This window comes from Malania oleifera, chromosome 7, assembly GCF_029873635.1.
Source record: "Malania oleifera isolate guangnan ecotype guangnan chromosome 7, ASM2987363v1, whole genome shotgun sequence".
NCBI lineage: Eukaryota > Viridiplantae > Streptophyta > Magnoliopsida > Santalales > Ximeniaceae > Malania > Malania oleifera.
The window spans coordinates 82,260,017-82,332,105 of NC_080423.1; the positions used below are offsets into that span (position 1 = coordinate 82,260,017).

General features: G+C 35.1%; 1 protein-coding gene across 1 annotated transcript; it reads right to left on the bottom strand.

The window, feature by feature from the left end:
- Positions 1 to 30,214: 30,214 nt before the first annotated feature.
- LOC131160445 (uncharacterized) lies at positions 30,215 to 33,196 on the bottom strand. The gene is made up of 9 exons (XM_058116130.1): positions 33,039 to 33,196; positions 32,019 to 32,084; positions 31,869 to 31,934; positions 31,683 to 31,780; positions 31,550 to 31,587; positions 31,351 to 31,438; positions 30,814 to 31,149; positions 30,646 to 30,711; positions 30,215 to 30,504 (listed from the first exon to the last, which is right to left on the bottom strand). Exons 2-9 carry the CDS (start codon positions 32,068 to 32,070, stop codon positions 30,352 to 30,354), a joined length of 897 nt encoding a protein of 298 aa, XP_057972113.1. The 5' UTR covers positions 32,071 to 32,084; positions 33,039 to 33,196; the 3' UTR covers positions 30,215 to 30,351.
- Between the last annotated feature and the right edge of the window lie 38,893 nt (positions 33,197 to 72,089).

Consider the following 72,089-nt stretch of genomic DNA (forward strand, 5'->3'; position numbering starts at 1 on the left):
AATCTATCAAAAATGAAAATTTGTTACTTAGACTCCTAAATGAATTTCTCATAATTAATTTTAGTATAAGTAGCTAAAAGAATTTAAGCATGTATTCAAATTGGTAGGGGGAGCACTTAGAAATTATTTTTCTATATTGTTGTGTTTACAACATTTCTAGCTTAGATTTGGTTTTTGAGTTCATTGTGGCATGTGTTTTGATTTGCCATAGTGTCTTTGGTCTTGTCATATGATCTAGGTTTAATTTGTCTAAATCTTTGTGAGATCTATATGGTTGGTTTTTCTGATTATATTATGGATTGCACTTAAATGACAAACCAAAAAAGCATAGTTTGTTTGAACTTTATATTAAAGTTTCTTTTTCAACAAGCATAACCCCAACTTTTTATCAAAAATTTTGAGGGGATATATTGTTATGCATATATATACACATACATACATACATACATATTTTTTAGCAATAATTGAACTTATATAGAATATATCTTTTGTCTTGTTTGTGAGCTGAAACGCATTTATGACTTATGCTATTTTGTGTTAAAATCTTGTGTTATGAAATTTTATTTTTAAAAGGGTGTTACATAACTGGTTCATTGACTTTACATGAAATGCATGTGAACTAATTAGATAGATTTTATACTCAAACCTAATTTTTCATATGCCGCATGTTTTTAAATTCCAATCTTTGTGGGGACTTACATTGTACTTAAATTGCAATGATTTGAGGATGTTTCTAGTACTAGTTAAACTGTTTTATGTGCAAAATTGCCAAATATTTTTAAAACAGTTCTAAATTTGTTTTTATGCCCAAATCTTGTGCCAAACAAGGGGAAAGTATTCTAAGAAAATTATTTCAAAAAGCATGGGAGAGTTCTCTTTGCTAAGCCTGTAATTATTTTCTACTTAGTTTAGCCCTTTTTACTATACTAAAAGGGGGAGAATTTTTATGCGCAAAATGTTTTTGACCAAAAGAGAAGTTTTTGTAGGGACAAAACTATTGGGGCAAATATCTGAGCTTGTGTTATAATGCAAAAAGTTAAATGCATGATTATTTGTAATGTCTTCTTTTGTGAATATGCTTAAGTTTTACTGTTTATATTTTACATTATGCATATTCTTAGGGGAGCTTGTGCTATAACGCAAAAAGTTAAATGCATGATTATTTGTAATGTCTTATTTTGTGAATATGCTTAAGTTTTACTATTTATATTTTACATTATGCATATTCTTAGAGGGAGCCTTTTTCAGGCTGTACCTATTTTGCTTTGGTGCATTTGTCATCATCAAAAAGGGGGAGATTGTTGACTTTTTGAGTTTGATCCTTGTTTTGATGCTAACAAAGCATATGCTTCCTATGTGTGTTTTTAGCATGTACACAGGTTCATTAATTTAACACATACATAAGGAAACGGAGATGGAAGCTTGCAAGACTTAAAACCTATACGATCAGGCGCATTTCATGAAGTCAGAAGAGCAAAGAAGAAGATAAAGGAGACATTTGATTGTAATTGTATATGCATTTAAGTTTTTATTATTTGATCTGCAATAATGCATGCATCTGTATGATATGGATAAAATGCTCAGAATGACCATAGATAGACCCTAGGGACCAACACATTTTTAAGAAAAGCTTTTTTCTAAAAGATTAAAATCATACAAAAGGTTTAGAAATATTTTAAGGTCATATTTGGGGCAAAAACATACTTGGTCGACCGACGTTGGGTTTTTAGGTTTAATTCAAAAGCCTCGGTCGACCGAACCCTTTTAGTTCAAATCAGCTTGGTCGATCAAACCAACCCTGAGTTAAATGTTTGACTTGCTTAGTCAACCTAACCCTTTTAGTTCAAATCAGTTTGGTCGACCAAACCAACTCTGAGTCAAAAGTTTGACTTGCTCAGTCAACCAAACCCTTTTAGTTCAAATTAGGTTGGTCGACTGAACCAGCCTTGAGTCAAAAGTTTGACTTGCTTGGTCGACTAACCCACTTTTGAACTAACCTTCCTCGGTTGATCATCCCCTGCATATTTCACTTTTCCACCAACTTGGTTGATTGAACTCATAGTTCAAAATAGTCTTGGTCGACCGAACCTCAAAGTTGGTCAATCGGCCTTTTACCTTGGTCAATCGAACCCACGAAAGGTTCAAAATCGCCTTGAGACGGTCGACCATATCCTTAGTTCAAATTTGCCCTGGTTGACCGAACTTATAAAAGCAGTCGACCGAACCTTTTCCTTGGTCGATTGAACCTCTCGGGTTGGGTTATTTTTCAACCCTAATTAAGCTTAATTTTTTCATTAAACAATCTGAAAAATACCAAATGTGTCCCCAACAGTCATAAAATTCCCAGAGTTTATATATACCCCTTTCATTTGTTTAATTAGCAACTTTGATTATTTTCAAAAACCTCTCAAATCATTTTCTTAATCAAAGTTCCCCCACTTATATTTTTATTGTAAAATCATTTTTGGGGTAAATGTTGATACTCTCCAAACTCTCTTTGATTCTTTCCTTGAAACATTTTTTAAGAGAGTATTTGTTTGGGCATTTATTTTGATTGTGTTTATTGCAAAAACAACTTTTGAGTATAAATCCTGATTTCTCCAAATACTTTTTATTGCTAATCTTTGTTGGAGAAGTACTTATTTTATTTTGATCTTTGAAGCGTTCTCAACATCAAAGATCACACATCTTCGTTTTTGCAAAAATATCATAAAGACAAAAAGACCTAGGTTCTCCAATTCACATTTGAAAAATATTTTTAGGAAAATATTTTATTAAGGGCTTAAATCTTTGAAGCATTTTATCATACACATCATTTCTCAAAGATTGAAAACATTGTTTTTAGAAAACATCGTTTCTCTACTGAGTATATTTCATATCATATTAGAGTGTGCATTTTATGAGCTTAAACGTGTACATCTTTGCTTGTATTTTCAGAAGTATTATCTTGTACAAAAATATTTTTAATGTATCGGTTAGGTTCAGCTCGAAATTGAACTAGGGAGTCTCAGCCCCGTAAGTGAGACCAAATTTGGTTCAACCCAAAAAATTGAACTAGGGAGTCTCCGTCCCATAAGGGAGACAAGTTGGGCTCAGCCTTATAATTGAGCTGGGGTTTACCTTGCCCTGTAAGGAGAGGTTGTAATGGCTTTTACTCCACCCATTTAAGTGAGTAGGGTTAGTGTAATCCATGGGAGGTATGCCCAAGGCAAGGGCATAGGCTGGTTTGGCCAAACCTCGATAATAAATATCGTATGTTTCTCTCTCTCTATCTCGTTTAAATTAGCACACTTTAGTTTACGCACATGTATGCTTGTTCATTTATCGCTGTCATTACTTTTGCCTACATGCTTTTTATTTAAATGAGATATGCGTCTTATGTGTATGTTTACTTCATAGCTTAATCATTTTCACATACACACTTTGAAGATTAAATGAGATATGATGTGGTGATTGTATGCAAGTATTTAATTTACTGAGAATATCTTATTTGGCTTAAATATTTTCATACTTGATTAATATGAAATGCTTAGACAAACCCTGGGTTGTGAAATACTAGCTGCTAATTGAGTTCAACCTAGGAGAAATTTTTTAATAGCCAATTCACCCCCCCCCCTCTTGGGATTACACCAATTCTAACACCATGGTTTGCATGAGACCAGATCTCAGTCATGCAATGGGAAGCGTTAGCAGATTCATGTCAAATCCATAAAAAAAAATCCACTGGGAAGCAGTCAAATGGATATTAAGATACCGCCAAGGTAAAATTAACAAATGTTTATGCTTTGGCAAAAGTGATATGACATTGTTGGGATTTGTAGATGCAGACTTTGCCAGAGATAAAGATCACCGAAGAAGCACTATTGTATATGTTAGACCTAGTAGTTAAGGGTTTTCATTCCAGCCTTGTTTTGATGACAACAACCCATTAGTAGTTCTTTAAGGTTACTAACAATTTTTCTCCAGTCCAGCTCAGTTGCACAGAACAGCTCCAAAGCAAGCATAAAGAAGTTAAGCAAGTCTCAAACCAGTAAAGAACAACATATGACATGACCATAACTTTTGCCACTTAATTAAAAGCATGCATGGATCCTGCGTAAGCAAGCACAAGCTCTGAGTTGTGTGTGTGAGATTAGAGAGATTGACATTGTAATCCTCTATGTATGGTGTGACTCAAAAGTACAAAGCAAGAGATGGGCAAATCACGTATAGATCACTAGCACACAGGTACTGTCTTACTCATATATAACAAGTCAAGTAAAACTGCACAAGATGTCTAAAATCCTTAAACATATTTTATTAAACCTAAGACATCTTAAAATTGATCAGAGATCTTTCCTAAAATAAAGATAAGGACCTTTTTACTTTGACGCAAACTTGGTTGAAAATATTTTTTGAAAAGTAAAAGGTCTCGTCAATGAACATAGGGGTTTCATCGACGAGAACAACATAAAACCTCATCGACGTACACAAGGTACTCGTCGACGAGAATATACCAAGAACACAAAAAGTTTAGAGCACCTTCATCGACGAATACAGGAGATTCGGTGACGAAGTCTGTTCAAATTTCGTCGACGTACACAGGGTACTCATCGACGAAAAGAAACCAAGACCTATAAAAATTTAGAACCAAAGCCTCATTGACGAACACAAGGCTTCGTCAATGAAAGAACTGAAGGGCTCGTTGATGAAGGCGCGACCTCGTCGACAAATGTCGGGCTATAGACGACATTTAATGTGCCAGAACGGCTAGTTTTCAACTTGTCTTATATTAATAAATGACCAACGGCTCTCCAGCATCGAGCTCACCCCTTTGGCCTTTAAAATAGGTCTTATGCATTGATTTCAAAGTTGTGAAGCTCATTTGGTTGTTGAGAACATTCATTGTGCGTTTATTCTAGGATTTCATTGTGCACACTCTTGCCCTCTTGCTTTTACTTTTGTTTACACTCCATTGACAAAGAAGAAATAGTGTAAGGTTTTCATTGGGATATTCAGCTCAAGAGGAGCATTTCTCATTGTATCTACTTCTCTTCAAATTACTTGTATTGTAAGGCTCTTTATGAGCCATTGTAAGGTGTGTATTGGTGAGCACCATTGTAAGAGCTCTTTGCGAGCAGCTGCTTGTATAGGCTTCTCCTCCAGAAGGAGGATCACATAGTGGATTTGGGGAATCCTTGAGTTGGTCTCAAGGCGTGGACGTAGGCACGGTGCTGAACCACGTTAACATCACTACATTAAGCTTCTCTTTTCTTTTCTTTCTTGTGTTGCTCAGCCATTGCTATTTGCTTTATTTTGTATATTGTGATATAATACTCTTGTTCTTACCAAGAAATTTGTGTGATTGTAGAAAAACTTGCATATCTGCGAAATACGTTTATTCACCCCCCTCTAGACGCATATCTGGGCCAACAAGTGGTATTAGAGCGCCAGTTGCTAGATATTCGGAGTAACTCCCAGGCGCAAAGATCAATATGGCGGATATGTTTGCCCAAGGTCAATCTATGGATCGCCCTCCCAAGTTCTGTGGAGTTAACTACCGAGCATGGAAAGATCGGATGTCAATCTTCATCCAAGCCTATGACTACCGAATGTGGAATGTCATCACTAAAGGAGATTATGTTTTCAAGAATGAGGAAAGCGATGACATACCGATTGGGAAACTTCCTGGGGCTGACACAAAGCTAACATAACTAAATTTCAAGACTAAAAACTTCCTTTATTATGCTTTAAACAATGAAGAATACAATCGAATCTTTGGATGCAACACGACAAAGGAGATGTGAGAAAAGCTTCAGGTAACGTATGAAGGAACAACTCAGGTAAAGAAGTAAAAAATTTATATGTTAGTTAAAGAATACGAAATGTTTAAAATGGAAGAGGGTGAGACAATTACTGCTATGTTTACACGATTTACACATATCACAAATGGACTAAAAGCTCTTGGTAGAGAATACTCTATGGAAGATAATGTGCAGAAAATCCTTCGCTCTTTAGCGGCATCTTGGCATGCAAAGTCCACAGCAATTGAGGAAGCGAAGGACCTATCAAAGGTCACTCTCGACGAGCTGATTGGGTCTTTCATGACCTATGAAATCAAAAAGAAAAACACTACCGCAGAAACTGAGGCAGCAAAGAAGGCTACCAGAATTGCTCTAAAAACTGGAAAACAAAAAGAGCTCATAGATAGAGGAGGAAGAAAATGACGACGACGATGAAGTTGCTCTCCTCACAAGAAGATTCATAAATTTCTTGATGAACAAACAAGGTGGCAAACAAAAGAAGAAAGGAGAATCAAGCATAAGGTGCTACAACTGCAAAAAGATCGAGCACCGCATGGCCGACTGCCCTCTGTTAAAAAACAAAGGCACCTATCAGTAAGGAGACAAAAGAAGTTCAAAGCCATGAACACAACCGAATGGGATGAATTAGATGGAACCTCAACCGATGAAGAAATCGAAGAAGAAGTAGCTAACTTCTACTTTATGGTGGATGAACAAAGTGAGGTAAATTTTGACGATGAATATCTTCCATCATATGAAGAATTAGAGGAAAATTGTAGGAAGCTCTACATTGAATTGATAACTGCCAAAAAGAAAAACAAACTTTTAGAAGAAACTCACACAAGATGTAAGCAAAAACAAATCTACTCATGTGATACTTTAAAAGATGAAAATACATCTCTCAATTTTGAAAAAAAAAAAAACTCACTAAGGAGTGTAAAAATTACAAGGAGTTGTTTCAAAAAGAAGTTGGAAGCTTAAAAAAAAACAGATTATGGGAATTCTTCAAGAAAATTCAAAATTGAAAAAGAAGATGGAAGATCAAAATAATACAATTTACAAATTTACAAATGGTAAAGAAAATTTTGATAAGCTACTTGGAGTCCAAAGATTTGGAATTTTTAAAGAAAGATTAGGATTTGACTTATCATCATCCGAATCAATAGGTTTTGCAAATCTTTGTGCTAAAAGAAGCTCCGTGTCAAAAAAAATCCCTGCACCTAAACCAAACCCCTTACATGCTAATAAAGTTTGCTTATATTGCGAAAGAAAAGGTCATGTATGCTTTACTTGCCCCTTAAGGAGAAATAGAGGAAAAAGCATGAAATACAAATGGGTATTACCAACACTAACTCCATAGGACCCAAGACAATATTGGTACCAAAACAAATCACTTAATGCTGTGTGCAGGTATGCCTAAAGATCAACTCCACAAGAAATAAATGGTTTCTTGATAGCGGCTGCTCAAGACACATGATGAGAAAAGCAAGCAAATTCCTCTCGCTTACCTACAAGAAGGAAGGGTTGGTCACTTTTGGAGACAATGCCAAAGGAAGAATCATCGGAAAAGGTAAAATAGGAAATTCATCCTTGGCTATTGAAAATGTTGCTCTTGTGGATACACTCAAATATAACTTGTTAAGTGTTAGTCAATTGTGTGATAAAGGGTTAAACATTACATTTCAATCCACCCAATGTTTGGTAAATGATTTAAGTGGAAATACAATACTAGTAAGAAAACATGAATCCAACATCTTCACAATTGAGTTTGATGACATTAAAACTTGTGACGTTAGATGTTTGGCTGCAACTAATGAAAATTGCTGGTTATGACATAGAAGACTAGGTCATGCTAGCATGGATTTACTACATAGGCTATCATCTAAGGAACTAGTAAATGGTCTACCAAAGGATAATTATGTAAAAGACAACGTATGTGATGCATGTCAATATGGAAAACAAGTTAAATCATCTTTCAAAACCAAGAAAATGATATCCACTTCAAGACCTTTAGAATTGATCCATCTTGATTTGTTCAGACCAAATGATATTGCAAGTATTAGTGGAAAACTATATGCTTTTATAATAGTTGATGATTTTTCTAGATTCTCATGGGTAATCTTTCTTGCAAACAAAAGTGATACTTGTAATGTCTTCATCCATTTTTCTGGAAAAATTCAAAATGAAAAGGGAATGTCAATTGTTCATATTAGGAGTGATATAGAAAGAGAAGGAACAAAGAACTAGAAGACTTTTGTAACAAAAATGACTATTCACACAACTTCTCCGCGTCAAAAACTCCACAAAAAAATGGAGTTGTTGAAATAAACAATCGAACACTCCAAGAAATGGCTAGGACAATGCTTAACGAACATAATTTGCCAAAATATTTTTGGGCCGAAGCCGTTAGCACAACTTGTTATGTTAGTAATCGTGTCATCATTAGATCCAAGTTAGGAAAAACCCCATGTGAGATTTGGAAGGGTAGAAAACCAAACATTTCACATTTTAAGGTTTTTGGATGCAAATGTTTCATATTAAATGATAGAGATCATCTGACAAAATTTGATTCAAAATCCAATGAGGGAAACTTTATAGGATATGCCATGAATAGCAAAGCGTATAGGGTGTTCAACAAAAAAACTCAAATTGTTCAAGAATCAACACACATTGTTTTTTATGAAACTGACCCTCACACATCCAAAACAACTGTTGACATGGAAGAAGATGATCAAGTCACGACTTTTAGAAATGAAAAGGAACTTGAGCAACTTAAGATAAATAATGATTAAGATAAAAACTATCAAGACACAAAAATTGATCATCAAGAATCATCACCTCAAAAGTCTAGGGAACCAGAAGAAGAAAATTATGAACTCCCTAGAGCTTGGAAATTTGTCAAGAATCACCCAACTGACCTTATCATAGGTAGTCCATCCCAAGGAGTTAGCACTAGATCTCACTTAATAAGTGGATGTAATCATATAGCTTTCGTATCCCATTTAAAACCAAAGAATTTTGAGGAAGCTGAAAATGATGAAAATTGGATAAATGTCATGCAAGAAGAATTAGACCAGTTTGAAAGAAACAAAGTATGGGACTTAGTTCCTAAACCCAAAAACACTACAATAACTGGAGTAAAATGGGTGTTTAGGAATAAGAAAGATGAAGATGACAATATTGTTAGAAATAAAGCTAGATTAGTGGCTCAAGTGTATAACCAACAAGAAGGTATTGACTATGATGAAACTTATGCTCCTGTGGCAAGACTAAAAGTTATTAGGATGTTACTTGCATTCGCTTGCTACAAAGACTTTAAACTATTTCAAATGGATGTAAAAAGTGTATTTTTAAATGGGTACATAAATGAAGAAGTCTATGTCAAGCAACCTCCAAGATTTGAGAACCACACACATCCCGAATATGTATATAAACTCTCAAAAACCCTTTACGGACTTAAGCAAGCACCTAGAGTATGGTATGAACGTTTAAGCAAATTTCTCCTAGAAGATGGGTTCATAAGAGGTAAATTTGACACTACATTATTCTTAAAAAATAAAGAAAAATATATGCTAGTTATACAAATTTATGTAGATGATATCATTTTTGGTACTACAAATGAAACTTTGTGTCAAGAATTTGCCCAAACCATGCAGAAAACATTTAAGATGAGTATGATGGGTGAATTAACCTTCTTCCTAAGGCTGCAAATAAAACAAATGAAACATGGAATTTTTATAAATCAAGCCAAATACGTTAAGGACATGCTTCAGAAGTTCGGTCTTGAAATGAGCAAATCTAAAGTAACCCCTATGAGCATCATAATGAAACTTGACACCGATGAAAAGGGGAAGAATGTAGACTAAAAGTTTTACCATGGAATGATTGGTAGTTTGTTATATCTCACTTCTAGCAGACCCGATATAATGTTTAGTGTTTTCGTTAGATTCCAATCATGTCCCAAAGAGTCTTATCTTCATGTCGTCAAGAGAATTTTTAGGTACTTAGCAGGAACATAGGACTTAAGACTCTTTTACCCTAAGAATGCTCCCTTTGATCTCACCTCCTACTCAGATGCTGATTATGGAGGTTGCAAAATCGATAGGAAAAGCACTAGTGGAGCATGTCACTTCCTAGGACACTCACTTGTGTCATGGTTTTGCAAAAAGCAAACCTCGGTTGCTCTCTCAACCACCGAAGTTGAATACATTGCAGCCGGGAATTGCTGTGCTCAAGCCTTATATATGAAGCAACAGCTTGAGGATTTCAAAGTTTTAGTTAAGGATGCTTCAATTCATTGTGATAACACTAGTACCATCAACATCTCAAAAAACTCGTGCCTACACTATAGGACCAAACATATTGAGATAAGGTATCATTTTTATTCGAGATCATGTCCAAAAGGGAGATGTTGAGTTAGTTTACGTTCCTATTGAAAATCAGCTAGCTGATATTGTAGACATCCCATTTTTACTTAGGCCCAATATAACAAAAGTTATTATTATTATTATTATTATTATTATTATTATTTTAAATATTATTACTTTATTATTATTATTACTAGTATCATTGTTATTGTTATTATTTTCATTATTATTATTATTGTAACTATCATTACTTCTATTATCATTATTATTATTATTTCTAAATATTACTTTTATTATTTTACTATTATTACCATTACTATTATTATTATTATTATTATTATTATTATTATTATTATCATCATCATCATCATCATCATTATTATTATTATTATTATTATTATTATTATTATTATTATTATTTTACTATTATTATTATTATTATTATTATTATTATTATTATTATTATTATATAGGATAATAAAAAAAATAGAAAAGAAAAGGATAAGAGGAGGGCGGAAACCCTAGGTCCTTTATCCCCTTTTTCCTATAGAAACACACACTCACACACACAAAACACAATCGGGGGGAGGTGCAGAAAAATAAAAAAAGAAAAAATAAACCTTACCTTCTCTTTCTCTTCCTCTCCAGCACACCCCCTTCTCGGCTCCTCCCTCATTATCTCTCTCAGTCTCAGCTCTCACCCGAGAGTTCTTCAGGCTTTACACCACCCAAAGCCACCTTAGCTCCTTGCTCCCTACTACTACACACCCACAACTGAACCCCCCATCGCCGGCAGCCCTTCTCTCTTCCTCCCTCCTGTTTTCTCTCCCCCTATTCTTTTTCTCTCCCTCTTGTACCTTCCCCTCACGTAACTGAACTCCCGATCCCGGCTTTGGTAACGTATACCGAATCTGCCCTTAATTGGGTAATAATTTAGTGTTCTAACCACACTAAAAGGTTAGTGGCGACTTCATTCATGTTTTTCCCAAAAATTTAAACCCTACCATTTTTATTTCGCCGACCCTGGGGCACACGCGCTCAGGGATGTCACGACAGCTTCGCGACTCCGCTAGGGACGATAGAGAGTCGAGTCAGTAATTAATTAGAAATTATCCCAAACTCAAATTTTATAAATCTTTTAGCTGCTCCTCATTTTGTGAATATTAATTGTAAATATTTTCTTTCCAATTTTTTAGAGAAAAGATTATTCATTGTAAATACTTTTTTTCCAAATTTTTTTTAGATAAGCATATTGATTGTAAATATTTTATTTCTAATTTTTTTTATTGCAAATATTTTCTTTCCAAATTTTTAGATAAGAATATTAATTATAAATCTTTTCTTTCCAAATTTTTAATATCAATTGTAAATATTTTCTTTCCAAATTTTTAGATAAGAATATTAATTATAAATATTTTCTTTCCAAATTTTTAATATTGATTGTAAATATTTTTTTTTCAAAATTTTTAGATAAGAATATTAATTGTAAATATTTTCTTTCCAAATTTTTAGATAAAAATACTAATTGTAAATATCTTCTTTCCAAATTTTTTAGATGAGAATATTAATTGTAATTATTTTATTTCCAACTTTTTAGATTAAGTGTGTTAATTGTAAATATATTGTTTCCACATTTTGAATAAGCATGTGATTGATTTCCTTTATTGTTTGAATAAACATGTGATTAATTGTGAATAAGCATATGACATGCATGTGGGGTAGCAGGATTAGCCTAAACTTGGATTCACACACTTTCACGCTCTATACCCGGGCTTTCACTGCTAGGATTAGATAGGAGTGTAACAGCGTTAGTCCCTTCGTGGCAGAGCTTTATGGGACCCGCAAACCACTCCGCTCAGTGTGGGCTTTATTCGGACCCTTATGGGGGGAGGATTGAAGTTCAATCTGGAAACCTTGTCATCAATAAGGGTTAGAGCCTACCTATACATACTTGCCTATAGTTTTCCCTAACTAGGATAGAGCCATGAAGAAACCCTGTAAAATAGGTGTATCTACCGTGGGTTGGGATAGGATCCTTATCCTTCTCCATGTGACTTGATCCATGTCTTTTTTTTATATGCTTTGTGTTGTGTTATGCATCTTGCATCCATTTTAGACATGCATACTACTTAACAATTATTTTGGAAAAGCCCAATAGTGAGACCATGGCCCATCCCTTCAAAAAATAAAAACACTTGGCCTAAGCATTTTAAAAAATGGGTTGGTCAAATCCTTTTCAAATAACTCGGACCCAACTCTTTTTTAAAAAACAAACCTAGGCCTGACATTTTTCTAAATAAAAAACTCGGCTTGGGCCCAAGTTTCAAAAAGGGCCAAACCCATATTTCAAAAGGGGCTTTGGCCCTATTACTTAAAAATTTGGGCCAACGTTTTTAAAGAAATCCAAGCCCAACTCTTTTTAAACTCGGGCCTCGACCCATTAGAAAGTAGCTTAAAGCCCATATTTTGAAACACCCGAGGTCCAAGTGCACATCAAAGTCCATAAGCCTGCATTAAACCAACCCGATGGGTTGACTCGCTTGAGTTAATCCCAAACCCAGATCATAACCTGATCCTTCATAGGATCTAAGGTACATGGACCATCATCAAGGAAAGAAATGGTTGAGGGAGGAATTGAATTTAATTTGTGGTCCATCAATGGTCGGCTTAATCATGAAACCTTTCATTAGTCAATAGGGATTTTTCTGGAATTCTGGCAAAGTAGTTATTTAGGTTACATTGCATTCATGCACTTCACGTATAGCCATGCACAATAGGCTGCATGCATGTCCATATCCCTATTTTTATGTATTTTTGCACTAGTTACACTTATGCATAAACACCCATTGTATAACCTAGTCATGCATTCCATGCTCAATTCCATTGCCATGCATGCATAGTCATCTCCAATGAGTTGGTAATCATATCCCAATTTTCTATAAAATCAGTGTGCCAAGGTGGTGAAATCAAGATCTGATATTCCAAAAGCAGGAGGAACAGAATGGTCTCTGTACATCCTTTTAAATTCCCGACGAAGGGATAGACTCATATGGAAGGATTTAGAAGGTTAGATGAAATCTCCTGCACCAAATCGTGAAGATGTCCATCAAGATGCTCGAAAGATTAAGGATCATATGGAGGAGGTAGCCCCCTCATGGAGCAAAACTACACAACATCCAGAGCAGGCAGTTGAAAACCAGCCTTTGTTCCAACCATGATCGATGGAGTCATTAGCGGGTCTAGGCCTAAGCTTACACGCATTTACCCTATCAACTCTAAGACCCCAACCAGAGAGAAATATCCAAGTTCTACCCTTTATCAATCCTGATATTCAAGAAGAGAGAATAGCTAAAGAAATGGGCAAAGAGCAGATACCTAGTGCAGAAATGTATCAGGAAAATGAAGTATGGAAGGAACAACTGCAACCTATGCAGAAAGCAAACATGGTTGGTTCATCGGATGCTTTCAATCCTTGTTTGATGTCGAATTTGATCTTATCCCCAAAGCTCAAAGTCCCAAATTTTGAGAAATTTAGTGGGTCTGAATGTCCATTAGCTCACTTGGGGATGTATTTACAGAAGATGGCTGCATATTGTCGCGATGATAATCTGCTTATCCAGCATTTTCAAGATAGCTTGACTGGGGAGGCCCTAAGATGGTATAATCATATAAAGATTCACACATGGGATGATTAGCTCACGCTTTTATCATTCAGTACAACAATGATATAGATTCCAACAAGTTAACTTTACTGAATACGGGGAAGAAGGCGAGCAAGTACTCTCATGATCAAGATGAAAATATGACAGCACAAAGTTATCATCAGGTTGAAAAAGGAAAAGCAATTTGTTCATTTGGTGACTTTTTCAAGGATCTGTATATTGACCACCATATTGGAGGTATCTCTCAAAATTTTTCTAACTTAGGAATTCCTGGAAAGCAGGTTAAAAGAGCGGTCAAAATAAGAGATGTGCAATATACAAGGCCAGAACAAAGTTCTCCAAAGGGGTTGAAAAAAAGAGACAAAGGTAGACAAATAACGTATCACGTGGGGGTGCACGATAGCACATGGATTACTCCGATCCTTCACGAACTTTGGAGCAACGTAACTTACAGATGCTAAGAACATCTTCAATGGAAAGGAAAAGAAAGGAAATTCAGCCTATCCCGATGACCTAGGCAGAATTATTTCCACAGTTGGTTGAAAGGCATTTAGTTGCACCTAATTTCACTAATAATTATGCAATTTAAGTATTAGTGATGGTTTCAAAATCGTCACTAATACTAGAGAGTATTACCGACGGCTTAACAATCGTCACTGATAATAGAGTAATAGTGACGGTTTTAAAACCATCACTAATAATAGAGCAGTAGTGACGGTTTTAAAACCGTCACTAATTATAGAGCATTAGTGACGGTTTCACGACCATCACTAATAATGGAGCAATAGTGATGGTTTTAAGACCGTCACTAATAATAAAGTATTAGTGACGGTTTTAAGACCGTCACTAATAATAAAGTATTAGTGATGGTTTTAAAACCATCACTAATAATGAGCATTAGTGACAATTTCCCGACCGTCACTAATAATGGAGTAATAGTGACGCTTATAAAGCTGTCACTAATACTATGACTTTAGTGACAATTCTTGGTCTATTCGGTGTAGAAACTATAGTGACTGGCTTAGGTTTTAGTGACGGTTTTAATTCATCACTAATATTTTATTATTAGTGACGATTTGAAATATTCGTCACTAATAAGTATTAGTAACGACTGGTATAGCGACTAATATAAATTTGTCACTAATAATCGTAAAACCGTCAGTAATACTATTAGTGAGGATTTTGTGAGTATTAGTGATGGTTTAAATCCGTCACTAATAATCTTTTTTTTTTTTTGTAGTGTACATAGTGACAGTCAGAGTGCCATACACTTGGTGAAGATTAATTTAACATTCCACTCAAAGACCAGGCACATCGAACTTTGCTATCACTTCATCATAACTTTTATAGATGAAGGGGTGTTAGCAGTTGAGAAGATCGTTGGTAGTGAAAGCCCGACAAACATGTTGACAAAGATAGTGACTATAGAGAACTTGGAGCTATGCTCAAATTTAGTGGGTCTCCTAGATCCACTAAAATCATCCAGAAAATGATTACTGAACGAGCACCCCAGTAAGGGGGTGCGGGGTCTCCCGCAAAGGGTTGTGATCACCCAGAGACTATGGCGAGGACAAAGTGTTGCAACACCAAAGTAGCCAACACTTGGTTGCCCCCGCATGTTTGTTGGGCCACACATGTGGTTGCAATAAATGAGAAGATTGTATCTCCATAATCAAGGATTTGCAGCTTGCAAATCTTGGCTCAATAAATGCTACGTATGCTACGCATGCTTTTGGCTCAATAAATGCCATGCATACTACGCTATCTCCATGTTTCTTCTTCCCCCGCCCCTATAAAATGGGTTGTGTGTTGTAGAGAAAATAGGATAGACGCAAGAGTAATCAGTGGTGTAAGCAAGTGAGCTGTGTGTTATAAACTGTGATTGAGAGGCAGAGAGATTGAGCTGAGAGTTGAGTTTGAGTGTGTTACTCCTCCTCCACTGTATTTCCTATTAATATAGTGAAACTCCCTCTCTCTCGTAGACGTAAGCCGAGTTTGGCTGAACCACGTAACTCTGGTGTTCTTTGTGATTGCTTGTGTTTTTGTTCTGGACCATCCCCAATCCCTAACAATATCTAAGACCTTGGCAAAGTAGCACTCATGAATTATCTAGATAGGGCACATGACCAAGAAAACATGCCAATTCGGGAACTAGCTAGAGCCCAATTTTTTAGTTGTGTGCTTGTGTGATAACGAGTTTGCAATAAAAGGATCTAGATCCAAACCAAAAAAAATATTCTGCTTGTATGTTGCCATATATTCTCTCCTTCAACAGGTGGGTTTGATTCAAGTAAAAAAGGCATTAGGACTATTACACTCTTCTTTGCTTGCCTTAAGCCGTTTCTTTAAAATTATCTTTTATTTTTCAAGTTGAATCATATGGGGATTGTTGGATTAATTTTAAGTGTGCTTTGTTGCTTTTTGTCCCACATTCATAGAAAAGTGTCACATTGGTAGAAAAGTTGTTTTGAATTTTTATTTCTTTGTTTATACCACATTGGTGAGAAGTGTTTTTTGGACTTGAGGTTGAAGCTATATAAAGAGCTTAACTCTCCATTTGTAAAACACACCTCAAAGTTGTACTTTGTCAAGAAGTAGTGGATTGTTCGTCGGCGCTAGAGGACATAGGTAATTTTGTACCAAACCTCGTTAAATTCTTGTCTTGTTCTTTTTACTGTCTTTTATTATTAGTTTCTGCATTGCTTTAATTTTTTTATATATTTAATAGCATTAGTTGTAGTATTGGTATTTGGTACAAGTGGGGTGCTTGACACAATAATTGCTATCAGAGCTAGGTTGAATAGTGCCAATATGGAGGTATTCCTCTATTAGGATCCTTGATTCCATATTTGATGCCTAAGAAAGATCTTGTCTAAGCGAGTGCTTAAAGACCATTACGGCTCAGTCGCTCCCTGGAGTTCGGCCTGGTCAAAGTGGAATTTCATAGGATAAAATAGAGAAGACATAGTTGGTACGTACTATTCATCCTAGGCCTTTTGCTTTGTTGGTTGTTATTGAATATATAGAAGATGGCAGAAACTATAGTAGAATAAACTCTGTCCACATGAACTCCAACCCCAACGGCTTCGACATCATCGTCAATGAAAATAGCTAATGCTCGATTTGAGGTGGAGAAATTTGATGGTACCAATAATTTTGGTATGTGGGAATGTGAGGTGATGGACATCTTGTATTAGCAAGAATTAGATATTGCTTTGGATGATAAACCAGTGGATATGAGTGATAGAGATTAGGAAAAGATCAATCGTTAAACATGTGGTACGATTCGTCTGTGTCTCGCTAAGAATAAAAAATATTGTGTTATGAGGGAGACATCTACAAAGAAATTGTGGAAGACATTGGAAGATACATTTATTAACAAGAGTCTAGAAAATCGGCTCTATTTGAAAAAGAAATTGTTTCGCTTCCAGTATCAACCAGGTATTTCGATTAATGACCACATAAATGCTTTCAATAAAATTTTGGTCGATTTATTAAATTTGGATGAAAAGGTGAAAGATGAGGATAAATCCATATTGTTACTGAATTCTCTCCCTGATGATTGTGAACATCTGACCACCACTTTATTGTATGAGAAAGATAAAGTTACTTTTGATGTTGTTTGTACTGCATTGATTTGTACTGAATGCAGAAATAAGAATCAAAGGGTCCATAAGGAAACAACAGAAGCATTAACAATAAGGGGACGTTCTTAGAATCGTATGCCTGGAAGGAGGAGTAAATCTCATGGGAGACCTGCTAAAGATGAATGCGCCTTTTGTCATGAGAAAGGACATTGGAAGAAATATTACCCTAAATTATAGCAAAAGAATAAGGGCAGAGAACATTCTAATGCCAATATAGCCAACGATGATGGAAGTGAATCAAAATTTTCTCTTGTTGAAAAATCTTCGTCACATTTTTTTGGTGAGTGGATTTTGGATTCTAGTTGTTCCTATCACATATGTCCCAATAGGGAATGATTTTCTAATTTTGAAGAATTAGATGGTGGAGTTGTTTTTATTGGAAATGATAATACCTGTAAAACAAATGGAATATGAACAATACAATTAAAATGTCAAGATGGAACTATTAAAACCTTGGTTGATGTTAGGTATGTTCCAAGTCTAAAGAAAAATCTAATTTCATTGGGTGCCTTCGAATCTAAAGGGTTCACTATCACTTTGAAATATGGAATCTTAAAGATTAAATCAGGTGCACTGGTGGTGATGAAAGGAATAAGGAAAAATAACTTGTATTATTTGCAAGGTAGTACAATTATTGGCTCAATAGCTATTATTTATGAGAAAAATGTAGGTTCAGATACAACCAGGTTATGGCTTATGCGATTGACATATGCAGGAGAAAAATCTTTGCAACAATTAGCTAAGCGAGATTAGTTGAAGGGTGCAAAGGTGTGCAAACTTGAATTTTGTGAGCATTGCATTCCGAGAAAATAGAATAAAGTGAAATTTAGCACTGCAATCCACCAAACTGAAGGTATTTTAGACTACATCCATACAGATGTATGTGGGCCCACAAAAAAATGGCTTCATTGGGTGGTATGCATTATTTTGTCACTTTTGTTGATGATTTTTCTAGGAGAGTTTGGGTGTATTCTATTAAGCATATAAATGAAGTGTGTGATATTTTCCTTAAATGGAAAAAATTAGTTGAAGTTGAAACTCAAACTAGCAAAAAGATTAAACGGCACAGATCAGATAATGGCAATGAATACAGGAGTGACCCATTTATGAAGGTATATCAGGATGAAGGTATTGCTCGACACTTCATAGTTAGAGATACACCACAGTGGAATGGGGCGGCAAAGCACATGAATCAGACTTTGTTAGAGAAAGTTCGATGTATGTTGTCTAATATTGGATTGGACAAAAGGTTTTGGGTTGAGGCTGTTAGATATGCATGTCATATCATCAACCGTCTACCATCATCTGCAATAGGAGGAAAAACACCCTATGAGATATGGTCTGGAAAGTTTGTTAGTGATTATGATTTTTTACATGTATTTGGTACTATGACTTATTATCATGTTAAAGAATCTAAGTTGGATCCAAGAGTCAAGAAAGCAATATTCTTGGGGATAAGTGTAGGAGTCAAAGGATACCGTCTTTGGTATCTAGAGACAAAAAAAATAATTTTAAGCAGGGATGTGACTTTTGATGAACTTGCGATGATGAAGAAAACAATACGCAATGAGTTACGAGTTGAGAAGAAGACTAGTGGTACTCAACAATAGGTGGAGGTTGAGACAATTTTGGGAAATCCAGTGAGAAATGAGACTACACAAAGTAACTCTCTAGTTACAGTGGGGAATAGTGTACAAGAAGAGGAGATTTCAACTTGAGAATCTTCACAGCAACAAGAATCAATTGTTTCTCAGAGGCCAAGACGAGAAATTTGAAAACCTGCTTGGTATACTAATATGGTGGCCTATGCATTTCCAGTTGTGGATGATAATGTCCTGTTGACATTTTGAGTCTGATCCCCAGTTTTGATAATGACAAACCACATTTTACTAATATGTGTGCCTAAATACTTAAATAGGTTAATCATTCAGAGCACACACATGAAAGTGATGTGGTTGCCAGAAAGACCTTAACAAGCACATACTCCTGGCATAATCCTTGGAAATTTGAAGAGCAAAAGAAAGAAGAAGAAGTTTTTCATTGTATTGCTTTTAGTTTTTAAATTTGGCCAGTAATATAATTGCATGTCTTGCATGATAGATTGCATAAGCTCAATAAGACCATAGAATGACCGTAGGAATCCCTCAAGCATTTAGGTTAATAACTTACATTTATAGGGATTTAACTTAGGTCTTTATTTGGGCCAAATTTAGGATTAAGGATAAATTCAGTCGACTGAACCTAGGTAGTGTAAATTACCTTAATTGACTGAACCGGGTGGAAGTCAACAATTTGACTTCACTCGATCGGTTGTACTATTTTTGAACGTAGTTCCTCAGTCGACCGAACTCACACGTGTCTGCCCCTCACAACTTAGTTAATCAAACTTCTAGTTTATTTTTGATTCAATCGACCGAACCATGAGAATAGCAGACCGAAGTTTAGATATAGTCAACCGAACCTCGAAGGGTTCGAAAGTCGCCCTATGTCAGTCGACCGAACTTTCAGTCTAAAATCTTCTCAGTTGATCGAATTTGGTAATTGGGTCGACTGAACTTAAAATATAGTCGACCGAAAACTCTCGGGTTAAACATTTTTAACTGTTGTAAAACAAGGTTAATTTTATTTAACCTTCATTAATCTTTTCTAAAAAGACTCCTATGTCCCCCAGCGGTTTTATTTTTATGAATGTTTATATATTCTACTTCATTTGGGAAGATTATTGAGGGATTAGCAAATATCATTAGCCAAAAAATTCTCTAAATTTCCAAATCCTTATTTTCTCATATACAAGCCAAAAATCCCTCTCTTACTCATCCTACTTGTTAAAATCATTTGGTAAGAGTATTATTGAAATTGTTCAAAGTAGCTTACACTCTCATTGTATGTGTTTGATATTGATTTTATTGAGAGTGAGCTTGAGAGTTCCTTTGTGATTTAATTCATAATTCTACCGTGGGAATACTCTCTAGAGCTTGAGAGTCTTGCATTATTGTTGTAAGTATTCAAAGGCTTGTTTTTGTGTGCTTTTGTAAAATACTTTTCAAACAAGCTTGATTTCAAATATCTCCTATACTTTATACTTGGTATTTATTCCAGAGTTATTTGAGTGTGCACTTGAGATCTTTGAGGTTATTTCTTGTGATTGATATACATATTTTAACTCAAAGATATATTCACACCACTCTCACACATAAACTGTTATTGTTGCATATAACTGAGAGTTGACATTTAGATTTCACTGAGCTTATACTTTCATATCATATGGAAGTGCAATTTGTAATTGTATTGACCATATTGTTGTACAAATCTGTTTTTGTTAGCACCTTTACTTGTACAAAAAAAGTTTTTTGATTGTAATCCAGGCGTGGCCTGAGGTGGAATTCTCCGCCCTGTAAGGAGAGTGTGTAAAGGTTGAGGTCAGCCCTGGTAATTTGACTTGATTGTAACTGGTGCTGCTCCACCCGTTAAGTGAGCAATAGTGGTAATCCTTGGGCTTGCGAGCTGAGGCGGAGACGTAGACAGTATTAGCTAAACCCCGATAAAATTTCTTATGTGTAACGACCTCAAAATTTAAATAATTTATATATATATATAAACTACTCTGATACCCCCTATTATGAAACTCGAGCCTCGGAAGGCACCAGGGTAAATATGAAAATAAAATTATACCTATGCAGTGAAAACGTAATCCATACACATCATATAATACCAGAAATCTGTATTTCTAAACCATAACTATATAATACATCTCTCTCCAAAATACATGTCCTAAAATACAAAACCCTACACAAACTTACCCTCTAAACTAGGGTAATCAATATACTTTCTATCCGCGAGCCTGATCTACTTGTCCAGTTGGCTCACCTGAAAAATGTTAAAGTCATGGGGTGAGTCAACGTTCCGTAAGTGGAAATATGCTATTACTAGTGTGTGACAACTAAGTTAGGAATACTGTTTAAATAACCACTGAACTATAATACAACAGTAAATCTGTAAAGCATATTTTTATTTTCACAATTTAAAATATATCTGTATCATCTGCATTTTATACTCTTCATACTGCTAATATCATACCATACTCATCATATACTGTAAAACTGTATACATATACATAACTGTGTTTTATCCCTGGAACTCTGTATGTTATGATTTGACCCCTCATGATAACGTTGTGCAGCCCGTAGGCGGGACTAAATCTGGTCGGCCCTCTACATAAGTCAATATACTTTACACTACCTCAGTTCGGCCAAACTGCATCCACTCCTAGGCTTGGAACTGGCTGCTACCTCGTCAAACCGGCCCCCTCCACCCAGTGAACTGGGGAGCTGCAAACTCTCCGAGCAAGGTCGATGGTAGCCACACTGTAACGACCTCGAAATGCTTATCATTTTTTTTTCTAAAAATATATATAATAAACATTCCTACGCAGCAAAAAAACAAATCATAAAACCATTTATACATAACTGTACAATACCAGAATCCAGAATATACAGATCACACAAAAATATCCCTTTAGTGCTATCTATCAAAAAACATACACCATTATGACAAAAACTCACCCTATAACCAGGGTAATCTAAGCTACACTTTATCCGCGAGCCTGATCTGCTCGCCTCACTGGTTCACCTGAAAAACGTTAGAGTAATGGGGTGAGTCGACGCTCAGTAAGTGGAAATATGCTATTACTAGTGTGTGGCAACTAAGTTAAAGATACTTTTAAAATAATAACTAAACTGTAATGCAATAAATTATCTATAAATCATATCTTTCAAGCATATCTTTCTTTCTCTATTTAAAACACACTGTATCATCTGTTTTCTACTTTTCATACTGATAATATATTGTACTATTCTCATCATATACTGTTAAATCGTTTTCATACATATAACTATTCTGTATCCCTGGAACTCTGTACGTCATGATTTGACCCCTCATGATAGGGTTGTGCGGCCCATAGGCAGGACTCTATCTGGTCGGCCCTCCAGATAAGTCATCATACTCTACATTACCTTAGCCCGGCCAAACTGCATCCTCTCCTAAGCTCGAGACTGACTACTACCTCATCAAATCGGCCCCCTCAACCCAGTGTACTGGGGAGCTGCATACTCTCCGAGCACGGCTGACGGTACCCACATACTATCTGAGATATGTGGTTACACTCTATCTATATCTAGCAACGGTACTGTGCTCTGTAATCTGTATCTGTCTGTGTATCTTTCCTCAGGGATCTAATACTATATACATATATACATATATACTCTTTTATTGTTTTCATCATGTTTCCAAAATTACCATAACTCCTTCTTTCTATACTGTAAATGTTGTAACCTCTGTATATATAACATTCTGTATAAAAATGTGATATACATACTGATCTGAATAAATATATATACATGTATATGTATATATATAAATATCTGTTCATGAAACTATTCGTATAAAAACTGTATATGCATGTAAATTTCTCTTTATATGTATATCCTTATCTGTATAATCTGTATAATCTCTCACTAAGATTGAGGAGTTACGTATCGCCATCCCTCAATTCAGTATAGTATGATATATTATAAAAAACTGTATAAATTTCTTCATCTCATAAAAATCTACTCAGGCCACACAAGCATTTAAACTCATATTCTAAAACAAATACTGTTTCAAACTCATATTCTGAAAATTATGTATAGTAAAATGGTGTAGTTATACATCTATAAAATCTCTAATATTATTACAAAAACTCCTAGCATAGCATATTTCCCTTACCTCAACTTTGAAAAACCCCTATAAAATTATGGCTCTATACCCGCAGGATTCCTAACTCAACATCCTGAAAACACAATGTCCCAGAACAAAACATCAGTATTTCTTAGTCTACATCATCTCCTATAACTTCCAGAAAGTCAAAAACTTAATAAAAGACCTTACCCTGAATTTGGGATGAAATCCAACTTCATTTTCTCGACGATCCGCTCCGCAAACTTGTGGAGAATTCCATCAGGAGCGTCGTGGTAGCCTCAGATCTTCGATCCGACGAGAAACAGGCCTGGAATCGAAGATAGAAGGGAGAGAGAGTCGTAGGAGAGAGAGAGAGGAGAGAGAGAGAGCGGCGAGAAAAATGATAAAAATCCCGGTTTTCCCATTTTTATACTGTCGGATTCGTTGACGAGACACATCACCTCGTCGATGAGTCCTTCATTAAATTCGTTGATGAAGTCCTGTATTCGTCAACGAAATTCAGGTTGCCCCAAAACCCCTTTCAGCATTTTCTCGTCGACGAAGTCCTGTATTTGTCGACGAAATCCTTAAAGCCTTCGTCGACGAAATCCTGTGTTCGTCTACGACCTCCTTCTATTTCTGTATCTATTTTTTTTCTCTCTTTAATATTAAAATATCAGTATTTTTCGGGTCGTTACACACACACTATTTGAGATATGTGGTTGCACTCTATTTGTATATAGCAATGGTATCGTGCTCTGTATTCTTTATCTATATCTGTCTATATTCTTTCCTTAGGGATCTGATACTATATATATATATAGATATATATATATATATATATATATATATATATACTCTTTTACTGTTTTCATAATGTTTCCAAAATTACCATAACGTTATCTTTCTGTACTGTAAATACTGTAATCTCTGTATATTGTATCTGTAGCATCTTGATGCTATCTCTATATATCTGTCTATATACTCTACCTGTATACTCTGTATGTTATGATAATAGGAAACATGGCATACTATAAACACTGTATATACTGTTTGAATAAAACTGTAATATACTGATTTGAGTAAAATTGTAATATACTATTCTGGATAAATATCTGTGATATACTGATCTGTATAAAACTATATCATATTGATCTGAGTAAAACTGTAATATATTATTCTGAATAAATATCTGTGATATACTGTCTATATCTGTGTAATCAGTATAGTATGATATATTGTAAAAATTATATAAGTTTCTTCATCATATAAATATCTACTCAGGCTACACAAGCATTTAAAACTCATATTCTGTAAAACTAGGTAATAAACTGGTATATATATATATATGTAAAATCTCTGATAACATTATAAAAATTCCTAACATAACATATTTCCCTTACCTTAAATCTGAAAAGCCCCTACTAAATTATGGCCCTATACCTGCAGGGTTCCTAGCTCAACACCCTGAAAATAATATCTCTCAGAACAAAACATCAGTATTTCTTCGTGTATAGTATTTCTTATAACCGAGGGAAAGACAAATACCGAATAAAATGCCTTACCCTGAGATTGAGACGAAATCCAAACCAACTTCTACCACGATCAGCTCCGGCAGATTTGTAGAGAACTTCGCCATGAGCGTCGTGGTGGCCTCAGATCTTCAATCCGGCGTAAAACGGGGAGATCAAAGAGAGAAGGAGGGAGTGACGTTTTAGAGAGAGAGAGAGAGAGAGAGAGAGAGAGAGAGAGAGAGAGAGAGAGTTTCACGCTAAATTCTGTTGAAAAATTCAGGTTTTCACTACTTATAGAGTCGGATTCGTTGACGAGACACGTCACCTCGTTGACGAGTCTTTTTATAATTTCCTCGACAAACTTCATCCCTCGTTGATGAATTTCAAATTGTCCAAAAACCCTTCTTGGTATCTTCTCGTTGACAAGGCGTGGCTTTGTCGACGAGGTCACCTTATGCGCTCGTCGACGAACTCCCTGTGTTCGTCGACAAGGCCTTGTGGAAAAATCTTTTAAGTTATTATCTTCAAAGTGTAATGTCATCGACGAAGCCTACTGCCTCCTTCTGTTTCCGTTTCCATTTCCCTCTCTCTTTATTATTTAAATACCATTATTTTTCGGGTCGTTACATTGTGTCTGCTTTTAATTTTCGCATTTAAATTTTAGTACTTGAATGTTTGCATTTAATTTTTTTAATTTTTGATCGAGTTTATGATTATATAGAATGACCCTAGGTTTTTGTAATACTGGTTGAGGAATCTGAATTGACTTAGGCAAAAGTTTTAAAATTCCAATTCACCCCCCCTCTTGGGAATACACCAATTCCAACATGTCTTTTCCACTTTCAAAGAAGCGATGAGGAACTCTGAATCAGACAAGTGGAAAAAAGTGATGGATAAAGAAATGCAGTCTCTTCATCAGAATCAGACTTGGGAGCTAACCCAACTGCCCAAGGGTAAGAAAGCAATTGGTTGCAAATGAGTTTATGTAAAGAAAGAAGGATTTTCAGATGCAAATAATGTTCGCATCAAAGATAGATTGGTAGCTAAGGGCTACACACAGAAGGAAGGCATTGATTATAATGAGGTATTTTCTTTAGTTGTTAAACATTCTTCCATTTGAATTTTGTTAGCTTTGGTAGCACAATTTGATCTTAAACTATTTCAGCTCGACGTAAAAACTGTATTTTTACATGGTGATTTGGAAGAGAAAATCTATATGACTTAGTCAGATGGATTTCAGGTTGCTGGAAAAGAAAATTGGGTATGTAAACTTGGGAATTTATTGTATATATGGTTTAAAATAGTCTCCAAGATAGTGGTACAAACGATTTCATCAGTTTATGATGGGTCACAAGTACATTAGAAATAAACATGATCATTGTGTCTATTTTCGTAAACTACAAAATGGATCTTTTTATATATTTACTCTTGTATGTTGATGATATATTGATAGCTTCAAAGAATAAGGAAGAAATCAATAAGTTGAAAAGTTAGTTAAATTAAGAGTTTGGGATGAAAGATCTTGGTTAAGCAAAGAAGATACTTGACGTGGAGATTCGCAGAGATGGAATGAGAGGAATAGTTAGTTTGTCTCAGAAACAGTATTTAAAGAAGGTAGTACAAAGTTTTCGCATGTCTGAGTAGTCAAAACCAGTAAGCACTCCTCTTGCTCCTCAGTTCAAACTTAGTGCAACTTTATTTCCTAAATTAGATGAGGAATGCAAGTATATATCACAAGTTCCTTATGCAAGTGCTGTTGGAAGTCTGATGTATGCAATGGTTTGTATTAGATATGATATTTCACAAACTGTTAGTATGGTAAGCAGCTAAATGCATGATTCAGGTAAAGGACATTAGTAAGCTGTGAAATGGATTTTGAGATATATTATGAATACGATTGATGTTGGTATAGTATTTGAGAAAAATAATACTATTGATTAACGGTTTGTTGGATATGTGGATTTAGATTTTGCAGGAGATCTGGATAAACATCGATCAACTACTGGATATGTTTTTACATTTGCTAATGGTTCAGTGAGTGGAGGTCTACCTTACAGTCTACCATTGCCTTGTCTACAACAAAAGTAGAGTATATGGCAGTTTCAGATGCTATTAAGGAAGCTATTTAGTTGTAGAGTTTACTTGAAAATTTGGGAGTTGCTCATAAGCACATTGTCGTGTTCTGTAATAACCAGAGTGCTATTCATTTGGCAAAGAACCAAGTTTACCATGCATGAATGAAGTACATCAACATTCGGTTTCATTTTATGTAGGATATTATTGATGAAGGTAAGATACTTTTTCAAAAGATTGCTACAGCTGAAAATCCTACAGATATATTGACCAAGATTATAACAACAATCAAGTTCAAACATTGTTTGAACTTGATCAATATCCTGCAAGTCTGAATATTTTTGGAAGCTACCGATGGTGTGGAACTCTAGAGAATGTTGGTGACTGAAAAATTAGTTGAATTTATCGTCAATGTGGAGATTTGTTATTTTTTTATCCCACATTGGTAGAAAAGTTTCACATTGATAGAAAAGTTGTTTTGAATTTTTTCTTTGTTTGTTCCACATTGGTAAGAAGTGTTTTTTTGACCTTGACGTTGAAGTTATATAAAGAGTTCAACTCTCCATTTGTAAAACACACTTCAAAGTTGTACTTTATCAAAAAGTAGTAGATTGATCGTCGGCGCCCGAGGACATAGGTAATTCTGTACCGAATCTCGTTAAATTTTTGTCTTGTTCTTATTGTCTTTTATTATTAGTTTATGCATTATTTTAGTTTTTATATATTCAATAGCATTAGTTGTAGTATTGGTATTTGACACAAGTGGGGTGCCTGGCACAACATGCTTCAAATTGAATAGGAACCCTAGTCCCACATCGCTTGTGAAAAGAGTTTTTCTCATACATATATTTGATATGAAACTACAACTGATACCTTCTAGAGGTGGGCTAGAGAATGGTCATTCAGGTTGTCCTATAACATGTGCAGCCATGCCTCACACATGCAGGCATCGACTTCCTTTTGCTACAAGACCTTTTTTCTTTCCTCTATAGTTTCTCTCTCTTGAACTCCAGTCACGACTGTTTATTTTCCAAACTAATTTGAAAGGCCAAATGAGAAGTTTTCTAGACATTATGAATTGAATTAGCTGCTTCAATCTCTTGCAGTGCCTATAACAGGAGGTTGCTTGCTTAGATGCACACTATCCTCACACTCTTCGCTATCTCCTTCCTATTCTCTTATGTGGGAATAAGCAAATTGAAACCATTTGCTTAAGCAAAGGTTGGGTTCCATCTCTGAGTTGTCGACCCATTCAGTATGTAGTAGCATAAGCTGTCGAGTCCTAGGGCTCATATGTTGGGTACCCCATTGGAAGTGGCAATTTCAATTTTGAGGACAGTAGATAATGTATGCTCCAGCTTACAATTCCCACTACTATGGTCCATTCCTCTATTGTTTTCTTTCAAATCTTCTATAATTTTATCAAGTTCTTGGTGTGTCACTATGCCTCATTATAATGAAATAAAATCATTTTTCCAAACAATTAAATCCAATCTAAGCATCGACATTGTAGTGGGACAAGGTCACCTAGTCACCAATTCAATTCGCAATAACAATCTAATTAAATTTTTATAAATTTTATTAATATATATATATATACTTAAAATGAAGCTATGTGTTCTAAGGTTAGTAAAAATTAAAAGTCTCGAGATAAATTCAACCAAACCTCTACTTATTTATTATCAAGATAAAAGAATATCAGAAAATAAAATATATCAATCGTAGACCATTGGGAAAACTATTATGTTTTCGAAATACGTTTGATGAAAATGTACAAGTAACAAATTTAAGAAGATAAAGGCTCTAATTTAGACTTTCAACTTAACTTTCGAATAAGTTAGACATGAATTAAAAACATGTCAACAAAAAAATCACAAAATACTATATATATATATATTATAACCCTGCATCTCATAAAGATCACCTCAAGGAATTACAACTTAGACAAAAAAACATTGATTTGATGATGGCAAAACAAGCCACGCAGCCGATTTGTCAATTGTTCAAAACTATAACCAAATAGATAACTCCTAAAATCAAATCAAACCGACCTAAAGTTTTTCAGCTTGAACCCACATAGACGCACACCCCCTGTTTCAAACTATGATTTCAGTATTTCATGTCACCAAACAGAGAAATGGCCATCAAGAACCTGACCCAAGTCCAAACTACGCACCAGGACAAAAGAGACGCACCAAACCTCTGAAAATGCAAATACAAATGCAGGTGGGCAGACCAATTGGCATTACATATGAAGCAGGGGACTAGGGATCCTGTACTGCGCGCGTACCATGCCCCTTATCCTTTGCCCCATTATAATAACAAAACGTGAACGTACCAATAATTGGTGTGCAGATCCAAAGAAAATGGATGGCTGCATTCGTCACTCATGGCCCTGCCTCTTGCCAGCTAACTTCAACTCCAAACTTTGTTGCCAACTTCACGTGATCTATGGACCACACACAGGAGATGTGGAAGCTGGAGAGACCCAAACTCTATGCCAGCTTCTTGGGATTTTCTCCTAAAAAAATCTGTATCTTCTGGTTATAGAAACCCTTTCAATTAAGCCACAGATTAATAATGATACACATACACCTGTAAACTGAGAATTGAATTAATTAAACAAGTCAAGATCTAGCTGTCTTACTTGCCTTGTTTGCAGCTCCCGATCTCATCTACTACCGGATACAAACAAAAGAATGTTGTGCACTATCTTCCCAATTAAAATAACCTAATATTTTATGGGTTTACGTGTTATGTCATGGTTGATGGCGATTAAAAATACTTTTAGAGTTGTTTTTAGAAGTATGGAATTCGTGCATCATATTTTAATTTCTATAGTAGATTTGAAATAAAGTTGTACCACATTCTATACAAACCCAAGATCTAAGCTCTCAAACGAAATTTTTGCACATCATATTGGGATTTGTATAGACTTGTAGGTAAGTTAATACTATATGTATCACATTCTATACAAACCCAGGATGAGCTTTTTCAGCCCCAAAACTAAGAATCAATGGTGTCCAACTAAGCTAATATCTCTAATTGTGAGGATATCTAAAAAATATGCTCTTGTTTGCACACCTCAGACAGGTTTAGTTTTCCTCACGAATAAAGCACCTCCGCTTGGGCCCAAGAATCCTAATGCGCCTTTCCCTCGTCCCTCATGGAAGACAAATGTGGGGTTTGCCTAAGAATGAAGTAAAAAAAAAATTGCAATCTTTGTTGTCTAATAGAACAAACACCAATACCTTAATTGAGTCACAAACCCATGATCTAAGATCTCTAACCCCTAAACTTAAGTAAGGCTGTGCTGAGAGTGAAAATTTTCCAGTCTTAAATTTGAACTTCATTGGTTTGTATGAAGGTTTTTTTTTCCCAAATCCATATGAATTCAAATCACAACTCGAGAAAGAGGAGTAATCTACAAGGTTATGCTAAATCAGAGATAAGGGGGAAGATTTAATATTATTGATTGATTATCACAAGAAAACAATACATACATCTACATCATTAAACAGTGAAATGAAATAAGATCAGCCTCTCAAGGCAATTCCTTCCCCCAGAAGGGATTAGAGACGAGCATAAATCTAGGCTGTCACTGATGTCTCCACTGCAACCTTGCCAGAGTACCCAACTTCTGACTTTATATCAGCTTCCCAGAGCTCTGGCAATGCTTCTCTAATGTTGTGGATGCTCTCTAGTGCATAATCTGCACCTTTAACTCTCTGAGAAGTGCCAACCTGCATACACATAGTCAAATCATAACAATTTATTAATCTATGGTTGAAAGGGAGGGGGGGAAAAGGTATCCTTTTCATTGGGGTTCTAGGCAAGTGATGCTCTCTATGCATATGGTCCAAAGATCTTTTTTAGTGACTTACCAGCACAGTATGAAGGCCCACACGCTTTCCAGACTGTATGTTGCGGACGCTATCATCAAAGAACATCTGAGAAACCAAGAAATTAACAAAAAAAGGATGAGTAAAATTAAAACAGTAACTGATTATGACAACTCTGTTATTCAAATTTTAGAAGAGATCACGTCTTACAGTTCTATGAGGGTTAACATTCACTATCTTGAGAGCTCGTTCTATGGCATCTACTGATGGCTTGCACACAATTGGGGTGTTTGGTAATCCCAAAGTAACAGTAGATTGAGAAAAATGCCCAATAATGTCAAAGATTTCAAAGTTACTAAGGAATGTGGTTGTGCTAGCAGTTGTAAGTCTAGAGCCCACAAACTCAGCGTCATCCTCATCATCCGATACAGCAGGCTTGTGAGTAGGATTCAAAGTCTCAAAGCAGATGATCCCTTCAAAACAGTCTTCTAACCCAAGTTTCCCAAGAACTTTAGCTGCATGGATCTTGTCCGCATTTGTGAATATCTATTTTACATGGAAAATAGAAAGACTAAAGTGAGCAAACCGCTTTACACCTATATAGTTTTGGTTGTGTTTGGGAGCATGGATTTTGGTTCTTGAACTTGATATGTGTAGATTTGGTCAAAATTTAATTCAATTGCATATTGTATTTTCTAAGCTCCCAAGCACTGGGTCAAGAGTTCTATCAAGTGATAAGGGACTCACAACTTTCCGAAGAGGCAAGCTTAGCAAGATACTCCTTAAGACAGGGTCTGGCTTTAGGTTCTCGTAAGGCAATCTCCCATGCACAAAACTGTGAAACATGAACATAAGATGTTTAGTGACTATCACAAACAGAAACAAACTTAATGAAAAGTTCTTATATATTTTTCTCAACTGTGTAATAAAAAAAAGGGTTCCCTACCTGTGGTATTCATCATAGTCAAAGTCATAGCCAATTGCCTGCGCCGGAAAAGTCCCATAAACATGAGTTATGAGTGTGGATGTGGTGATTTAGCAATTTTTTATAAAGAGAAAGAGAGAAATCAAGGTCATACCCTAAGGCCAGCCATAGTTGTCCCATAATTCTTGTACAGTAGGCTGCACAAGTTTGGAATTTTCTCCTTCTCTATGCCAAGTTTTTCAATCATATAATCTATAAAAAAAAAAGAAAGCAATTATTATATTAAATTGAAATGCAGCAGCTATATTAAACCATGGAAAAAGAAAGTTCATTGACTCACCTTCAATGTTGTTGCGGCATGCTGTTGCCAAACCCGAACTAAGGGGATAGAGGGTATCATCTAGATCTGTGATTGAAAGATACAACTATTTAGTATTTTGCTGCAGGGAAATAGCTATGAAAACCTTATGCTCTAGAAAGAAAAGCTTACCAAACAGAAGAAAATCATATTTTTGCCTCTGGGCTTGGCAGTCGTACTCCATTATGATCTAGAGACCTTCAAGAAAAAACAATATGAAAATATGTGACTACTAGAAACAAACAACTTGAGTCCAACCCAAGCTCCAATGAACACTCAATTTTTATCCCAAATTGGAATACCCCAATCACAAATTTCCATGACTTATAAAATAATCACAGCCTTGAAACTTATAGTCTATTGACTCAACAAGGATGCGACAAGCAATGATTATAAGAGCATGAAAATGGCGCAGAAAAAGAAAAAGCTCAAAAAGATTTTGAGTCGACAAATTGGACTTCTCCAACAGCAATAAAGGCATGAAAATAATTGCATACATAAAGTTCGTGTGACAGACCAGGCTCTTTAAGTTCATGTGAGAAGCCAAATATGACTCGTACACCATGTTAGCAAGTTCAAGAAGCAACATAAAGAAAAGAAAACTGCAACTGAAAATGTATGATGGAATTGGAATAATTCATAATTTAAAAAGATGGGGTTGATATACAGAGAAAAAAAAGAAATTAAAATACGAAGAAAATCGTTCTTGAACCGTGAATTAACAACAAATGCATCATTGCACTTCGCAGCAAGTAATGAATTTGGACACCACAGGCTTCATTACAAAGAGTTTGTTCTAATCCAACCCAAAAAAAATGTGTTAAATTCGACTTCCAGACCACATATCACATTTGGTGACTGCAAAACTGGAAAGAGTCCCGTAAAAACGACAGCAAAAACCCTACAAATTTGATCCTAAACGACTCAAGCCGAGGATCAGAAACCCCACTCATCGCAGCACCACTGCCCAAAGAAATCGAAAACAAAAGAACATCTATTCTACAATATCGATTATATTTAGAAAACACATAGTGCATTGATGAGATTTGAATCCAGAAACACATCGAATCTTCAACAAGAGGTTCTCACAATCTGAAACTTATACAAGAAGAAAAATCAAAATGCTTGCTGAAGTTCATAAACAAAGCGTACCACCAGACTGAAATGGGCAAATATCCAGAGAGAAAATGAAAGTTGAAAAGGCCCGGAGAGCGAAGGTTGCAGCCGTTCGAAGAGCGAAGGTTGCAGAGGGAGGGAGAGAGAGAGAGAGAGAGAGGGCGCAGAGGAGAGGGGGGGGGAAGAATAGCAGGGGGAGACGCGGTTTAAATAGGCGAACCGTTGCCGTTTCTCTTTCAATTTTCAAATTAATTATTAATTTATTAATTAAAAAAAGAATTAGTTAATTTATTTGAAAAGTTTATAATAATAATTAATCATTAATTAAGAGTTAAATGAGGAAGGAGTGAAGACAGAGACTGCCAGCGCCACGCGTATGAAGGCTAACGGACTGCGCGTGTCGGGCCTTTCTGGACTACCCCTCACTAAATTCCCATTTACCCCAGCTTTTCAGCCGATATTTCGAAACTGCCCTCTTCTGGAAGCCTCGCATTGGTGGGATTTTAAAAGTCGTGTCCACGCGTCGGAAGTCGAAAGACTCGGAACCGTAGACCGAGTTGGAGATGGTATGCGAAATAACCACTATATCCTCGAATCCCAAAGAATTTGAACTTTAATTAACCCCTTTCGCCAAGCTTTGATCAAGGTCAAATTTGTCAATAAAAAACAATGTCATAATTCCAAGAAGCACATGAGGAAGTGTGAATGCCTCACCATTCACCAACCCAGTTAGTTCCATTCAAGCATTTTCAATTTTTTTTTTGTTTATTCGTTTTTGGAGTATTTTGAGTGCGGGATTTCTTGGCCCAAACATATAATTTATATGAACACATTTTTCACATGACTAGGGCTCACATTTTGACCGCCTTGAAATGTTTAGTGTATTAATCTTTACCATACACGTTAACTTAAATGTACATAGAATTTGTTTAAAAATCTTCTTGATTTTTTTGAAATCAATAAATTATTTCGGATGATAAGTAGGACTAGCGACAAAATATGAAAATCGTCGCTAAAGGGAATAGTAATAACAAAATCAATTTTCAATTTCGTCACTAAAAAATTATTTTACAAAGTTAAGTTGATATTTTTATTATTTGTTGTTAGGGCTCATCCTGAATGCTTTTTCTTTTAGCGAGAGAGTTTTTATGCTCTCAAAGTAGTTCACGAACTCTTAAAATGTCTTTTAAGTACAGAAACTCAAACATTTGAATGAGTTTAAAAGTAAAATTGGAAGGAAAAAAATTTATTAAGATGGATTTAATATATATATATATATATTAATATGTCATATATAAAATATGATTGCGTCCTTATCGGATACTATTATGTTATGAAAAGAAACAATTATTGATAACCCATTTTAAGTCATCACAAACTTACACTGCTTTACTATTCAAATTGCTTCTTGTCACCTTATTCAATGTTAACTATTTTTTTCTCTGTCTCATTTTAGAACTATTTTATGTAGAATGCGTACTAGAAGTGGAGCATTAAGTGCTGTAAATCATTGGCATATGCTAAAAAAAATCTATTTCTCTTGAAAAAATGTGATTGACATGTCTAAATCAACAATTGGACCACCCTTTTGATCTTTTATTAACATTAGGAATAAAAAATTGTACTTATTTGTGTATTTTATTTTGATGATATCAAGTATGGTAATAATTGGTACAACTCGGGCAATGATAGATGTTAATAAACTAATCATTAAAAGTAAATCAATGCGGGAGTAGATAAACACATTTCATTCCACTCTATTTTAAGGCAATTACATAATACTTTGCATGTTTGGTCTATGAAACAAAACGGGAGTGAGAAAGAAATAGAATTAAAATTTATACGATGAAATCAAGTAATAAATTCGATCCTATTTTCTTCTTGATTCATTTCATTCTTATGTACTGAACATGTAATTGATATTGCAATTTTTAAATATAAGCAAGTCCATGAGATACACACTTAGCTATGTGTTTTAAAAATTAAATTATTTAAAATTATATTTGTCTGCCCATCAACTCACAGATGCCCATGCATACACACACACATGTTTATTTTTCCAAGGGAAAATCAAAGCATCTATAAATCGTAATTAAAAATTAAAAATAATTTTGTAAACCAACCATATATCGACTTTTGATTGTAAATTTTTTTCCTCTTCTCATAATATAGAAGATATTTACCCTTAAAATTACAATAAAAGTTTTATAAGACAATTATAAGACCAATTATGCTCTATGGATCGGAATATTGGACGACTAAAAAATAACATGTCCAAAAAGTAAAAGTTGTTGAGATGAGAATGCTTAGATGGATAAGTGGTATAACGTCAAAAAATAAATTAAGAAATGAACATATTCGTAGTAAGTTAAGCATAACTCTTGTAAAAGATAAGATAAGGGAGGAATAAATCATATAGTTTGGGCATGTGCAATGTAGACTGTATGGTACGCCAGTGAGAAAGAGTGAACTACTTACTATGAGGGGTAGTAGAAAGAGTAGAGATAGACCTAAAATAACTTGGAATAAGATAGTGAGTAAGGATTTAAAAGAATTTATCGAAAGAAATTGTTCATGATGACATAAATTGGTCAAAAAGGATTCATGTAATCGAACCCCACCTAATGGGATTTAAGACTAGATTTTTTTATTTTGTTACAATTTAAAAGAGATTTACATATTTTTGGCAATTATGCATCCTTATTTTGATTTCGTTTTTAAAAGGAGGCCCATAAAGATGCATTTTTTAATTTGCTAATTTTTTATTTTTAGAGAAAATGAATACATACTTGTCTAAGGCTTGCAAAACAATTATTGTTATTTGATTTTAAGTCCAAATTTTTGAAGTATAGATAAAATTTTCACCATTTTTTTAAATAATTTTTTTTCCTTCTAGTTATTTGTTAATTGATCAACGTCATCATTTAAAATGTGTGTTTTTTCTAATTCTTTGAAAGAAGGCATGTGACATATATACTTAAAATTTCAATTATTTATATTTTTTATAATTCAATAACCTTTTTTATATAAAATGAAACTAGCACATTTTGGATTTCACAAACTAATTAGTATATTTTAGAAAAATAATTGAACCCACTCATAAACAAACATTACACGATTACAATATTAAATTTCTATAAATTTAATTTGAATGTTGTATTGATCAAATTTTATGATGTTTTGAAATTAAAAATATTGTTAATTATAAGTTCATTTTCAGTGGGATAATAGTTGAGACATCATTTTTTTTTTAGCATTTTTAGAATTTTTTCTAACAATGTAAAGAAATATTATTTACCATATTGTTTAAATACCACAAATCATCCGAGAGGTGGACATGCTTATATTGCTTTTATGCATGCATGAATGGCAAGTTAGAACCATGTATTTCACACAATGTAAAGGATTATGCAATGCTTATTGTAGCACACAACCTTAACTAGTCAGTTGAAATAGAACTGTGGATTCACCACATGAATAAGTTTACCACCATCAAATATGTTATTTATGACTATTATACTTTTGTTTTGATAAACAAAGAAGGAAGAAAGAAAAACATGAAGGGGGCAGCATAACAGAACTCGTCGACGAGGAGCCTATACTCGTCGACGAAGGAACAACAGAGTTTTGTTGACGAAGGTTCTGAAGCTCGTCGACGAATAAGTACCGAAGCAGGAAATTTTCATACTTCTAACATCGTCGACGAGAGCCCTGTATTCGTCAATGAAAGGTCTTCTTGGTCTCATCGACGAGGCTCCGTGTTCATCGATGAGAGGCGCCTGAGTTGTGGCAGTTTTTCTGAATTTTGAATTTTTGAACGTTGGGTGGTTGCACAAACGAGAGGAAAACTTTCGAAGAAACTCTATATATGTCATCTAAGCATATTTTGAGAGTAAGAGTGATCATTATTGAAGTGTATTGTGTATAATTTAATTTCCTTAGTGAAATTGTGTGTCATTGCTTCCGTGGATGTAGGTTTTGCCGAACCACGTAAATCTTTGTGTTGATCTTGTTCTGATTGGGTGTGTTATTTACATTCACTTGTTGTTGTTTATTCTTATGTGCATCTTCATTATATGATCCACATATCACAACAAATTGGTATCAGAGCATTTGTTGTTATGGCATCGAGATCGTCTTCTGCAAGATTTGACGTTGTCAAATTTGATGGAACTAGAAACTTCGGTTTATAGCGGATGAGAGTGAAATGTATTCTTGTGCAACAAGGAATGGCTAAGGCTTTGCTTGATACTCAACCGGAAGGAATAGATGAGGCAATATGGTTAGATTTGAAAGCAAAGCAGCGTTGACAATACGCTTGTGTTTGGCCGACGAAGTTCTCTATCGGGTGATGGAGGAGGGTTCTTCAGCGGCTATATGGCAAAAGTTAGATTGCCAGTACATGTCTAAATCCCTCAATAACGAAATTTTTCTTAAGTAGCGTTTATATTGGCTTAAGATGGTAGAAGGATCTAGTCTAAATCAACACATCATTGCGTTTAATCAAATCATAAGTGATCCTATGAGAGTTGATATGAAGTTTGATGAGGATGATAAGACTTTGATGCTGTTAAATTCTTTGCCCTCAACTCATACCTACGAAAATCTTGTGACCACTCTTATGTGGGGAAAAGAAACACTTGATTTGGAAGAGGTAACAAGTGTTTTATTAAATTTTCATCAAAGGTTAAAAATATGTGATGAAGGAGAAGGACTTGTGGTACAGGGTTGTAATGAGCGAGGAAAAGGAAAGTTTAAAAATGGGTCTAATCAAAAATCCTGAAATCAATCCAAGAAGAAGAAAGAAATCCGGTGTGAAAGGGGCATGTGAAATCGGAGTGTCCAGATTGGAAGAAGGGAAATTCTAATAAGCATGAGGGGATTTCTAAATCTGTGAATGTTGTTTAAGAAGAGGATTCAACGGATGGTGATGTTCTATCAGTTTTAGCAGAGTCAGATAATCTAATAGACTCTTGGATACTTGATTCGGCATGTTCTTATCACATGATTCCAAACAAGGAGTGGTTCAACGCTTATAGGTTAGTAAATTCTGGAACAATTCTTACGGGTAATGATGCTTCTTGCAAGGTCTTTGGAATAGGAAATGTAAAGATAAAAATGTTTGATGGTGCTATAAGAACATTGTATAATGTAAGAAATATACCTGACTTGATAAAGAGTTTGATATCTCTTGGCACTTTGGATTGTAATGACTTTAATTACAAGTCCAAAGGTGAAGTCTTGACGGTATGGAAAGGTAATCTGATTGTGATGAAAGGGTAGAAACTGGATGGGAATATTTACGTGTTGCTGGGAACTACCGTTGTAGGTGGAGTTGCAACCGTGGATGCTAAATTAGATGAGACTGTCTTGTGGTATATGTGTCTTGGGCATATGGGAGAACATGGCATGAAAAAACTACACAAAAGAAAATTTTTGAAAGGTTTAAAATCATGTCAGTTGGCATTCTGCAAATTTTGTGTTCTTGGAAAACAGAACAAGGCAAAATTCAGTTCAGCTGCTCATAAGACGAAATGAATTCTTGACTATATACATTCAGATGTTTGGGGCCCAGTTAGAGTTGTATCAAAGGGTGGACACATGTACTATGTGAGTTTCATTGATGATTATTCACGAAAGGTTTGGGTTTACTTCATGCGTTACAAATCTAGTACGTTTGCCAACTTTAAGATTTGGAAGGCTGAAGTGGAAAACCTAACGGGGAGGAGAATCAAATATTTAAGGTTGGATAATGGGACCGAGTACGCTAATTCTTGGTTTATGGAGTTTTGTGTAGAGCAGGTCATCAAGAGACATTTTACAGTTCACCAGACACCTTAGCAAAATGGTGTGGCAGAACTAATGAATCGAACTCTTGCTGATAGGGCTCGGTGTCTCAGATTGAATGCAGGGCTACCGAAACTTTTGGGCCGAGGCAGTTAGTATGACTTGTTTTTTGGTTAATTGATCACTAAGGGCGTCACTAGTGGGTAAAGTGGCGAAAGAGGTTTGGACAGGAAATACAGTAGACTACTCTGAATTGAAGGTATTTGGGTGTCCAACCTATGTCCACGTGTCTAGTGAAGAGAGATCTAAGCTTGACCTGAAGTCTTATCATTGCATCTTCTTGGGATATCCAGAGGGTGTGAAGGGGCATAAGTTGTGGGATCCAGTGGCAAACAAGGTGGTGATCAATAGAGATGTAGTCTTTGATGAGAAGCCTATGGTGAAGTGTACTCAAGAGTTTGATAAACAGACACAAGAGCTAGAAAGTTGGGGTAGTGATGAACATATTGTGCAGGTGGAGTTGAAAGCTTAGGGCAACGAAAATGATCATGGTCCCGTGGTTGCAGGGAGCTCTAGCTTGGAAAGCCAACAAGTCGACGATATTCCTTTAAGAAGATCTAGACGCACTATTCGGTCTCTGCCAAGGTATGGTTTTGATGAGTTAGTATCTTATGCTTTCCTTACTTGTTGCAACGATCCAACTTCTTTTCAAGAGCCAGTGCATGGTTAGGAGAAAGATAGGTGGATGGGAGCAATGATTGAGGAAATGAAATCATTGCATAAGAACAAAACTTGAGAGTTGGGGGAGCTTCCAGATGGGAAGAGACCGATTGGGTGCAAATGAGTGTATAGGAAGAAGGAGGCAATATCAAAAAAGGAAGGTGAGAAGTTCAAGGCACGGTTGGTGGCAAAAGGATACTCACAAAAGAAGGGGATAGATTATGATGAGATTTTTTCTCCAGTGGTCCGACATACTTCTATCAGAATTGTGTTGGGGTTGTTAGCTCATTTCAATCTTCATTTGGAACAAATGGACGTGAAGACAACATTTCTTCACGGCGACTTGGAAGAACAAATTTACATGGTACAACCAAATGGATTCATTGAATCAGGAAAAAAAAATTTTGTTTGCAGGTTGAAGAAATCTCTTTACGGGTTGAAACAGTCTCCAAGGCAATAGCATAAATAGTTTGATTCCTATATGATGAAGATTGACTACAAACTGAGTGAGTATGACTGCTACGTATATGTGAATAAATTTGATGATGGCTCACTTATTTTCTTGTTATTGTATGTCAATGATATGTTGATAGTTACAAGAGATTTAACTAAGGTGAATCAATTAAAGGACCTGTTGCATAAGGAATTTGACATGAAGAATCTTGGTTCAGCCAAGAAAATACTTGGGATGGAGATTCGCCAAGACAGGACTACAGGGAGATTATGGCTATCTCAGGGCAATTATGTGCAGAAGGTGTTGGAGAGGTTTAGCATGACTAATACAAGACTGGTGTGTACACCTCTAGTGAATCATTTCAAATTGTCTACTACAGATTGCCCAAGTTCGAATGAGGAAATCCGGGACATGTCAAAAGTCCTCTATGCTAGTGCTGTGGGGAGTTTAATGTATGCCATGGTATGTACGAGGCCAGATTTGGCACATGTGGTAAGTGTGGTGAGCATGTTCCTCTCTAATCCAAGAAGACAGCATTGGGAAGCCGTCAAATGGATACTGAAAACTAAGGTGTAGTTTCAAAGTGGGGGGGGGGGGATGAATTGGGTTTTAAAATTTCTTTTAAATTCTTTTTGTTTTTAATAAAGTCTTAACCTTTTATTGATTTGTTCAATACACAAAAAAAACTTAAGTCTTTTATTCAATCCACAACCACAACACAAATGAACATTCAATCAACCACTCAAACCAATTAATCACAAAGTAAGTAACCAATCAATTAACTACACAATATTCAATCAAGATGTTTAGTTTGTTTGCAGCCCTTTAGTGAATGAAATTTTGAATCAAGCCCTGTATTTGTGAATTTTGTTTCTCAATTTGATATTCAACAAAACATTCACATTCTTCCTAAAATTCAGATTTCAAATAAACCTTAGTTAATAGGTTTTGGGGTGTTAACCAATCAATGTACTCCCTTACGGTTTTCGCAAAATATTGATTAACCAACGTACTTCCTTTCGATTTCCACAAGCCAAAAAAAAAAATTACACTTCAGCTTTATTTGAACTCCAATCCCTGTTATTTTTAAGATTAATGAATTTAAAACATCCACGCAGTTTATATGTGCTGAAAATAAAAAGAGTAAGGGAAAGAGAGTGACACCGGGATTTTTACAAGGTTCAGCTTATCCCCAGCCTACATCCTCGCCTTTGGCAACCCACCAAAGGATTCCACTATATCAATTCCTTTTTAGGCAGAACAACACTGTTACACACTCCTTCAGTAGGCTAGAGCCCACCTCTCCAAGTGATATCCCCTCACTCAGTCACTCCTTTAATTAGGCTAGAGCAACACCTCTCTAAGTGATCCTCCATGCTTAGCCAATGATCCAACAATCCTGGAATCGTCAAAAAACACTACAAGAATACAAAATAATAGTTGTGTACAAGAACACTCTCTTAAAGAGCATATTAGTACAAATTCAGAACTATATACTTCAAAGCAATTCAAATATGAAATTCAGATTGAAGCCCCAAGAGTATATCACCGAATGATTCTTTTAATGGATGAAAGAATTTAGAACTGTAGCATAATACTAGAGATTAAGAGTTAGCAAAGCCTCAGTAATTTTTATGCAAGTTGAGAGTGAGAGAGCCCCTGAGAGTTTGAGAGCAGTTGAGAGAGTATGAGTGCTGTAATTGATTATTGGTAATTGAATTAATTGATCTTGGGTGTATTTATAGTGTTAGAAAAACATTTAACTTGATCCCCAAGTTTACTTGGAGTAGTGTCTAAGTTTTTAACCAATTTTGAGCCCCAAGCAATCTAATTTTTAAAATATGTCCGTTATGAAATTTAAAATCTGCCACGTGGCAGTATCTTGAGGGGTTCTCGTCAGCCACCTGTTAATGAATTACACAGCCAAAATACACAGGCAATAGGGTGGTAGTCGCCTGTCATCTTGGGGTCAAGCGCCTGTCGCTGAATAACCCAATTTTAAACAAGAGGCAGAAAGGTGATAGTAGCCTCATGAAACCTCATCAGGCTTCTCATTTTGCACCATCAAGCACCTATCAAGACCCAGACAGTAGCCTAAATACTTTCTGTCTGTATATTTTAAAAGCTTTTAAAGTGGCAACCTACTGACCATGTTCAGTCAGGCTCCTGTCAAGTAAAAATCTGGTTTTTAAAATATTTTTGTATTCACTTTCTTTGCTTCTTAATTCTTGGAATATCAATTTGTTCTTTTTGCAAAATATGTTCCAAGTTTTAAAATTAAGGTCTCTAAGTCTCTTTTGCCTAATGAGCTTCAAAATGAAATTTCATAATTTGAAAATATCGAAGTACTTACAATACATCTCCTATTGACTTTCTTCATTGCTTTGTTTTCTCTTTGTTGCTGAGCTTCAATGATCCTTTGAGCTTTCATTCTTGAAGCTTTTTCCTTAATATCAATGCTCTCATGATCTTCAAGCTTTATCTTTGAATTCATGCTTTAAGTAATCTATGCACTAAGCTTCATTTGATTTTCTTTCTTTGGAATACAAGCTTTGTGAGCACTTGACCTTGCGTTCTCATAATTGAGTCCTGAAATGACATTACTTAACCAAATATGTTAAGTTCCACTTGTTTATTAGCATTAAAATAGGATGTTAAGCCTTGTAAGGCCAACAATCTCCCCCTTTTTGATGATGACAAACAAGAAGCAAAAATTGGAGTGAGCCATAAAAAGACTCCCCCTTAGAATAAACATCATCTTAGCAATATTTGTAATATCAATATCTATTTCAAAAACTCTTTTACAATCATACTTATCACTTTATTCAAGTACAAGGTTACATTATTCAATATCACTCATCACATTATTCAAGATCAATTTTATCAATCAATAACAAATACTTCTCCCCTTTTATGTTAATGCTCAATTTTTGCTCAAAACTTCTCCCTTTTTTGACATCAATCAAAACGAGTAAAAAAAAAAAATGATTAAGTTCAAATAAAATCACATTTTTGAGCATATCATCAAACATGCATATCAAACATATGTACACACTCAATTTATTATTTTTCAATATAGCATGTGTAGTGTGTTTTAATAGTCATGCATATGTGTTGTAACATCTTTACTAACAACATTTTCCCCTTTGACATTATTCAAGATACCAATTGTTGAATTCATGATACCAATTGAACTTTTGAATTGTGATACCAAGTAAGACATTAAAGAATAATACCAATTGAAATTTGAAAATTATGTTATCAATTTAAAATTTCATTAATTCATGATATCAATTTGAAAATAGGGAAACAATCATAATATAAGCAATAAGTCATAACACTCCCCCTGAATTTAACATATTTAGATTTGATATTAATTATTTTTTTAAGTTTATCATCTTATGCTTCAAATATTGATTTATATCATGTATGTGCTCATGGATACTAATATCAATTACCATGTCAATATAATCAATATCTACATGCTCATGGATACAATTATGCTAGTCATGCTCGAATTCCAATTGAACTTTTTAAATTGTGAAATCAATTAAGCTTTTAAATTGTGATACCAATTAAAGTATTCATGGATACAAATATACTTTATTGATACCAAAGCTAATATTATATCATGTATAGCTCATGGATATCATATCAAAATTTCATGCTTCAAAATCAACCTCAATAATTTCATGCTCAAGTTTTCAATATATAGTGAGCCACAAATCATCAATCATTTTCATGTCTTTGGAGATTTCAAGATATACACATGTAGCATATAACATATCAGCATAATATTTAAGGATGGAGCATATTATTATCATGTGCATTGTACTACAATATTGCTCAACTTGTTCTTATTCTCAAATATCTTTTCTTAATTAAAAAAACTTATGCAATAAGCTCATATTTTCTTACTTTTGACTTCGTATAAGTTCCCAAGCTTCATATATCTTAATACTTTCTAATTTAAGGCTTGTATGAATCATTCATTAATTGAGGCCAACAATTTTCATTTTTGTTTTTATTTGTTTTATTAAGATAAGCATTAATAAGCTTGAAAATTTTTATCCTTATTCTCTATTTCAATTTTGTTCAATATCCCTGTATGATTTTCCATAGATTTGATATCAATTGAAATTTAAGGATTTTGTCATAGTATTTCATCTTGGTACCCATACTTTCTTGGGTCCGGTAGGTCTAACAAGGGATGTTTCCTTTACTTTCCATACTTGTTTAGTTTTCACGCTCTTTCTCTTAAATGGAAATTCAAACTTTATATGTCCCTTCTTCTTATATAGGTAGCATATGGTGTGAGTGTAAGCATTTGAAGAAGTGCTTGCATAGTCCTTGGAGGCTTTTGTAAAGTACTCCATATAGAGGTTCTTCTTCCTTGAATTTTCAACTCTATTAAATCTTATGGCTTCTTTGTTTAAGGACATTCTTTGTGATCCAATCATTTTCTTAAAATTTTATTTTCCTTTTGTGAAATTGTAAAAGATTTTGGCTTGATCCTCAATTTCTTTCTTAAGATCATTGATTTATGAATTTTGTATATTTTTATCCTTTTCTTGTATTTTTACTTGGTCTTGAGACATCTTGCTAATTTTTTTCTCTAGTTCAAAAATATATGTGTCTTTCTCATTTTCCATGGAGGATAGGCATCTCAAATCTTCTACTTCTTTCGTCAACTTTTCATTCTTGCTCTCTAATTTCTTGATTTTCAAGTTTTTTTATTTTTCAGTAAGATTTATAGATTCTAACTCTTTTATTACTGCTTCATTCTTATTTTCTATTTTCTTTATTTTTGAATCTTTTTCATTTGCAGTAAGTTTAAGAGATTCTAACTCTTTCATTACTCATTCATTCTTGTTTTTCAATGATGTGTATAGTTTAGTCACATTAACTAACATCTTATGCACTTTTAATAAATCATTGTGAAGTTTTTCATAAGATGACATACTCTCATCATTAGATGAATCACTACTATAACCATTAACCGATTTGGATGAGGAACTATGTTCTTCATCATCATCCCATGCATTAAAGCAAGTGTAAGCAACTTCTTAGTCACTTGATTCACATTCCGAACTAGTTATACTCAAATTATCCCATGTAGTGGCTTTCATGACCTATTTCTTTTTCTTTTTAGAATCTTTCTTAAGTAGTGGACATTTCGGTTTTATATGTCCAACTTTGTTGCAATTATAACATGTAGGAATTTCATTTCTTGATTTCTTCTTCTTCTTCTTCTTCTGATTCATATTTCGATGTTCTTGTAAATTTTATCTTTCTTCTAAGGATTTTAGCAAGTTTCTTAGATATGTAGGCTAATTCATGTTCATTCATCTCTTCTTCATCATCACTAAAGATTTTATTTGTTGTTTTAAAAGCTATGGAGTCTTGAGCTTTAGTTTTTCCACTTCTTTCATTCATGACAATTTCGTATGTGAGGAGAGAACCTATGAGTTCATCTACGGAAGTGTTTTTAAGATTTCTTCCTTCAATTATTGCTGTGGCTTTTGGTTCCCATATTGGTGGCATCCCTATAAGAATTTTTTGAATCGTCTCATAGGTGGTGTATGTCTTTCCTAGTGCATTGAGGGAGTTTATAATATGGGTGAACCTAGTGTACATACTAGTGATTCATTCTTTGGGATTCATCCTAAGGCTTCATATTCGCCAGTGAGCATATCGATCCTATTATCTCTTACATCTACTGTTCCTTCATAGGTTACCTCTAGCTTATCTCAAATTTCTTTGGCTGTTTTGCAAGCCATGACTCTATTAAATTCATTAATATCTAGAGCACAATACAAAGCATTGATAGCACTTGAATAATTTACTTGTAGCATTTTGTGATCTATTTCAGTCATGCCCTTTTTCTCCTTAGGGATTTGTTTTCCATCTATTAGTTTAAGGGGAATTAGGTCACCATCCATGACAACCTCCCAAGCTTTCCAATCCATAGTTTGAAGATAAATCCTCATACGTTGTTTCCAAAATGTATAGTTAAAACCACAAAAAAGAGGAGGCCTAGTTGAGGATTGTCTTTCTCTAAAGGGAGTTATGCCTAAGTGTGTCATTATGATCTTTGTATAGCTACTAATTAAGATTTTCTATAACCCCGCTCTGATACCAATTGAAAACTAAGGTGTAGTCCTAAGAGGGGGGGGGGGTGAATTGAGTTTTAAAATTTCTTTTAAATTCTTTTTTTTTTTAATGAAGTCTTAACCTTTTATTGATTTGTTCAATACACAACAAAAGCTTAAGTCTTTTATTCAATCCACAACCACTACACAAATAAACATTCAATCAACCACTCAAATCAATTAATCACAAAGTAATTAACCAATCAATTAACTACACAATATTCAATCAAGATGTTTTGTTTGTTTGCAGCCCTATAGTGAATGAAATTTTGAATCAAGCCCTATATTTGTGAAATTTATTTCTCACTTTGATATTCAACAAAACATCCACACTTTTCCCAAAATTCAGATTTCAAATAAACCTTAGTTAATAGGTTTTGGGGTGTTAACCAATCAACGTACTCCCTTACGGTTTTCAAAAAATATTGATCAACCAATGTACTTCCTTTCAGTTTCCGTAAGCCCAAAAACAAAGTACACTTCAGCTTTATTTGAAACCCAATCCACGTAGTTTTTAAGATTAATGAATTTAAAACATCCAAGTAGTTTGTACATGCTGAAAATAAAGAGAGTAAAGGAAAGAAAATGACACCAAGATTTTTACAAGGTTTGCTTATCCCCAGCCTATGCCCTTGCATTTGGCAAACCACCAAAGGATTACCGTTACACACTCCTTCAGTAGGCTAGAGTCCGCCTCTCCAAGTGATATCCTCTTATTCGGTCACTCCTTCAATTAGGCCAGAGCAACACCTCTCTAAGCGATCCCCCACGCTTAGCCAACGATCCAACAATCTTGGAATTGTCAAAAAAACACTACAAGAATACAAAATGATAGTTGCGTACAAGAACACTCTCTCAAAGAGCATATTAGTATAAATTCAGAACTATATACTTCAAAGAAATTCAAATATGAAATTCAGATTGAAGCCCCAAGAGTATATCACCGAATGATTCTTTCAATGGATGAAAGAATTTAGAATTGTAGCACAATTCTAGAGATTGAGAGTTAGCAAAGCCTCAGTAATTTTTGCGCAAGTTGAGAGTGAGAGAGCCCTTGAGAGTTTGAGAGCAATTGAGAGAGTATGAGTGCTGTAATTGATTCTTGGTAATTGAATTAATTGATCTTGGGTGTATTTATAGTGTTAGAAAAACATTTAACTTGATCCCCAAGTTTACTTGGACTAGTGTCCAAGTTTTGAACCAATTTTGAGCCCCAAGCAATCTAATTTTTAAAATATATCTGTTATGAAATTTAAAATCTGTCGCGTGGTAGTAGCTTGAGGGGTTCTTGTCAAATCGATTGTCAATGAATTACACAACTAAAATACACAGGCAGTAGGGTGGCAGTCGCTTGTCACCTTGGGGTCAGGCGCCCGTCACTGAATAACCTAGTTTTAAATAGGAGGCAGAAGGGTGACAGTAGCCTAATGAAACCTCGTCAGGCTTCTCATTTTACACCGTTAGGTGCCTGTGAAGACCCAGATAGTAGCATGACAACTTTCTATCTGTATATTTTAAAAGCTTTTAAAGTGGTAGCCTACTGACCATGTTCAGTCTGGCTCCTATCAAGTAAAAATCTGGTTTTTAAAATAGTTTTTTATTCACTCTCTTTGCTTCTTAAATCTTGGAATATTAATTTGTTCTCTTTGAAAAATATGTTCCAAGTTTTAAAATTATGGTCTCTAAGTCTCTTTTGCCTAATGAGCTTCAAAATGAAATTTCATAATTTAAAAATACTTGAAGTACTTACAATACATCTCCTATTGACTCTCTTCATTTCTTTGATTTCTCTTTGTTACTGAGCTTCAATGATCCTTTGAGCTTTCATTCTTGAAGCTTTTTCTTTAATATCAATACTCTCATGATCTTCAAGCTTTATCTTTGAATTCATGCTTTAAGTAATCCATGCACTAAGCTTCATTTGATTTTCTTTCTTTAGAATACAAGCTTTGTGAGCACTTGACCTTGCGTTCTCATAGTTGAGTCTTGAAATGACATTACTTAGCCAAATATGTTAAGTTCCACTTGTTTGTTAGCATCAAAAAAGGATATTAAGCCTTGTAAGGCCAATAGATAGTTAGATACTTGCAGGGTACATTGGGATATGACACCATGTTTAGCAAGCAACAGGGTTGTCCTTCAGTTATGGGGTTTGTTGATGCAGATTATGCTGAAGATATAGATGATGGATGGTCTACAATGGGATATGTGTTTACTATTGTAGGAGGACCGATATGTTGGAGATCCATGGTACAGTCTTTGGTTGCATTGTCCACGATTGAGGTGGAGTATAAGGCAATTGCTGAAGCTGCAAAAGAAGCCTTATGGCTTACTGGTTTAGTCAAAGAGTTGGGGTTACAGTAAGATGGTATGGTGCTGCATTGTGATAGTCAGAGTGCCATTTACTTGGCAAAGAATCAGGAATACCATGTTAGGACCAAGCACATTGATGTGAGGTTCCATAGAGTACAGGAATTGATTGCTTCAAGTGAACTTATGTTGGAGAAAGTTCACACATCTGATAATGCAGTAGATATTGTGACCAAATTAGTTACTTCAGAGAAGTTCAAGCATTGCTTGGACTTACTCAACGTCTCCATGTGTTAGAAGGGAGACATACCCAACTAAGCATTTTCAAGTTCAAAGTGAAGCAGTTCATGTTTTTGAGATTCTCCTAAGGGGCGTATAATCGCCAAGGTGGAGATTGTTATTTATGGCTCTCATACTTCTATTTTGACAAGCAAAGAAGGAAGGAGGAAAAACATGAAGGGGGTAGCACAACAGGACTCATTGACGTGGAACCTATGCTCATTGATGAGGGAACAATAGAGGTTCGTCGACGAAGGTTCTGAAACTCATCGACGAATAATTACCAAAAGCAGGAATTTTTTAGACTTCTGGCATTGTCGACAAGTGCCCTGTATTCGTCGACGAAGGGTCTTCTTGGTCTCGTCGATGAGGCTCTATGTACATTGACGAGAGGTGCCTGGGCTGCAGCAGTTTTTCTGAATTTTGAATTTTTGAACATTGTGTGTCATTACTTCCGTGGATGTAGGCTTTGCAGAACCACATAAATCTTTGCGTTGATCTTGTTCTAGTTGTGTGTGTTATTTACATTCACTTATTGTTGTTTATTCTGTTGTGCAACTTAATTATATGATCGACATATCACAACAAATTACAAACTATGCGAAAGTAATAAGTAAGCATAAATGTAAACACGGGTCAAGCTACAATAGCAAGAACATTGATAATAACAAGTTTTAAGTCCCAAAAGATGGGGTTGACTACATGAATCCTTTTATGCTAATTCACTCGATTGAGGGTATTCTATTTAACTAGTAAACACGAGTCAAGCTACGAATTGTAAAGTGATGAAATTCATATTATCAAACCACCATAGATAACATGTATTTTGTTGTGTAAAAGTCCTCTTACAATGCACCGTGGAATAACAATTTGTGTGAAGAATCAAATATAAACAAAGCTACAATCTAAATGGTGAATATGCAGAATAATTCCACAACCACAACAAGTAAAGAAAGCAATAACAAGAACAATAACACCAAGAATTACATGGTTCGGTGATGGGGATCAATACTCCCCAAACATAACATTCACTGAGATGGTGTCCCGTGGATACATTCACTGGGAGGAAGACAACTGTGCACCTTTACAAAAAAATGCATAATTTCATCTACAAAGGCCCAAATAACCCGATTCCAATTGGGCTAGAAAGAAGACTCCCATGCCTTTCAAAATATAGGAGGTTTCGAGTTGTGATTCTTTAATGGGTTTTAATGTTCATAAGTGGCTTTCACTTACTTATATGACATTTAGTTTTTGACCTTTCACTATATTCTATACATTAGTCTTCTTAGTCGAGTGTTTTAGATTTTGAATGATAAGCTTAAGATCACCTATTTTCTAATGAATATCAACACATGAGAGGCGCGAGTTAGATTGACTTTAAGTTTTTACTGATCATGCATATGTTTCTTTGTACATGGTTTTATTCTGGAAAAACTTTACCAAAATTTCGGCAGTATGCTGTCTATAAATTTGACATTTCCTAAAAAATTCCTACACTAGAACTTGATAGATTTAAGCAAACAAATCAAAATAATACGCATCATGCCGATACCAGTGAGTTTGAGCATGTGAGAACCTAAATCCACTACCAGCATGCAATTCACAATGTACTGCATCAGTCATGCAGTTGGCATTCAACACAAGCATGTATTCCAGTAGTTCAATATACAATTCATATAACATAATACCATCCATCAAGAAAATATTACTAGGGCACAGTTAAAACACAATTCAACTAAGGTTTTCTAGTTTTGTCCAGAAGGTTGCTTCTCAAGCATTCTTGATGCAACTTGGGTTGTGCATGAAGTTGTTACTTAGATTGTGAGAAGACTTGTGATAGATTGAATTGGAGTTTCTTGGATTTAGTTATGGATATAAAAAGATTTGGTTATAGATTGAGAAATGGGACTATGGTTTGTTTTTCTTCTATTTGGTGATAGTGGTGGAATCCCGGTTTAGAAGGTTATTTAATCGTCACTAATAAGAGTCTTTTAGTGACAGATTTGATTCGTCACTAATACTGCAAAAGCCATCGCTAATATTTTCCCGGGATAATTTCTGCGCGAAAAATGTTTTCCCGCGAATTTTTCTTGGTTTTAGTGATGAAATTATTAGTGATGATTTCAAATTCGTCACTAATAGTTTCATCACTAAAAACCAGTTTTTTTGTAGTGTACCCAAATAACGCTAATATTTATCTGATGGTTACCTACCCAATATGGACAAGAAAAGAAACTATAGATAGGCATAATTTATCAAAGAATAGGAGTTTACTGCGATAAACTGGTAGCGGTCTTTTTTTAGAGGACTTTTATTAGAATAGTGTTTAAAAGACATAACTGGATTGTTATCAAAGCTTTTTTATTCATCAATACTTTAACAAATGATCGAAGCTTTTTTATTCATTTCTCCCTTTTGATCATTTGTTAAAGTACTCGACATTTTCATTTTTCACAGTAATGCTTTTACCAAACCCTTTTGGCTCAAGATGGCACACAATTTTTCTTGCCAAATATTAAAACTGTTAGAACCATCAAATTTATCAATGTTGCATGATGTTGAAGCTACTAGGAACTTTGTTCTGATACCACTTGTTAGGACTAGTAAGTATGAAAATTGAGAAAATAAGTGAATAATAAATGAAAAATGCAAGAAAATAAGATTCATGTGGTTTAACTTATAGCCTAAATCCACGACGGAGATGGCAAGAGAACTTCACTATTAGGAAGAGATAGAATACAAGAACATCTAAGATGTTATGCTCTCTAGCACACTTCACAAAAATCTAGAAAGGCACCTATGTATAAACTTCTTAAATATAACTCCCAGTCATACTTTTATTTTTCACTAGGGCATTTTACTATACCCAAAGAACACTAATTTACCTGATGATTACCTACCCAATATGCACAAGAAAAGAAACTACAGATAGACATAAGTTATTAAAGAATATGGAGTTTACTACCATAAACTAGTTGCGGTCTTTTTTGAGAGGACTTCTATTAGAACAATGTTTGAAAGACATAAATGGACTGTTATCAAAGCTTTTTTTTGTTCATATCATCCTTTTGATCATTTGTTAAAGTACTCACCATTATCTCTTTTCTTAAAATGCATTTACCAAACCATTTTGGCTCAATATAGCACACTTTTTAAAAAAAAAAAAAAAAAAAAACTGAAGATTAAAACTATTGGAGCCATCAAACTTCTCAATGTTGTATGATGTCAAAGCTATTAGGAACTTTGTTCTGATACCACTTGTTAAGATCAAAAAGTATGAAAATTGAGAAAATAAGTGAATAATAAATGACAAATGCAAGAAAATAAATTACTACGAAAAAGAAGGCCTTTAGTGACGGTTTCAAACTGTCACTAATAATAGCAAACATTAGTGACGGCTTAGTGATGGTTATAGAATGGTGACTAAAATGGCGGTCTTAACTAACTATTAGTGACGATTTTGGAAATTATCACTAATAATGGAGTATTAGTGACGGCTTCATTCCGTCACTAAAAGCCTAAGACCGTCACTATAATTAACATATTTTCTCAGCTGAAAAACGTTACTAAAGACATACTATTAGTGAGGTTTCAAAACTATCCCTAAATGTCGTACTATTAGTGATAATTTCAAAACCATCACTAAAAGTCATACTATTGGTGACGATTTTGAAAATCATCACTAAAATTCGTACTATTAGTGACCGTTTTGAAACCATTACCATAAAACCACAATTAGTGACGATTTGGAAATCTATGACTAACAGTATAACTTTTAGTGACGGTTTTGGAACCGTCACTAATAGTCACTATCTCAACTTTTAGTGACAATTGTAGAATCGTCACTAAAAGTTTAAAATAATTAATTTTTTTAAATCACCCATTAATCCCTGTAAAAACTTGCAATTAAATTTCTTCACATAGAATATTGAACCAGAATTAATGAAAAATTCATAAATTGTTCAGAAAACAAAAATATATACATAAAAAATTGTTCAGAAACATCATATATACATGATTTGTTTAGATAACAAAAAATAAAAGTAAAAAAAGCTGCATCTGGCTATAGTGCTCATCATCGTCCTCATCTTTTTGTGACAGACCGCAAACTCTACAAAGTAATAATTATACTAAAATTAGTATAAAATTTTTGAATATGTACGTACTTTGAGTACAAATGATTTGATAACAAAAATGATCGAACATAGTTAAACAAAAATGATACAATTTTGAATAACTAAATTTGATTAGTCAGAATTGACCCCACACAGTTTAGACCTCGTATGCCTGACTTGGACACCTGAGTACATAAATCAATTAAGTTTGCTAGGATAGCTTCTAAGCACATAATTTTCAATTGGGGAGAAGTTTTTGGGTACTGTCAGCTCCGACACATCCAGCTCAATGTCACGGACGTGTTGGAACTCAACCCACTCGCTTTGGACCTCGTATGCCCGACTTAGACACCTCAGTGCTTAAAATAAACTAAGTGTGCTTGGTTAGCTTCTAAGTGCATAATTTTCAAATGGGGAGGAGTTTTTTTAGTACCGTCAGCTCCAACACGTCCAACTCAATGTCACGAATGCTTATGGACTAACCCCACTCATTTTGGATCTCGTATGCCTGACTTGGACACTCGAGTGCTTAAAATCAACTAAGTTTACTAAGTTTTCTTCTAAGTGTATTATTTTCAATCGGAGAGGAGTTTTTGGGTACCATCAGCTCTGACATGTCTAGCTCAATGTCACGGACGTGTCAAGACTGACCCCACTCAGTTTGAACCTCATATGTCTGACATGGACACCTAAGTGCTTAAATCCACTAAGTTTACTAAGTTTGTCTATATTCTAACTTTACTTCTAAGTACGTAAAAAGCTCTAGGGAAGAGTTTTTGGACATCATCAGCTTTGATAGGCCCAACTTAATGTCATGGATATGTCGGGACTGACCCCACTCGGTTTGGACCTCATATACCTAACTTGGACACTTAGTGATTAAAATAAACTAAGTTTACTAAGTTCCTCTTTAAGTGCATAATTTTCAAATAGGGAGGAATTTTTGGGTACCGTTAGCTCTAGCACGTACAACTCTATGTCATGGACGTGTCAAGACTAACCCCACTTAGTTTGGACGTTGTATGCCTGAATTAGACACCCGAGTGTTTAAAATTAACTAAGTTTACTAAGTTCGCTTCTAAATGCATAATTTTCAATTGGGGAGGTTTTTTTGGGCACTGTTAGCTCCGACATGTCCAGCTTAATGTCACGGGTGTGTTGGGACTGATCCCACTCAATTTGGACCTCGTATGCCCAACTTGGATATCGTAGTGCTTAAATCAACTAAGTTTGCTAAGTTTGTTTATATTCTAACTTTACTTTTAAGTGCGTAAAAAGCTCCCAGGTATGAGTTTTTGGGCACCATCAGTTCTGGCACATCCAGTTCAATGTAATAGACATGTTAGGACTGATCCCACTCAATTTGGACCTCGTATGCCTGACTTGGACACCTGAGTGCTTAAAATCAACTAAGTTTACTAAGTTTGCCTCTAAGCACATAATTTTCAATCGAGGAGGATTTTTTGATTATTGTAAGCTCTGGCACGTCCATCTCAATGTCACAGACATGTTAGGACTGACCCCACTCGGTTTGGACCTTGTATGCCCAACTTGAACGCTTGAGTGCTTAAATCAATTAAGTTTACTAAGTTCGCCTCTAAGCGCATAATTTCAACTTGGTGGGAGTTTTTTGGCACCGTTAGCTTCGGCACATCCAACTCAATGTCGTGGATATGTCAAGGTAGATTCCACTTGGTTTGGACCTTGTATGCCCAACTTGGACACCCGAGTGCTTAAAATCAACTTAGTTTGCTAAGTTCACTTCCAAACGCATAATTTTATACACATTAATTGCTTAAATCATGCTTAAATCAATCTGAATCACTACAAATCGGCCTATGTTTGGTTAGTATTCCTTTTATATTATTTTGACCAATTCCAAGCATGGTTTCCTTCATTTATTTGCTTTTGATGAATTTGCCTTTGTCTAGGCAATTTCCTTAACAGTAACTTTACCGCATGGGAATATTTCCTACATTTATTCACATAGGAAATAAAAGGGAAGTGAATGAAATTTTAAGAGAGTAGAGTGCGATCACAATTATTGCGTGGTGACACTCTGCCTTATTGTTTCTCTCTGTTTTTACATTTCCGCATGCTTTTCTAATTTGGGTTTTTTTATTCGAACTTCTGTGGGTCTTGTAGGGTAAGGCTGGGTCTTAGGGATGGATTATAGCTTGCTAATAGTGAAGAGAACTAGGCTAAGAGAAGCCCTAATTTTCAAATAATTGTGCAAGAGGAGGAGGAGAAGGAGGACGAAGAAGATAAAGGAGGAGGAGGAGGAAGAAAAGGAGGGCAATGGGGGTTCCTCTAGTAGTGGGAGTGAACTCGGGGGGATCGAGTGGGGAGAGCCTTAAGGGAAGTGGGTTTGAGAAACAGGGGTGTGAGAATTTGGTTGAGTCAGAGTCCATAGCTGCGTGTGATGTTGGTAGCGAGGAAAAGGAGGTTGTGGATAGACCTGGCAAAATGGATAAAAATCCGTTAATCCGACCCGCATCCGATCCGTTTTAACCGACTTATCATCAACCGCTTGCTAAATGAGTCGAATATGGTTTTTAATTTTCATATCCGCCTCCTTAGCGGGTCGGGTCGGTTTTATCCGGCGGATATCCGCCAATCCGTTTAAAATTTCATAACTTATTATTAACCCATAAAAGCCTCAAGGCTCAAGCCCAGCAGCCCATGCCCACGACACGGCCCACGCTCACTAGACACGCACGGAGCCCTGCTAGCCACACGGCCCACACCACACTGCCACAAGCAGCCCTGCCAGCCCCTGCCCCCCTCGCGGCCTCGCCCCTCTCAACTCTCAAGTCTCAAACCTCACCTGATTAGGGTTTCATTTTCATCCTTTCCATTTCCAGCTACGTAGGACGGAGCCACATCCCATTTCCACGAGCAGTGTAGACCAGATCTAGAGCCACCATTCCCTCGCGCTCGCGGCCTCACCGACGCCCAGTCATCTTCGTCTCTCGCCAGCGGCCACTCGGCGTCGGCCCTGCCCCTCGCCCAGGCCCGAGTCTTCCTTTGCAGTTTGCACTTGCAGGCCTTGCCCAGTCATCCCCTTTCGGCTTGCAGGTACTAAAGATTAATATCTTGCTCAGTTGCTTGATATGCGTTAATAATAAACCCCAAGGGTTGAATACTTGAATAAGTGAATATAATTTTAGATATCAGTTTTTGGGACCATATATTTCTAGGCTTGATTTTGAATTTGTGTTGATTTGTAAGAAATTGAATACAATTTTGCATTATGTTTTGTGACAAAATACAACATTGTTGGGAATTTGTCTAAGTTTATACAAAATGTTGTATATGTATAAAAGACAATGTTACATGTATATAAATTAATGTTACATGTATATACATTAAATTCCCAAGCAATTGAATACAACAATGTTACATGTTGGGCATTATATGTATATAAATACAACAATGTTACAAAATTTTTGTCTAAGTTTATACAAATTCAAATCTAAGACCCGAAACTCATAGTCTCAAACGTAAAATAAATTCTTGGGAATTTAATTGGCACATTTTTTTAAAGATTTATTAAAGCCTAATCTTTTCTTTTTTTTAAAAAAAAAAATTTGATTGTTGGATAGTTGACATATATCTACGAAGATTTGAGTTTGTTAGAAACTTAATTTATATATTTATGAAAGGGCAAGCTTACCAACTTTGATTAATTGACATTTGACATCTAAAGGTAATTTTGTTCAAAAATTTTTGTACCATGTGCATGGTTAATTTCATTAAAAGTTTAGCATTATTTCTTAACTGAAAATTTTTAGAGTCAACTAAAACATTTAATCCCATTTCATAATTTTTTGCAATGCATTACAAGGATTCGGGAAAAAAATGTCTCAGTCAATAGCGAATTCAATTGATCAAAATGATGAAATGAGTGAAGAAGAAGTTCAGTTGCCAGATTCATCAAACACAGAACCTACAAAAGAAACAACTCCACAGGTAAAAAGAGCTAGGAAAAAAACATCTAGTATTTGGACAAATTTTGAGTTGATTGAAAGTGGCGATAAACAATATGCCCAATGTAAGTATTGTCCTAAGAAATATTTCTACCATAGTAAGAACTCTGGGACATCAAACTTACATTGTCATACAAAAAAATGCATGGGAAAGAAAAATAATGATCTAAAACAAATGCTAATGAGTCAAGGTGATGGAAAGTTGTCTCTGCATACACGAAAACTTGATCAAGTTGTACAACGGAGGAAGTTGGCAATGGCAATTGTGAGACACAATCTGCCATTTTCTTTTGTTGAGTATGAAGGAATTCATGAATGGGCTTTAGAATTAAATCCAGAGACAAAATTTGTGACATGAAATACTGCAAAAGCTGATGTTATGAGGGTTTTTTTCAAGGAAAAAGAGCACATTCGTGAGCTTTTATTGAATAATTCTAGTAGAATTTCTCTTACTTCGGACTTATGGATTTCGTTAAATACTGATGGCTATTTATGTTTAACTGCACATTTTGTGGATAAAAATTGGAAGTTTCAGAAGAAAGTATTGAGTTTTTCAAGCATGCCTCCTCCACACACTGGTTTAGCACTTAGTAACAAAGTCATGGACTTATTGGTGAATTGGGGTATAGACACGAAACTATTTTCCATAACATTGGACAATGCTACATCCAATGATTGTTTTGTAGAGTATTTGAAGTCTAATCTGAACTTGAAAAATGCTTTGGTAAGGGAAGGAAAATTTTTTCATGTTCCCTGTTGCACTCACATATTGAATCTCATTGTCCAAGATGGCCTAAAATTATCTCATTTCGCTGTGGACAAAATACGAGATTATGTCAAATATGTGAAGCATTCACAACACCGAAAGTTTAGATTTCATGAATGTTGTGAAAAGGTGAGAGTGCCACGTGTGAGAGGATTTCGCCAAGATTGTCCTACTAGGTGGAATTCTACTTATATGATGCTTGAAAGTGCTTAATACTATAGAGATGCTATTTGCCAATTCAGGTTTAGTGAGGAGAATTTCAAGTTTTGCCCAAACGATGATGAATGGAAGGAAATTGAGAAAATTGCTAGTTTCTTGAAGGTTTTTTATGACTTGACAAATCTTTTTTCTGGGACATCTTATCCAACTGCAAATTTATACTTTCAAGGAGTATGGAAGGTACAAGTAACTTTACTTAATGCGGCATTGGGTGATGATGTCTTTTTAAGGAATGTGGCTACTCAAATGCAAGGGAAATTTGACAAATATTGGTCAGATTATAGTAAAATTTTGGCAATGGCTGTTATTTTGGATCCTCGTTTCAAGATACAATTTGTATCTTTTTGTTTAAAAGAAGTGTAACCAATGTCTTGGAAAGATCGAGTAAACGACATCCAGCGTGAGATGCATTCACTTTTTGATGAGTATGTGAAGCACCACTCCCCTTCAACTTCTAAGAAAATGCCTTCCTTTGAAGCAACTATTAGTCATGATCGTGGTCATATGACACCTATTGCAACATCAGTTGATATGACACTAAAAGTAAGATTTTTTTTAAGTACAAATTTTATTTTACTTTAATTATACATCTATAGAATTTTTATATTTCTATTGTTATATACTTGTTTTTAGGGTTTTAAAGCTTTTGCTAAAGAAGATGAAGAAGCTCCAATGTCAGAACTAGAAATGTTTTTTAGAGAGAGGATGGTAGATTGTGATAAAGAATTGGATATTTTGGACTTTTGGAGGAGTCATGAATATAGGTATCCAATTCTTTCTCGAATGGCAAGAGATATCTTATCAATCCCAATATCAACTGTTGCATCGGAATCACCATTTAGTATTGGAGGAAAAGTGAAAAATATGTCACGTAGTTCTCTTACGCCTGATAATGCTGAAACTATCATTTTAACTCGTGATTGGCTGTATAGTCGAGGAGGTATGCTTATTTAATTATATTATAATTACTATGTATTATGCAATATTTATTTATTTATTTATATTTTGAATTTTGAATGCAGTTGAAGATTTTGTAGATAAGGAAGAACTTGCTGAAGATATTGCTCAAGCTGAAAGAGCAGGTCGTACCTCATCTAGTGTATCATCTTGCTCTATTTGACTTTATTTGAATATTACTACATTAGCACAAGTTGTGCAGCTAGTGCTTCTATTTATCTTTGAAAATTATGTAGTCAATAAATTATTGTTTGTTTGTTGTTTTAACTTGTAGTGTTGAATAAATTATTTGTAAATTTTTTTCCCAGTTTGATAACTTGTAACTTTTGAGATGCTAAGTAATAAGTTCAATTTATGTTATTTGATTCATAACTTAAATTATATTTTGAATTCTTTCATGATAGGCACACGAGGAGAAGAAGATGAAAGCTTTGATGTCACAAATGAAAGCATTTCAATTAATTCAAGGTATTCAAATGATTTTGAAGTTATTTGAAGGATGGATTGAGATTTTTTTTTTGTTTGTTGATTGTTTTATTTTGGGAGATTCACACGATTTGACAATAGTTGTATTTAAAGAAACTCACATGCTTTAAGAACAGTTATAATGTTTAGATTTTAGACTCACTCGAGTCACACGGTTTGAGTTTCTATTTTGAGTTGGATTGGGATTAATTTATTATGTTTTATTACTTACATTTTTACTTGCATGAATCATAAGTTGTTAATTAGTATAAATGATTGAATGATTGATATCATATAGTTACTAAAAAAGTTAATACACAAACTAATTGCAAGTTATCATATACAATTTAAATTATTATGACAAAAATAAATTATTAAATTATATTTGAGAATGGCGGATTATCCGCCCATCCGCCATGAATTATCTGACCCAAAACCGCCTAATTTGCCACTTAAACGAGTCGAATATGGATTATGACTTTTTCACCCGATAATCCGCCTTATCCGTCATGGATAAACCGACCCGATCCGCTTTGCCAGGTCTAGTTGTGGAGATTGACGAGTGCAAGTGTGATAGAGAAGGTGTTGGTTATGTGGATTCCGTTAGGTTAAAGAGTTCGAGATTGAAGAATGCATTGAAATCGAGAATGGGCATTGATAATTTTGAGAGTGTGAGGCCATTGAGGTTGATGAAAATGATGATGATGATGAAGTGGAGGTGATCATTGAAGGATGTTGTAAGAGAGTAAGGTGCGATCACAATTATTGCTTGGTGACACTCTGCCTCATTGTTTCTCTATGTTTTACATTTTTGCGTGTTTTTATTAGTGGGTTTTTTTATTTGAACTTCTGTGGGTCTTGTAGAGGAAGGTTGGGTCTTTTGGATGGATTGTAGCTTGCCAATAGAGAAGAGAACTAGGCTAAGAGAATCTCTAATTTCAAAGAATTGTACAAGAGGAGGAGGAGGAAGAAGAAGAAGAGGAGGGCAATAGGGGTTCCTTTGGTAGTGGGAGTGGACTCGGGGGATCGATTGGGGAGAGCTTTAGGGGAAGTGTATTTGAGAAACAAGGGTGTGAGAAGTTGGTTAAGTCAGAGTCCGTGGCTACGTGTGATGTTGATAGCGAGGAAGAGGAGGTTGTGGAGATTGACAAGTGTGAGTGTGATCGAGAAGGTGTCGGTTTTGTGGATTTTGATGGGTCAAAGAGTTCAAGATTGAATAATGCGTCAAAATCTAGAATGGGCATTGACAATTTTGAGAGTGTGGAGGCCATTTAGGTTGATGACAATGATGATGATGATGAAGATGAGGTGATCATTGAAGGATGTTGTTTTGATTCGATGCATTTGAATTGTTCGAGTTTGAAGATAGGGTTGGGGATGATGTCAAGGGTGGGGCCTCATAAGAAGGATGAGACTCATGTCCTACCCATTGATGTTGATGAGGTTGTTTCTCATGGTAAGAGAATGAGTGACAATGTCGGTCGGAGATGACATTGGATGAGTCGAGTCTGGCCGATTCTAGGTTGAGAGTTTCCAACGAGAGTAAGAATGGCAATAACAACCCAGAATCGGCTATTCTTAAACCCCATTTTGACTTGTAGTTAGGTCATACAGTTCAAATTTCAGAACCATTGGCTCATTTGAACCAGGACTAGTTCCCCATCGCAAACACACGCACATATATAGAAATGAGTATTCATATTTATACCAACCAAAGTACATGCATACATATTTAGACGCATATTTCTACAGTTATACATTAACATAAATATACACCTTCATACACATTTAAATATATGCATATACATGCATACTCACACACACACACACACACATATATATATATATATATATATATATATATATATATATATTCACATATGCAAGAACACACATTCATCCCCATGCTTTCTCACATATGCATGCATGCTAATCATGTATAAGTCCCTACGCATGCTAGTAAGGCATACATACCCATTAACAGATAAAAAACACACTCACTTACATAGTTATATATATTCATACACATACACACACTTACATGCATACTAATAAGAGGAGGAGCCATCCGCAACATCTCCATGATGTTGGTGCCACATTTCTTCCATCTACACTTTCCAGCGCACCATTTCTTCAAGCCGCTACTCCACTACCTCGTTCCTCTTATTAAGCGCCTACAGCTCAATGCACTTGTCGGTATATAATGCCAACCTCCTGTACCCAGGGTTGGCACCAATCATTCATCAGTGTCGTGTAGCCTATAGGAATCTCGATCTTGATGAACTATTGCGTCATCTGCAGGTGCCTACGGAGCATGGTGTTCTTCACTACACCACGCCCTGACCTCTTCAATGATGATGATGTTGATCCTAAAAAAAAAGTTCAAGAATTCATTATATATATGTATATATGTGTATCTAAGATAATCAATTTTTTTAAAAAAAAAAAATTAAAGAATCATAATCTTACTAATGCTACTTAGATGGGTAAGTAACTCACCATGGGTCTCCCCAGCTAATGGATGCATATCGAGATGGGATGTTGATGGCTCACTTGGTGACGCATCGACACCGATGTGCTCCTTGTGCAACACGTCCACTGCATGGTCATGGCTGGCCGACTTGGCCAGCCTATGCCTCAACCCTCGAAGGCCTTTTGGTGCCATGTCTGTGATATTGTACACAACCTTGAATAAGATAAATGCATATTAGATTGATGTATAGTAAATATATTTTCAGTTATTTATATAGATCAGATACATGGAATGTAATATGACAACATAACATGCTTACCCCCTATGAAATGTAGTATGATTACAAATCCTCAATATCGGTATCATCGTCACTTTCTAGCATCTCTTCCTCCTCAGTACAATAATCCTCCATTGTTTCATCTTCGATATCAGTTTCATCATTGTTGATGAAGTCAACATGCACATCATTAATTCCCATGTCAACAGTCGCTACGTGTTCTACCGTGACACCAACCCTATTCAATGGTATAGGATCATCTCCTTCCTCAGCAACATAATTGTCACCGCACGAAGCCAAATTGGAATCATATTGAGTTGCTGCACTGACAAATGGTTCAGCTTGTTGGAAAGCATCCTTGATGACATTCTTCTCCCTATCTAGGAATTTTGTAATATCATACAAACTCCTAGGCTGAATTTTTTGTGTCACATGCCATTTACCCTTCAATTTTGTGTCCTTAAGGTAGAACACTTATTCTACATGCGTTGCTAGCACAAAAGGGTCATCTTAATATCATATCCTACTAAAATTGACACTAGGAAAGTAGGCAACCATGTTTATCCCACTTCTTTTATTGCTAATGTCCCACTAGTCACATTAAACAAGTAGACAAGTCTATTGGCTCCATAGTTTAGTTCAATCACATTATTCAAGATACCAAAGTAGTCAATATCATTATCTCTTTCTGTGCCTAGCACGACAACTCCACAATTATGGGTTCTTCTATGCAAATTAAGAGACTTCATATGAAATCTTAAGCCATTGACAATGCAACCACTATAGTGGTTAACTCGTTGATCAAGGCCACATGCTAACACATACAAATCTTTACTTGTTGTTGGTTCTTTATTATAATACATGACTTTCATATAGTAAAAAGAAGTTTAGATGAGTTAACTGCCAATATTAAAACTTTACATTGCTTCAAAATCATAGAAAATTTGTTACTTACATGGCTCCCAAACCAATTTACAAATTATTTTTTATGTATTTCATCAACATTCATTTCATTTTCCTTCAGAAGTTGAACTTTATGTTCACTATATGCAACAACAGTACATGTTAATGTCAACTAAGTGCATGTGTGTGTGTGTGTGTGTGTGTGTGTATACAGTGCAAAGTACGGATTAAGAAACCATGTGCTCGATATATGGAACAACTTCATTTCAATTATTGAGGACATAAAAATGCACCTTTGCTAGTTCTTCCATATCATTGAAATCATATACCCGCCCACCCAACATTGGAACATTTGCTCAAAATACAAAGTTGATGGATTCTTCGTCTTCATCATTACCATGAATGTTTACATTTCGCTAATCACGAGTGAACCTTGTGTCAATATCATGTAGATACATTGAGCAAAATTTAAGACATTCACTATCAATGAATGCTTCAATGATTGAACCTTCTGGCCGTGCCATATTGTTTACATAGTTCTTTAAAATTGACAAGAGCTTGTGCATTTTACATAGCATTAGTGACATCTACAAATAAAGCGAGTAAATCATGTGAACATTATTGCATCAAAAAAATTACCTTTCAATAGGACACATCCAACGATATTGCATTAGCCTTGCAATGATGGCTTCCTTTGGTAAATGGATGGTTAGGTGGACCATAACATTAAATAATGCTAGTAGAAATATTTTCTCACGCTTGCATAGTATGATTACAATGTCCTCCTTTAACTGTTCAAGTGCGTTTAAGCTCAATTTCTTTTAGCACAACTGTCGGGAAAAAAAATTCCCAACTCAATCAGCATTGAGCAAACATCGTCAGTTAAGTATCCACGAAGGAAAACTGGTAAAACCCGTTGAAGAAGGACATGACAGTCATGACTTTTCATTCCTAACATCTTACCTTCCTTTGTGTTTATGCATCGAGATATGTTATATGCATATCCATTAGGGAACTTCACTGATTTCAACCATTCAAAGAAATTAATTTTTTCATCCTTCGAAAATGTGTAACATGCTGATGGCATGAGAAGCTTATCCCTATCACGAATCAAGTGCAACTCATGTCATATTCTCATCTCTTCCATATCCCGGCAAGCATTTGAATTGTTCTTTGTCTTCTCATTTATATCCAATAATGTACTAATCACATTCTCACAAATGTTCTTCTCAATGTGTAAAACATCCAAGTTGTGGTGTAATGGAAGATCTTTTCAATATGACAACTTGAAAAAGAAGCTTTTCTTTGTTCAATTTAACTCATTCTTGGCACATTTCCTTTTTCTATTGATCGGTGCTTTCACAAATTTCACATTTCTTATCAACTTCAACTAATTTAATATCTCTTCCCTACTTAGTCGATTTGGCTACAACCTTCGTTTAGGTTTTCCATTAAAGCTTATATTAGAACAAGTCCTCCAAGGATGTCCAGGTGGTAGAAAACAACGATGACACATAAAGCATAACTTCCATCCATGTTTCAATGATAAGGACCCAACATCCTTAATATGCATTGGGCATGCTAAGTATTGTTTTGTGCCCACTCCGATAGATTTTCATAAGCGAGGAAATCATTAATTGTCCATAACAGTGCAGTATGCAGCCAAAATATTTTCCCAGTTTCCACATTAAATGTCCCCACTCCTTTTTCCCATAGTTCTTTCAACTCATAAATTAACGGCCTCAGATAAACATCAATATCATTGCCAGGTGCCCTCGGACCAGGAATAAACAAAAGCATGTAAATGAATGGTTCTTTCATATATCGCCATGGTGGAAAAATTATATGGCATCATCATAACTAGCTACATGCTATACGGGTTGTTCATGTTACTAAAAGGATTGAAACAATCTAAACCAAGGCCAAATCCAATGTTGCGAGGATCATTAGCAAACCACATATGCATTTTATAAAAATCGGCCCAAGCTTCTGAGTTCGCTAGATGGCTAAGGGTGTTTTCTTCTTGAAGACATTTCTCTTTATGCTATTTCATATCTACAGCAGTATTTATGTGCATGTATAATCTTTTAAGCCTTGATATTAATGGACAATGTCACAAAATTTTTTGGGGGATCTTTTTACCCTTTTTCTGATTAGTTTTATACCTCGGTTCACCACATTATAGACACTTATTTGCATTTTAGAATTCACCATAAAAAGTGCGCGATCATACCTGTATGCATGTATTGGAGTGTAATCGAGACCCAAATCACGCATATGTGTATTCATCTCATAAAAATACTTTGGAAGTGTTTCACCATCAAGCAATGCTACCTTAATTAGCCTTAAATTCATGTTGAATGCACTCTGAGTTTGACAATACATTGTCTTTGCCTGAAGTAACTTTAACAGGAACTCCAATTTTGAGAACCTTTTTTAGTTTGGATATAGGGGCACCCATGCATCCCTCACAAGATTAGCAAATGGTTTACCAAGTTGATTTAACTGAGTAGGATCACAAGGTATGCTACCTATTAAAGTAGATTCAAGACTAGTACATGACACATTGCCATCCTCCATGTCCACTGCATTCCCCCTTTGCAAGTCACCTAACATTTCGATTAACCCATCCGAACGTGTATCACCACCTTCTATATTGACCCCCTCATCTTCATCATCATCACTTAGAATTGTGTAATCTTCACCGTGAAACACATATCTTGTGTAGATATTGTCCATTACATATACTAATAAATGTTTTCACTCCAAATCAATGTGTTAAATGATATTTTTTTTGGCATTTCTTGCAAGGACACCTTATTCTGCCAGATTTGTTAGCACGAAGACGCGCGAGCTATATGAAATCATGTACCCCTTTGACGTATTCTGGTAGAAACCTACCCTGAGCCTTCATCCAACTCTTATCCATGTTCAATAATTAGCCTATAACATGTTCAAGTAAATGATGTTGATTATATTCTCATAATGTTTATGAGGCATGAATTGTGAATCCTAAAATCAACCACCTTTTGTCTATAGGGTATGGATCCTATCCCACTCAGGAATGGTGCATTTACATTGCAGTCAATTGCTCAAATTCCTTTATTATAGTCATTCTAAATTTAGGTATCATCTCCATATTGTTCTCCAAGTACACAAGATGGGAAAAGTGAACAGTTGCTAGTTTTTCATCACTAATATTGTCACGACACCCCACTATGCACCCAGAGAACATAAGTAGAGACGCTCTCGAAATATGTAATGACATTGAACAAAGTGTGAATAATGACAACAATGTAAATACAATTTCCTAAACTGTCCACAATGGAAAATTCAAGAATGATTGAAATACAAATATCACTAATTGTAAATGAAACAAATAATTAACATGTTCCATTGATTTTTAATCTAAGTAGTATGACTAATAATCAATTGAATATTAATTAATTTGTCTCACATTTACAACAAGACATGAATGTGTAGTAACGATTTTTGAACGGGTCTAAGTTTCAATGAACACATGCATACAATGAATGAAAGCATAAAAAAAATATGATTTTTTTTAACTCTATCCAATTGAAGATACCAGATCGTATCTACCTTAGTTTTATAGATTCCATCACAAACTAAAAGCAAAACCTTTGTTTAGGCTATGTTATGATTTAGGCTATGTGATAAATTAGTACTAATGATTTGCTTCAAAGGTGAAGACTTAATAGGGTCTTGTCCCCCAACATTGGTGTACTTTCCATGAGGAGTGAAGAGACTTGTGCACATCTCTTTCTTCATTGCCCTTAGTCAATTTGATTAACATAATTAACAATAAGGAGCAAGTAAGCCTAGATTTCTTTTTTGGTTGCCATACTTTGGGCTTATATATATATATATATATATATATATATATATATATATATAGGTTGGTGATATCAATCTTCTTGATACGGTGGGTTAAAAATCACATGCCAAGTGTCATTGACTTGGAGTTTACAATGACCAAAAAGGAATCGGTTTTACTAAAATTTACCTAAAGAGTAAAGGAGTCACGCTCATGCAGTGGCACGACCATGCCAAATCCAGTCCAACCATACTCATTCTTATCCAAGGAAATACTCAACCATATTTACTAATGTTTCAACTTCCTCATAAACCTAAAACCTTCCCAAACCCTCCCTATACCCTCTCCCCAAGTGCTTCTCACTAATGGATTAAACGAAGCATAATCCAACCACACATTCTCAAACCTAAAAGGAGTGAGACCTACCCTATAAGATTTTAGCAGAACAGGAAAGTGATCAAATGTAGGTATCGAAGGAGTAGTTTGGGAGAGATTAGAATATTCGTCCTCCTAGTCACTACAAAATAAGAACCCATCTAATCTATAGCCATAACCCTAGCCCCCCTCCCTCCGATAGACCAGCTATAGGTAGCATTGCTCAAAGGCAAGTCTCTAAGACCACATTCCCTCATCAACAAGTCAAAATGTTGCATACTAGGACTAACTCCCAATCCCCCCTTCTAGAAAATCTCACCATGTTAAAATTCCCACATACTACCCACCTAGGGGAACAAAACCCAAAAAAAAAGAAAAAAACAAAGCTCAACCCAAAACCACACTCCTTAAAGTATGCGTAGATGGACTATACATTGAGGAAACCCAGCACTAAACCCTCCTTTTCACTTTGACAAGAACTAAGAGAGAAACGAAACCCACAAAACTACCCACTTTATAAATCCCACATGAAAAGACCAACCTCTAAAGCACCACAAGATGGTGAATCCATAATGGTTTGGGTAATAAGTTAAAATGTTTGCATTAAGCACCTAGCTTTTAAGCACTACTTGGAAATAAGATTTGCTAACTCTTTATCATGCAAATCTTTACTAGTTCATAGCAAAGATGCTAATGCAAAGACATTGTAAATCATACTAGTTATAATTACATTTATAAAATATTTAGACTCAAGATGAGAGTGCTGGATCATAAAAACAAAAATATAGCATGATGCTAATACAAAGACATTGTTAATCTTAAAAATATAAAACATGATATAGAAGGCATACATTAATTAAAAATCATACTAGTTAAAATTACATTTATAAATAATTTATTTAAACAAAATAACATTTGCAGGCCGGGGGGGGGGGGGGGGGGAGAGGCAAACCTTGCAGGTGGTAGTGGGTACTGGCAGCGATGCGTCCGGCGGTGGTTAGAGGTTGCGCTGGGTGTCTTAGGGGGGATAGGGAGGAGGGTTTTGCACGAGGGAGCTTGGAGAGGAGGGGTTTTGGGGGTTCTTGGGTTTTCGTGTAGTGGGTTGTGGCGGTGCAGGGAGGACAAGGAGGAGGCAGAAGGGAGAATAGTTTCGCGTGAGGGAGCTGGGAGAGGAGGAGTTTTAGGGGTTCTCAAGTTTCCACACATGGGGGAAAAATATCCTTCAACATAAGGCTTTTAGTGACAGTTTCAAAAACCATCGCTAAAAGTCTACTATTAGTGATGAATTACAAATGTCACTAATAGTCCACTATTATGTGACGAAAAGTTTGTCACTAATGCCCAAAAAATCATTGCTAATATTTTTCTGCAATAGTTTGAGTAGGAAATCTACTTTTAATGATGAAAGTATTAGTGACGATTTCATTTTCGTCACTAAAAATGCATTATTAGTGACGGTACATTGACTATAAGTGACAAACTTTATTTTCGTCACTAATGGTTTATTATTTGTGACAATTTTAGTTCCGTTAGTAATAGTTTTGTCACTAAAAACCCTTTTTTTTTTTTGGTAGTGAATGCAAGATTTATGTGGTTCAACTTATAGCCTAATCCATGCCAGAGATGGCAAGATAACTTTAATATTAGGAAGAGTTAGAATACAAGAGCATTTAACACACTCCACAAAAATCTGGAAAGGGACCTATATCTAAACTCCTTAAATATAACTCCCTCTCAAATCAATGAAATCAAATTAACTCTTTCTCACTTCTGTGATGCAAATTAAATCCCCTCAAGATCAACATTTTCTTTAATTTTCTTTCTTCCCATACCAAAAAAAAAAAATCTCTTAAATGAGACAATAAACTTTCAGTTTATTATAAATAACTCCTCTTTGAATGAGAGATATATTATGAAACATAAATGTGTTTACCAAGGCATACGAAGTCAAAAAAACTCCTTTATTGAATGAGATCTTGAATGAGAGATTTATTGTGAAACATTTATATAAGACTAGTCCATCATAACAACTGCTAGCACAATTATGCTCATTGATATAGTTGAGATCAAGCCAACTACCTATGTGGATCATTCCTACATCCCTAAAAATTTGCCAAATCATTTGGTTTGATGCCATAATTCATTCATTCAAGATTAAACCATTGACCCTTAATTAAATTTCCCAAGGAGATAAAATCGACAAATTTCATTCTTTTGTGAAAAATAGATCCACAAATATTTGGTAGCCGCATTTGGACTTGACAAAAATTAAATTTTTGGGATACACTTTCAAATATTTCATTTTGTATTTGAAATTTGTGTGTACAACTATCGTGGATGTAGGTATTGTCAAACCACATAATTCCTTGTGTTGTTCTTAATATCATTTGTTTGCTGTGGTTGTGTTCTATATTTAAGCTTTCATTGATTGCTACATTTGTGTTCTGCTATGCAAAATTTGAGTTTTATACAACAAATTGGTATCAAAGCAATTGTTGTTATGGCTTCGGGTACTTCGTCTGCAAAATTTAACGTTATCAAATTTGATGGAACCGGTAATGTCGATCTATGGCAAAGAATACTGAAAGATTTGCTTGTACAGCAAGGGATGGTGAATACATTGTATGGTGTTCAACTGAAAGGCATGGATGAGGCTAATTGGAAGGAAATAGAGGCGAAGGTTGTTGCTACAATAAGATTGTGTTTGGTCGATGAAGTGCTATATCAAGTCATGGACGAGGATTCTCCTGCAGATGTTTGGCAAAAGCTTGAAAGCCGATACATGTCTAATTTCTTACGAATAAACTCTTTCTTAAGCAAAGGCTATATTGGCTTAAGATGGTGGAGAGTTCTAATTTGAACCAACACATCAACGCATTTAATCAAATCATAAGTGATTTAATGTGAGTTGATGTGAAATTCGAAGAAGATGATAATGTGTTGATGCTACTGAATTCCCTGCCTTCGTTTCACTAATATGAGAACTTGGTTACGACTCTTGTATAGGGAAAAGAGACCCTGAATTTGGAAGAGGTGATAAGCGTGTTGTTGGGGTTTCATCAAAGAATGAAAGTCTGCAATGAAATTTCACACGGGGAAGGGCTTGTGATGAAGGGTAACCATGAACGTGGGAGAGGAAAATTCAAAAATGGATTGAGTCAAAGATCCCGATCTCAATCCAAGAAGAAAAAGGATATCTGGTGTTATAAACGCAGTAAAAAGGGGCACATAAAATCGGAGTGTCCAGATTGGAAGATGTTGGCCTAACAAAGCTTACGAATCTTATTTTGATGATAACAAATCAAGGGAATTTAACATGTTTTGGTTAAAGCGATGATGTTTTTAGGAATCAGCATATAAGTTCAAGATCAAGCGATCACAAGCTGAATTGAAAGTTTACATTCCAAAGATAAGTGGTCAAATGAAAGCTTAAAAGATCAAAGATAGACAAATTTGATGAAAGCTTAAAGAATATTAAAGCTCAAGTCAAGATGGACTCAAAGAAAGACCTACATGAAGACTTTGTGTTTAAAAAATTTTTAAGTCTTAAGGAAGTCTTGTGTAAGTACTTCACTTAAAATCAATATGGATGCATTGAAGTTTATTAGGATTAATTGTTGACTTAAAGACCAAATTTTGAAAACCCCGGAAAATATTTTCCAAAGTCTCAAAATAATTTGGCAAAAGCTTTTGGAAATATAATTAAAAGCATGAGTTTTTAACTGTCTAGACGACTGACCCATTCTGGTCAGGCGACTAACAATTTATGCTGAATTATTTTCGAAGACTAAATAAGCCCATTCAATTGACCCCTATGAGTCCAGGCAGCTGACCCCATTTTGAATTTGATATTTCATTGATTTTCAAAGTCCAAGTGACTGACCTTGATAAGTCCAGTTGACTGAACTTCGTAATGGCTATTTTTAAACAGCGAAGAAAAGTTTCCAAATTAGATTTCTTGGACCCCCAATCTTTGTAAAAACTTGGGAAACACTCCAAGCAACTTGGGTAACACGAAATATTACTTTTTAACTCTATAAATACATGGAAAACAAAGAGATTTTATATACCAAGAATTACAATCAGCAAATAAAAGCTATATTGCTCTCACTCTTCAAAAGCTCTCTTGCTCACACATTCTTGTTGAAGTTTTTCTGAGTGTCTGCTAACTCAACCACACGGTTCTTGTGTTCTTACTTAGATTCTTTCAATCTAAAGAACCCGGGATTAATTTCTTGAGCTTCAAATTCATTCCTTATTGATATTTAAATTGAAGTATATTAGTTGTGCTATAACCTATACTAATCAACTCTATCTTGAGAGTGCTCTTTGTACACAAGAATAAGCATTAAGTGATGATTCATGGATAGTAGCAATGCAAGAAGAATTAAATTAGTTTGAAAGAAATAGAGTATGGAAATTAGTTCCTAAACCCGATGATCATTCAATATTTTGAACAAGATGGGTATTTAGGAATAAAAGGATGAAAATGGTATTGTAGTAAGAAATAAGGAAAGATTTGTGGCTCAAGGATATAATCAAGAAGAAAGAATAGACTACAATGAGACTTTTGCTCCCGTAGCAAGAATGGAAGCCATAAGAACACTATTAGTCTATGCATCTCACAAAAAAATTAAACTCTATCAAATAGATATGAAGAGTGCATTTTTAAATGGATTTATAAATGAAGAAGTCTATATGGAACAACCTCCTGGTTTTGAGGATTTAAATAATCCTGATCATGCATTTAGATTAACAAAAGCATTACATGGGTTTAAACAAGCTCCTAGAGCTTGGAATGAGAGGTTGAGTGGATTTTTACTAGAAAATGGATTTTCAAGAGGAAAGGCGGACAACACCTAGTTCATTATATCTAAGAATAAAGACATACTTATCATACAAATTTATGTTGATGATATCATATTTGGTGCTACAAACGATGACTTATGTAAGAAATTTGTAAAATGTATGCAAGATGAATTTGAAATGAGTATGATGGGAGAGTTAA

Excerpts from the sequence above, each read along its gene's own strand:
- LOC131160445 (XM_058116130.1), bottom strand. The coding sequence starts at position 32,070 with ATGGAGTACGACTGCCAAGCCCAGAGGCAAAAATATGATTTTCTTCTG. Across the intron at positions 31,588-31,682 it reads CAACTATGGCTGGCCTTAGG|GCAATTGGCTATGACTTTGA; the intron begins GTATGACCTTGA and ends TTTCCGGCGCAG. Across the intron at positions 30,712-30,813 it reads ATGTTAACCCTCATAGAACT|ATGTTCTTTGATGATAGCGT; the intron begins GTAAGACGTGAT and ends TTGGTTTCTCAG.